Genomic DNA, 60,948 nt, shown 5'->3' on the forward strand with positions numbered 1-60,948 from the left:
AATTAAGATGGAAATCTGTTTTTTATTGGCAGTCAAATGCCAATAGAAGTAGCAACAGCTGTTGAACAGAAGATGGTTATTTCGTTTTCTCATATGTACTTTAAAAAAATTTACTTGGTTTTAAATCATTTTAGTGGGCCTCAGTACCAGAAGGGAGCTATAGACAGCATGCTGGGATATCACAGCAGTTCTTTTGAAGAAGCCTGTTGAGCACCGGTCTTGGACCTCAGTAGTAAAGCTTAACCGTCTGCAGGCTTATCCTCATCAAAATTAATCATTTTTTTAAAAAAGGTGCTGAAAAGTGAATCATGCTCATTTTTTTTTTAAGGGCTGATTCCAAGAAAAAGCGAGCATGTGTTAATTTGTTGTAGATGAGTATTGCTAAAGCTCTTTGAAAAGGATGATAAAAGGCCAACAAAGTAGGAGTTGAGCAGCAGAGCAGACATCCAGCTCTCCGGCTTTGCTAGCGCAAAGCTGAGGCTTTGAGGTGAGAAGGTTGATTTTTAGTTTCCGGCCACAGACCAGAAACATCAGTTAGGCAGCAAAGCCAAGGGTTATTTTAAAGACAGCTGCCTGGTCCACAGATGATAATTACCACGCATCCAGGTAGAGGTTTTACGGTGGTCCCCGGGTGGCAAGGAAGCATCCTTGGCTGCTGGGTTGCTAGACCTGGGATTCTGAGGGCTTCTTAGAGAATACAAGAAATCTCCCTCCTCTTAATGATTTTGCTGGTGTGTCCTGTGACGGGTTTGGAGCTTGCCAGTCTGATGCTAACTATTCCAATATGCTACACGAAATAAAGACGTGTATCTGCTCTCATTTAATTTCTGCATCTTGGTGAACCTCTTCAGCATCTCCTGGCATTACAGGCGAAACATCAATGTTCCCGGGGTCGCAGAGGGCAGCTGTTGTGCAGATGAAAGAACTCCTTGTAATAATGTGTTTCTTCAGCCACTCTGCTGGGGAAGCATAAATTTGGGAATTACTGCTCTGTCAAGGATAGCAATCACAAATGCACATTAACGGTGACGCAGAGCACTGCTAAGACGTCGCTGCAGAAGTGTCTCTCCTATTTCTTTGGGGGTACTAACGTGCAGGTAGTAGTTCTGTGTTGCATTAATGCCTCCAGTTGCTTGTCGTTTTAACAAGGTGGTGCTTAATAGACCAACATCAGATGTTAAAATAAAATGCCTATGATAGCAAGTAAGGAATGGGAATATTTCACTTTTTGATTATGGTAGCAGAGGAAAGGAACTTCATGCTTTTTTTTTTATTTCTTATTGTCAGTTGGATACGTATGACTTGTAAATTCAGGGGCTCTATTGCTGCCAAGCAGAATTAAAATAAATAATCCCATAAGTGCAATGGGGTAGACCTTAAAGTATGCTGGTTTTAAAATGATAATGAAAACAAAGGGGAATGTGTGTGTTTTATAACTTGTGTTGGAAACACCAGCTCAGTCCCCTTTCCGTGTTGGTAGAACATTTCCAAAGTGACATCTTCTTCAAATTCTTGGCCAGGGATGATATTGGAGACAACTATATTCAATAAGGAAACCAAACTGAGAATTCTGCAGTCCCCCTCCCAATACTAAGCCTCCCCTCTCATTCAGTAACATACATACATATGTACACCTGGGATGTGGTCCTTTGGTCTGAGACACCAAGGTTCTTGTGAGAGCTCACCCTGTCTCTCTGTTCCTCTTTTGCCTGGTTAGTCCCAGAGCCAGCAATCTGCCCTTGTGGCCAAGAAGGCCAATGGCATCCTGGGGTGCATCAAGAAGAGCGTGGCCAGCAGGTCAAGGGAGGTCATCCTCCCCCTCTGCTCTGCCCTGGTGAGGCCCCATCTGGAGTATTGTGTCCAGTTCTGGGCTCCCTAGTTCAATAAGGACAGGCAACTGCTGGAGAGGGTACAGCAGAGGGCTACAAAGATGATGAGGGGACTAGAACATCTCTCTTATGAGGAAAGGCTGAGGGACTTAGGTCTTTTTAGTCTGAAGAAGACTGAGGGGGGGGATCTGATCAATGCTTATAAATGTTTAAAGGGTGGGTGTCAGGAGGATGGGGCCAGTCTTTTTTCAGTGGTGCCCAGTGACAGGACAAGAGGTAATGGGCACAAACTGGAACATAGGAAGTTCCATCTAAACATGTGGAGAAACTTCTCTACTTTGAGGGTGGCAGAGCATTGGAACAGGCTGTCCAGAGAGGTGGTGGAGTCTCCTTCTCTGGAGACATTGAAAACCCGCCTGGACGCGTTCCTGTGGAACCTGCTCTGGGTGGACCTGCTCTGGCAGGAGGGTTGGACTAGCTGACTTCCAGAGGTCCCTTCCAACCCCATATCATTCTGTGATTCCCCCATGTGGTCTTAGGCATTTCTGTCCTGTATAATGAGAGGAACATATAGCCTGTCTCTCCAACATCCATATCTGAAGTGAGCAAAGCAAGACCTTGGATTTCCTCTTTTTAAAAGTGCGTGAGCGTGTCCTGAAATGAGCATTGCAATGTGTGCTTGTTTCTTTTCCTTTTCATCTGACTGATTATAAATGTCACTCTTTGTCGTAATATCCTCAGGGTGCCCTTTTTTGAGATGTAAGCAATCTGCTCTGGGTGGCAAAGGAGAGAGTTTTACAGCAGCGCTTGTCGCCATCGCTAAAAGTGCCACCCTTCGCCTAATAACCTTTTAAAAGTGCCCATTTATTATTTAGATCCTCCTGCTTTCGGTTCAGTGCCCTTTCTCCCCTCGTCTTCTCTGCTCCTTCTGTTTGACTTGTTGTCGGTGTGGAAATTACTGCTGGAGGAGAGAGGTGCGCTCAATTAGTGCTGCGTTAACAGGCGCGTTGGTTCCTCAGCCTTGCATGTGCACGTAACCAGGGTATGACGCTGCTGAGATGCTCTGCTGTGCCACATGCGCAATCTTTCTCTCTCAACCAGTACAAACAAAAGCCACTTGTTGATAAGTACGGTGACAGCATCGTTGTGTGAATGTCCAATTAATGTCGCTGATTCTTGGGTTTAGCTTCGGTAAGTGCAATGGGAGAATTCAGCTTTGAATATCATAGTTAAGATACAAGACTGTTCTGTATGAGCATTGTGTAATAGTCGTGCTCTGTCTAAATTTGTACGTTTTCCCCCTTCACCTGCCCTTTGTTTTAGGCCAGTATATGCAGATAGACATTCTTCGTATGTTTTAGGGACCTCATTTTGTCAGGCTTCCCTGAGATCTAACGTTTTGCTGCTTTTCCTTCACAGAATCCGATATTGATGCTGCTACCGCAATGATGCTGTTAAATACTTCCATTCAACAAGGGATGTTGGACTGTAAGCATAAGCCATTTTACTCTGCTTTCTTGTCTACCCAGTAGCTAAATCTTTTCTTTATAAAGTTTCAGGAAACGAGTATGGTCTAGTTTCCAAATAGTAAGAGCGGTCAAGAAACAATTCTGGTTTGATTATTCATTCTGAGCTAGCATTACAGAGTTTGGGAGAACCACATTCTTTTTCTTTTTTTTCCAGCTCATTTTGTTTTTCTTTTCTGCAAAGTTCTTCCCCTGCCCTCTGTGCTAGATGGTGAGAAGAGTTTCTTAGCTCCTTCCCTGTTTCTCCAGCTCTTAGTTGTCATTAGCTGAAGGCCGTTGTCCTCTGTGGATGACAGTAAATGTGCACAAGATATTGTGACTCTTAAATGCTCGTGTTCAGCTTACTTTGCAGCCAGACAGCCGTAGGGTGCTCGTTTTGCAGGTGATCTCATAGGAGTATTTGCTTACTGCCGATCTTTTTTTTAATAGGCGAGAAACCTCAGCCTCTGAAGACACCCAAGAAGAGGAGTTATGGCAGTGCATTCAACCCTCCCAGTTCCATAAATCTGCAGGAAAACGATTCTGCAGCCACCAATATCGATCCGAAGGAGGATCACAACTACAGTGCCAGCAGCATGGGCGCCCAGCGCTGTGCATCTAGGTCCAGCGTGTCTTCCTTGTCCTCCCTTGACGAGGTGTACGAATTTATCTCCAAGACCAGCCACGAGGGAAGCGACGGCAGCGAAGGGTTTCACAGCGAAGTGGATACAGACGTTGACTCTGAAGATGATCCTCTTGGAGACAGTGGCTATGCATCACAACCTTGTGTAGATACCTCTGAGGAAAGTCAGCCTAGCAACAAAGCACTCAAGGAGTTATGTCAAGAAATCGATGAGGAGCTGAAAGAAGCGGCGGGGTCTCTGCTCCACCTTGCTGGCATCCAAACGTGCTTGAGTTCCTTAATAAGTACTGCAAAGACCCACTGTCACAAGCAAAGGAAAAAATAGTATGTTTGTCAGTGTTGAATATATACATATATTTTTTTTAATTGTGGCAATACTCTTCTACTTTTACCCTTCACAAGGGAGATCAAAGCCATAAGAGGACTCATTGCTTTTTTATTTTTGGCGCTAACTATAATTTAGCCATTTATTTTTAAATCACTGCCTAAAAAGAAAAAAAATTATTTAATCTTCTCAAATTAGAAGAGATGCATGACTTGTGAAAACCTGAAAGCATACTTCTTAATGATCACTTTTTTTTCTTTTTAATAGTTGATTTTATTTTTTTTTCCCAGAGATGTGTTTGTTCAGATGCACATTGTGGATAATATTTACATCTCTGCTGGCTCCATCTGCAGAGGTGAATTTTGCCCTGTTTAAGGGCTCCGACTTCCATGTAAAGGATTAAAAAGGAGGAGAAAAAAGAAAGAAAGGGGGGGAAATAAAAAATGGGTGCTGGCCTCAGTTGCCTCCTCCCTCCTGTCCTTGCTTTGCTCTTCTAGGACAAGTCCTGGTGGAAATGCTGGTGAAGCAGCTCCAAGTGGCTGCAGTTTTCAGCCCATCTGACACAGAGGCTGAAAACCTGTAGCTCCAGGAGCTGCTTCAGCAAGATGCAGAGTACCCCTGAAGAGTGGGGGTAAGGGGGAGCTGAGGTGGGTACCACCCACGGTTTTCTTTTTTTTCCCTCTTCCTTCCCCCAAATCTTCTGTGTGCAGGTCAGATTCCTGAAGGAAAACAGGGCTGGGTTTTTTTTTCATCTTAAGACAAAATGTCTCTTTTTTTTTTGGGGGGGGTGGGGGTGGGGTGGGGTGTCCTTTTCATGCAGATGCACACGTGTGTACACACAGCTTGGATGTAGCCAACAGTGAAAGCTGCCACTCGCCAAATTTGATGTTGTCCTCATGTTACCACCACTGTTGACTATACAGTAGCTGCACAGTCCTGCAACATCTCCCCTTCTGCCACCCTGCACCGATTTGGGGGGAAAAAAGAACCCAACAGTTGATGGTGGTGACAACGTGAAGGGGGTGGAGGCTTTAGGTGGTGAACAGCTGCTGAAGAGGGCTGCCTTACCCCCTCATCTGAGAGAAAATAAAATAGCTTCCTTTTGGACTGGTGAACCCTGAAATGCTTTGGGTTTTTTTTCCCAATTCCCCCCAACAGGTGTTGTTTTCATCCCATGGGCTGTCTGTACCTTTTATTCCCAGATCACTGTGCCTTGTGCTGTGTGAGTCCCATCAGCCTCCTGCTGCGTACGGGGCATCTCCTGGGCAAGGCGAGGCTTTAGCCTTTGGACGTACACCGGAGCTCAGGAGGACCTCTCTGTTTAGGGAAGAAAATCCTTCACAACTCATTTTTGCAATAAAAGAATCTCTTCATAGTTCCCAGACATCTTTTGGCCAAAAATGTTTTAGTGGTATGGTGACTGTTTTCCTCTTTTTTTTTTTTTAATTTTTTTCTTTTAAAATACAGTGATTACTTAACATCTTCTTCTAGATAATGGCTTTTTTTTTTTTTTTTTAAAGTTTTCTGTTCAAAAATAGGTAAGCAGTTCTGTTGGAGTGGGTTTTAACAGTACTGTAAGCATGAGGATGCCTTAAGTATGTTGCGGAATCATATACAGCTATCAAAGGTCATCTTTCCTCTTTTAGAAAGGTAGCACGATGTGCCATAAACGTTCTCGCTAAGATGTTAAGCTATTGCTTCCAGCAGGTGTCGGGCAGGCTGCTTGAAAATTAGGAGCAGAGCCACCTTGGAAACCAATGTCCACTGTTTCGGTTCTTGAAAACAGTGCTGAATTGAGCCGAAAGTTAACCTTTCCCTAAACAGGGTATTTTTTCTGGCTGTCCGGAGGCCTTTCTTCGATCAGTGTGGGGTTTTTTTTTTGGAGTTGTTTTTCCTTATTTGTCAGTCTTTTCGTGAATACTGCCATAAACTGTCTACTTTAAATATGAACACAGCCATGCTGCTGAAGGTCTGTTGCTCTGAGGGCCTGTCCCAGTGCCTCTTGAAGACAACGGTGGTGCTCCCGCTGACTCAAATGGCTGTTGGATCAAGCCTGAAATATTTGAGGTTCTTTGTGTTTTGGAATTTAAAGCCAACGTTATTTTGTTTCTTTGTTTGTTTGTTTGTTTTCAAGCACAAACACTAGGGAAGAAAAAGTGTGGGTTGGTTTTGTTTTCTTTTTTTTTTTCTTCTTTTTCCATTTATTTCAGTGTTAAGCTTGATTTGTTTCATTTCTTGAAAGGGAAAGAAAAATACTCTGCTGCATTCCTGTTTTGTGTGAACACCCGTTAGCCTACACCCATAACAGGGCGACATGCCTGTAGATGTGTATGTCTTCTGGCTATCACAAGTGGTGCATTAGCCAATTAGGTCTGATGCCGGATGTGTTACTGATGGATACTAGGGGTAAAACTTTGCTTTTTAAAGGAAAATTAAGTACCGACGGAGTGGTTCTTAGCATCTTTGGGATGTGGAGACGCGAATGCTTGGTGGAACTGTGGTTTTTGCTCGTGGGTTGCTTTTGGTACCTTGGATGGAAAACTGCAAAGGGCAAGAGCTTGTGTCAGCGCAACGACGAGGACTGAGCCACACGGAAATATTGTTAGCAGCCTGGGATTTTGCCCGGTGCCGTGATTTCAGTTGTGCGCTGTTGAAGAGGGGGTGCTGCCTGGCTCCCGCTGAAGGTGGTTGCAGCTTCTCGGTAGCTTCCAGGGAAAACTGGATTTAAGGTCCGAGTATTCTGGAAACTGTGGTCACGGGCGGCTCCACCGTTTGGTTTGGTTTCGTTCTGAATTAGTTTTTTTGCCTCGGATAAAGTTTGAGAAGGTTAATACTTAGTAGGAGTGTGGCTGTGCCACTGTTAACCCTGAAGTTGGTGGTAATGACTTCATCATTTCCAAAGGGAAGGGGCTGGGATGCTAACAATGCATTTAATTACCATATGCAATGAGCAATAAAACCATACTAATTAGACGTTAACGGTGAAAGCTGCATCCAGCCTTACAGCTTTCAACCTGGGAGAACTGGAATTGTGTGGGGGGTGGAAAAGCAGGGCCACACTCTCCATGCTTTGCCATCTTCCCTCTCCCCTTGGCGAAGGAGAAGGTGGCCCGTCTGTGTCCCTGGCCCGTGCCACCACATTGTCCCACGCGGAGCACCCCTCTCGGCAGTGGGAGAAGAGCTGCCCTCCTTTCGCTTACGTACCTACCGTTGGGTTTGGGTTTGTTTGCCACCTCAGTTAGAGACCCTGGTGTATATAGTATAAATGGAGTATAATTAAAAAGTTATTTTGATTGTTGGGGTTTGGGTTGTTCGTTTTTTTGGTTGTTTTTTTTTTTTTTTAAGTGACATATGTAAAATGTTCATGCCAATGGTTGACTCGGATATATTTTGGCAAGAAAAGTATTAACGAACCACATTCAATTCTTTAAATACAGTGAAGAAGTGTATGAGATTCATGTACGTGGGAGAGGCTGCTCTGTTCAGGATAAATCTGATGTGAATTCTGTACGAACCTGTATTGGCCCTTCAGGTTTCAATACTAAATTACCGCTTTTGCAAAAGTCACATCAAATGTTTTCAAATCCGCCTGTAAAACGTTAAGTTGTATGGTTCACAACTCTTCATCAGCCTGAAAAGTAAGTACAAGCTTTGGTTAAAGCAAAGTACACTCATACACGTTAATAATGTTGTAGTCAAAATATTTATTGAAAAGAAAAGGTAGAATAATTTAAATGTTGCACCTGCCATTATATCTTAAAGCACATTCTTCACACCTAACTGCCAGTGCCATTATCGTCTGTTTTATAAATGTACATTTCTTCAAACTAAAAAGTGCATAATTAAAAGTATTGTTACTGCCATATAGTGATATAAAACATTTTATAATTGCCAATTCGTTGTAACTATTATTTATTTAAAAGTGAATTGTAAGATTGCTTTCTGATCAAATGAACCAGAGTTGTTTTTAAACCGTTCCCGTTAGCTCGTTTCTAATGTAGCATAAGCGACGTCCTTGGGTTTGTTTAGAATAATTTTGCCAGTAGGTGACCGATTCTAACCCTTATTCCTCCAGTTTAGTCCTTTCTCCATTTTAAAAACGATTTACAGAAGTTTAGTTTTTTGTATGCTAATCTCTGTTAATTAAAATGTTTATAAAGTTTATTTTTACCAAAGAGATGCAATTCATTATGACAAAATATTGCAGAATAAACTTTGTTTTATAACATTTGTGACTTTTCTGCCCACATTTTTCATTCAGATGATCAAAGGGGCTTTTCTAAAATAAACAGCATTGCAAACGGAAAGCGCTGTGTTCTCTCTTTATCTACCAGACCCTGGTGCTCAGATGGTGCTCCAGGTCCCTTGCCTTGCCATTTCCATCTCTTCCACAAGACTGAGCTGGTGTAATAAAGCTGAATGTGTAATTCGTTGTGCGTCTCAGCCTGCTTAAGACTGTTGCATGTGGAGTTCATCTGTACAGTAACAGAATTGATAGCAGGATTTGCTTACAGGATGAACCTTACGGATTTATTACAGGTTCATCCATAGCTGGCCCCTAATGTTTGAAAAGCATCTTCTTAAGGCCAAGATTTTGCCCTTTAACCTGGACCTCGAGGAATGTTTCGACATCTTGGAAATTGCTGAAACACTGCTGATGACCCATCTGTGATTATTTACAGTTCTGTATCCCTATCACTGCGGCCAAGGTGCTTGTGTGATACGCAAAGGTCAACAGCGGAATACAGGGCAGGTAATTTAAAAAACGTGTCCCTGGATAAAGCTGCATAGATCTTGTTTGGTGTTTTTTCCAGTGTTTGCTTTCTTTAGCTATGATTTACGCTGTCTGTTGCATCTTTAGACATCAGACCATATGGAGGGGCCCTATGGAAGCCCCCCTCTTGGCCAGCTGGAATGAAATACTAGCCCCCGTGCCCCTTCCCCAGGCCAGCTTTCCCCTCAAGCACACCTTTCCAGTGCCCGAGAGGCAGAAGTGCCAGAGGAGGGAAACAAGATGCGACATGACCCTTATCTCCCTTAAAAGCTGACATTGGTCCATCCCTTCTATTTTTATTTAACCTACCAGTATCGCTGTAGGATCTAACAGAAACACAACAGTTTCTTTTGCAATACGTGAAGCGATACGGTAGGTTTTAAATAAAACTTGCCATCGTCACCATATCAAATAATATTGAAATCGCAAATTACAGAATATATATGTGCTGTTAATACCTTTGATTTAGCGTTCATCTTAATATACTGATAAAAGAACAACTGCTCTAATTAGTTTGGACAAAATCACAGCCATGTATCATATGTTAATGATATCTTCCTAATTGTTATTCGCTATATTGTGCTAAGAGAGCCTTAAGTTCGTTGTTAAATTTCCCAAGAGTGTTTTCCTCTGTTATGACTTCACTGGAAATTACCTTCTGTGTGGAGCCACAACTCTCGAAATAAAGCATTAACTGAAGCAATTACCCACTTATACCAGCTTTATACTAGCTTTTAAAATACCAGCTGTATTTTAAGGACATTTGTTGAGGAAATACTTAATAGATTAGATTTATTTTGAAAAAGTGGCTGTCTAAATTTTACACAGAATATGGTTATATTTTCACAGATCCTGAACATCCAGATAGCTGTAAGTGTTCTTAGTAAATATACGATCTGGGGTGCCTCTGGATAATTATGTATGAGTGTTAGTCCAGCAGCGTTCCTGGGGACTTTCCCAGCACCTTTGGACATGGAAACTCTTTTCCCTGTTTTTACCTGCCAGAGTCACACTTGCACCTGGGACAGCAAAGCAATATCCCGTTTCCTCTAATTTTTAGTCTTCGGATCAGCTGGGTTTCTTGTTCTCCCTCTTCTTCCAGAAGGCTCTCCTGAAAAGCCACCTGCTCTTACAGCTATAAACTACTTAGAGCCAATGTAAGAGTATTAACTACCCTCTGCCGGTGTTAGTTTAAACAGCTCTTCGTTAAACATGACAGTGTTTGTTTTCCTATTGCCTCAGTACAAAAGCAATCATTTCCCTCCTTAGGCTCTTGACTTCTTAAACAAACCAAGATTAATTGGTTTCCGTTTGGAAGACACAATCTTCACTCCTCCCAACCGCTTGTCTGTACATCAGTTCCAGTTTGAATTCATCCTGCTGCCATGTGCGTGAAAGGAGCAACAGACACTCTTGTAGGGCGCTGGTGGTTTTTGTAACCTGGCATTAATCCCTTCCTTGACTTTGCAGCACTGCTCTTGCATCTTACCATGGCTTGTCATGGCCTTTACCATGGTCACGTACAGCCACTCGGTTCTGTTATCAACCAGTATGTCCATGTCTGTTCTCTTTCTGTCACTGCCCCTGGTGAGGGCCCCAGGTGAGGCCCCTGCTGGTAGTTTGTAGCCTAGAACCTGATTTAATGAGATCTGGCCTCATCCTGACTCTTCATGATCTCTCCTAGTGACCTTCCTGCTCACCAGGAATTCCTTTCGGGGGCAGCCTGTCCAAACAAAGGAAGAAGGATGAGATTTGTCAGCCATGATACATATTTCATTGCTGCATGTTGGTGTTCAGCTCATTTTGCAGTTATTTATAGGGCTAAGGGTTCTTTTTTTTTTTGTTTAAAACAGTGGGGACAGATCACAGAATGATATGGGGTTGGAAGGGACCTCTGGAGATCATCTAGTCCAGCCCCCTGCCAGAGCAGGGTCGCCCAGAGCAGGTTCCACAGGAATGTGTCCAGGTGGGTTTTGAATGTCTCCAGAGAAGGAGACTCCACCACCTCCCTGGGCAGCCTCCTCCAGGGCTCTGCCACCCTCAAAGTAAAGAAGTTCCTCCTCATCTTTAGATGGAACTTCTGTGTTTAAGTTTGTGCCCGTTACCTCTTGTCATGTCACCACTGAGAAAAGACTGGCCCCATCCTCCTGACACCCACCCTGTAAATACTGATAAGCATTGGTAAGATCAAAGGTGTCTGCCTCATGTCTTAATAGGAGATGCTACATTTGCCATTGTCACATGGCATTTGGAGTCATCGGAATGACTACCCTCAATCAAGCACTTCTCTGTGCTCTTTCAACGTTGAGAGAAGGACACCCAGTTTCCTAAAAGTAAGTATGTCTACCCAAGCATTGCTTTTATGCTGGTTGCCATAATCTCTATTTCCATGGTATCTTGACTTTCCAAGCCCTACCGGGCAGCACACTAGATCTGACTGAATACATAATTTCTGTATCCATTCCAAAGATGCTGGCAGCAGTTAAGCACTTGCTGTTTTCATGCCTAGAGATACAGGTTGGTCCCTATCAGACCCACCTCAGAAGCACCAATGTGCTTTGCAGAAAAATCTGTAGCTGCCTATATCAACCTTTACACAGCACCGCTTTTAAAAATAGATTTTGTGCCTCAAAGGCCTTTTTTGATTTAATTAACTTGGTATCTTGGTTTCTTAGTAAGATCCAGTAGGTTCCCAGTTGTTTTAAATGCTAAAATTAGCTCAGCAACCTAAATTTGCAGTCATTTTCAGTAAGAGTACGTTTTATTCTCTCTTGTAAGCTTTTGTATTTTCTGAACTGCTGGTGGAAGTTTCCATGCTCTTGATACACAGTCAGACCTCCACAAATTGCAGGCATTTTGCTTTTCTTTTGGCTTGGAGCAATTTGAAAAGCTTAAAAAAAAAAATCCACCTGTTGTGTTTGACTCTGCTGTGCTGGCTGAAAGGACCTGCCGTTGGGCGCGGACTCTGCAAGCCCTTCCCTTTCCCTTCCCTTTCGTTCAAAAGAAAAGATGTTTCCTTAAATCTCCGAGTGGCGACACGGTTCTGGGTTATTAACTGGAGTGCAATGGTGTTATACGCTACCTTAAAACAAAAAAAAAATGATGCCGCCTTGCTGCATGATGTCACCTTGACCCAATCATAACCCGCTTTCTGTGAGCATAATGTTAACTCCCCAGAGAAGCATCCACTGAGTGACAGCAGCATCCCATGCAGCCGTTGCTAAGCGACAAGCTTCGGCTTTCAGCAGGATCTAATTTTAAAGTATTTAACCCTAGATCTGTCAAGGCTCATTATTTCCAATGTGGTTGTTAATCCCTACTTGTTGGTGTCCAACTTCGCAAATACCCTGGTTCTGGTAGCATTGCTGGTTTATTTATCATCTATAGAGGCTCATAACAAGAAGCATAAGCCCCCCCCCCGGTAGATCTTGATACCAAATTTCATTTTAGTGCTGATCTAGACACAGAAAAATGGGATGCAATTAGAGGTGGAAGATAGTGCATTGTCATTCTGTGAATCTTCCTTTCTTTGCTGGTTCAGGGCTTGCACCTACTTTTAAACTGAAAGAGGGGACATTTAGATGAGATATCACGAAGAAATTCTTTCCTGTGAGGGTGGTGAGACACTGGAACAGGTTGCCCAGAGAAGCTGTGGCTGCCCCATCCCTGGAGGTGTTCAAGGCCAGGCTGGATGGGGCTTTGAGCAACCTGGTCTAGTGGGAGGTGTCCCTGCCCATGGCAGGGGGGGTTGGAACTCCATGATCTTTAAGGTCCCTTCCAACCCGAACCATTCTATGATTCCATGATTCCTCTCTAAGGAATGCTGTTTTTCAAATGAATGGATGCTTATGGATGAGTGGCTGGCAATAACAATTAAGCTTCAATTTTTACTAATATTATGTGTCCTCTTACTTCTCGCTGAATTTCATCTAGGTTAAGAAGCTTCTCTTCTTACCTAAAACCATTCCAAATAAACTGCTGTCATTTTGAAATTTAGGGTTTTTTTTTAATACTGGAAAACTTAAACTCTTTTAAATCATTACATAGAATATTTACAGAGGGCAAGGTTTTGTTTTTTTTTTTTTGTAAATACTTTCCTACATTTTATTTCTCTCTAATATGTAGAGGCCTGGAAGTCTACTCCCATAGTTTACAAAGAAACCCTGAAAATATTTCTAACCAACTGTGTCATTCCTTGATTAATTACTACATATGTCCCTGTAAGTGCGCTCAAGTTCACTGCTGGCTTCTTAAAGGTAGGTGATATTTCACTCAGATGAAATAATGCTGGTCAGTATCATAACCACACCAACAAAGAAAAAACATTGGAACGGCACAAAACCCCCATAAAATGTAATAAAATTAAAAAAAAAAAGTTTTGGCCATTCATATTTTTAAAAATATTAATATCATCCATCTCAGCCTCATAATCTCCCCTAAGACGCTTCCTCCTCTCATTGGTAGGATTCAAACCAGACATTGCTTTACTCCTCGTGTTGTTTCTCCTTCCCAGTTCATATCAATCCACAAAGACAAACTTGCCTCTGCCAAAGCACTTTTTCAAGTAGTTAGTTCGATTGTAACACTCCCCTCCTGCCTTTCCATCCTCCCGGGGCATCCCCTCCTTCCACTGTTTCAAGTTCATGTTTCCCATCGCCGGGCTGGTGATGTACAAATAACTGTTTATTGCTGTCTCCTTCCACATGGCGCATTGTGCCTTCTCCCAGTGCTCTGTCGGTGAGGAACCCTGCCCCATGTCTCCTCTGTCCCTCTTCGTTTTCCACAACACTCTTCACACACCGAAGACCTAGTTTTAACTCAGTCCAAAATCCAAATTATTGCTGGAGGTGCCACAATCCTTTTAAAAATAAAAATGCTCATGAACGGGAATAGTTCTCATTAAAATGTTTCCTAAACTACTGGTAAATCTGCCAGATCTCTCTCCTTTCTCTGCTCTTGTGTCCGTCTCTGGAGATTTGAGAACATTAAGACAAACCTATGCCGTCTTTGCTGCAGGTAACAGCTCCTGGGTTGTTGATGTTACTCGCATGGATCAGGCGGGACATCTTTCAAAGGCTTGCAGGTCTGCGTCCACAACTGGTGTATGTGAAGAGCATCCACTTCTCACTGCACAATCTTCATAAAGCTCCTTCTCAACTCAGTCTTTTATCTTTCTCTATGAAATCAGACAATTTGTCTCTTGGGATCTAATGTACATTGCTTTTATTTTTTTCTTTCTCCAGCAAACGTGCAGGCAGTGTGGACGTGTAGAATCGGAGTGCAGGCAGCCTTAGCTGGGGCAACATCTCTCAGCTACGGCCCAGCTGCAAATGTGAAGAGAAGAAAAGCAGAAAATGAGGCTGTAGAAGATGTGTAGACCTTCAACAAAACACGGCAGAGCTAGAGAAGACGTTTAATTCCACATTCAGAAAAAATAATGGAAGAAACAAACTTTTTTCAGCTGTTACTAAGTTCTGCTGTTTTATGGCACAAGTAGCAGTAAGGATTTGCTGTGAAGATACAGAAGTTTCACTGAATTTCACTGAATTTTTTTAGAGTTGGAAGGGACCATATAGATCACCTAGTCCAACTCCCCTGCTGAAGCAGGATTGCTTAGAGAATGGCAGAAGAAAGCAGAAGTTGCTGCTCTTCCACCAAGGGCTGCTATGTGTTGTACCCGAGGGGAACGTGACCTGCAAAGTCAACTCTGAGTTATCGCAGGCATCTGCCTGCTCAGTTTTTCCATCTTCTCGTTCTCAGCAATTTCTTTTTTACACAAAGGCACCACTCCCCCAGCCACGCACACACCCTATAGATGACTCAAGCTATTTATCCTATGGGCTGGGAAGGAACACAAGAGACAGAGACTTGCTTTCATCTCTTTTTAAATGCTAGGGAAGCACTGAAATTATGATAATGAAGGCTACAAATAATTAAACTGTTCTGTGAAGTGCGTATCTGTGCATGCATATACTTTTTGGGGGGGGTGTACTTGGCTTTTTTTATCAGAACAATCAGGTTCTGAAAGAGGTGAGAGAAACCATATAACAAATGGTTTGTTACAGAGTCACCATGAGAAATAACGAGCGCATATTGTGAGCACGTATCCTGCTGTTCATACTTGTCGTTGCTAAGATAACAGAAACAAAACACCAGTTTAGGGTGTTTGCAGCTCCCAAGGATGTGGTTTATGCATTGCTTGTCATAGTCTGATGACTGGAGATGGCTCCCTTCCAATCATTTTCAATTTTTTTCCGGATCTTAGAAACCCTTTTGTTGTGAATACTTGTAAGCGTGTGATGACAATGAAGTTTATTTTCCCAAAGCATAGAAAACATCCTGGACAATTCAAAATATATTTTGTTTATTTCTCTACCTGCACCTATTCACAGGATATGTGAGTACAAGTTCTGACTAATCGGACAGAGGGGAAGGCACTGTTTGAGCAGGGAAGGATAAACGAGCTTGAAAAATAGAACATATTAAAACAATCACTGTAATTCTTAAATAAATTATTTGTCTGGGGACAGCATCTAAAATTCAACACCCATTATAGTGTTTTTTTTCAACATAAGAGAAGGGCAGCCTCTGTGCCACTGTGTATCCTTTGCTCTCCATTCTCCCCCATGAAAGCCAACAAGACAAGCAAAAACACTGTGACCCTTGTATGGGATTTCTTTGCTTGGTGCAGCAATTTTTAGCTTGCATTAAGTCCTGCTGCCGTAATGTGTGTTTATATTCACACGGGTGGATTTGCAGGAGGGAGTATTTGGGGGGGGTCCTGTGGCAACCACCCCACCTCTGCTTGGCATTCCACTCACTTGACCTCTCTTGCTCTGAACTTCTGGTGACGGGATCAGTCCGTGGCAATCGCACATCGAGTCACCGACAAGGAAGCATTATGACATCACGCTGCAGCAACACGCATTGTGCGCCTCTCCGGTGCAGCGGCTGGACAACCTCGCTCCCTAGGGAGAGATGAGTATTAAGGAAACGCTTGCGAGGAAACAGCATGATAAAGGCTTTTTTTTTTTTTTTTCCACAGCTGAAAGTAGGGGAAGGAGCACTGCAGCTACAATGACAAATCCAAAGGGTGAATCTGAGAATTTCCTATGAGAAAGTTAAAAAAACCCCCAACAAACAAACAAACCCAAGCCACATAACTTTTGTTATCTGTATGTTTGGGGAACCTTGACTCAAGCTGTTCACCGAGTATCACCATGGAATGGTGATAAATTACAATATTAGATGTTCCTAACATCATAGGGAATCCAGGATACATGAAAAACCGGGTAAGAGACAGGACCACTTTAAAATACAAGAGGCTGGCCTGATGCTTAAAATACACTGAGGTAGAGTGTATTTTAATGTTCTGATGAGCCTAAAAATCCTGCAGCAGTCAGCTCTCAGCCTTAAAGCATTTAAGCAATAAAAGCACCCATCTTTTGATTCAGTCTGTCCGCTTGTCTTTTAAGGAACGGGCATTACCTCCTATGATAAATGCCCTATATAATGTACATTTGGATCTTGCCATTCCGGATTGCTGCAGGCAAACTAATTCTGTGTTCCTCCACCCCGAATGCTAGCTGCCCAGTCAAAAACACAGTTGTTGTCAGTGGGAAAGCACTTCATTCTGCTACAACTAGGCACTGTAACTCCCTCAGCTCCCTTTCCCAGCTTTCAGCTGTGAAACCTCTCTCCCAGCAGTCACAGTGCCAGATACAAGGAGAAAATTTTATCACAAAAGCATCTTCGAACACAGCACAAACCAGGAGTACTGTATTTTTCAAAGTATGTTCAAAGCATTTCAATCTAATGTTTCCAGAAAGACATATCCTAGAAAATGCAAATCTAAAAAGACAGGCTTAGAGTAAATTGTAAAGGTTTTTATTAATTTTGCAGTATAAAATTTACTGCACTGACATGAGGACATATCACGCAAGGTATGTTGCTGTTAACCCTTGTGTGCTGAGTGGCAATTGCAAACTCCATTTACTTCATTAAGAACTTGTGTAGGGAATACAAAATGGAGCGGAAGTAGTAGTCTATCATGGCTCTAATGTTAAAAAACTAGGGCTTCCTTATTTCTTATTCCAGAATTGCTATTTAAGCTCTCCTGGTCATGCAGAACAGCAGCAAGATCATTTGGATTAATAGTGACAATGTGTGTTTTGCCTTTTTCCCCTTTTAGACTTCCTAAAAATTTGCAGTCGCTGTTTTTGGCAATATGGACCAGCAACATGTCCCCCAATATTAAGACTTCCTGTGGAGATACAAACATTTACTAATCTGGCCACCATATTATATTTAGTGCTTGCCAATTCCACAGCTGTGGTAAGAAAAATAATAGCACACATCATCAAAGCCTCAAGACTAAGCAAAAGGATTAGCTTCCATTACAGGCACCTACTATCTACCCCGACTTAAGGGAAACAAAGAGAAAAGGAGTTAAGAAAACTATGATTTAGCATCTCTGGCACTACCCACTACTGAGGAAAGGCTATGAAGACACCATGCTGAAATCAAGTGGAAAAAAAATGATACCATGGAAACTGAACAAAAATAATTTGCTGTTACATCTCTATCCTAGACCAGGAAGCCCTTAACCTGCAAATCACCAGATGCTCAGCATATACTGGTGAAGTATCATCACATTTTTGCCTTATTATTCTTTTCCTTACACATCTGTTTCCAGCCATTTTCAGAAACAAAATCCTGCATTAGCTGGGTATCTGGCAGGACCAAGTACACCTATTATGGTGTCTTCAGATTCTGCTTCAAGAGTGCTGATGATACATACACATATAAATGTTTGGCAAATCTGAGGATAATGAAGAAGAAAACAGGAGATAATTAGCACAGTCTAAGCAATCTCTAGAGGATGGCTGAATGGTGGAAAAGCTGAAAGAAGGCTCTGAAACAAAGGGACCTACAGGCTGGAGGCACCAGAGACACCTCCCCCGGGAACCGCAGGGTGCAGATACTCAAAATGACCCCCAAGACTGTGGAATTCCGAGTTTCTGCCGCTTGAGAGCAAACTGATGGCACTACAGTAACACGATTTACCCATGTTCCCCTTCATTAGGATATAATGGCACTGAAGACTGAACGCAGCAGGAAGAGCCAAGCGCCAGCACTGACAAATCCCATCCCTGGTGCCCACCTGTTGTGAACCAGGAGAACATAACTGCTTTTTGTTAATTTCCTCACCTATGGGCCTGCGAAAAAATGTATTTCCTTCAGTTCCTGTGGGTATCACCTGTCTTGTGTTACACATACTGCCCTATGAAGGAGTAACACACGGTGCTCTGTGCTGTAGGCTCATTCCCTCAGAGGCACCTAGCAGGCCCCAGGCCCGACCCCCCTCCCCCGGCAGCACAGCCCCAGCTCAGGCCTGGCCCGAGGAGCAGGCCCTCAGCTAATCGCCCTCACACACCGCCCGCCCGGCCTGACCAGCCCCAGGGCTCCCCCTACCGACAGCCTTGCCTTGGGGCGGGGAGCCGTGGGACGGGCGCTGGTACTCCCCCGCCGCGGATCCGAGTCGCCATACGCCAACATGACGCGGCCCCTTCCCCCCTCCACTTCCCGGGCGGAGGTTTTTTGGGCGGGGTGGGGCCCCGTAGCCGGGTGGCCGCGCAGGGCCCGGCGGCTGTTGCTATGGCAACAGGGGTGGCTGTGAGCGCCTCCCTGCCGTCACGTGGTGCGTCACGTGGCCCGCCCCGGCCCGCCTTACCTCCCCCGCCGCCATCTTGGAAGTTGCGTCAAGATGGTGGCGCCGGCAATTTATAAGCTCCGCCCGCCCTCCCCTCGGCGCGTGTTGTGGCGTGGTGGTGTCATCACGCTGGCCGCCGCCTGAACCCGGAAGTGCGTCTTCCACTTGGTGGGCGTGCGCGCGCGGCTGGCGGCGGCGGCGGCATTAGCGCCGAGCCGGGGGTGGGGAGATGGCGGCGGCCGCGGAGCTGCAGGGGAAGTACCAGAAGCTGGCCCAGGAGTACTCCAAGGTATCAGGCGCCGGAGCCTGTCACCGCTGCTTGGCGAGCGGCGACCACCGCCCCCTCTGCCGAAGTCGCTCCCTGAGCGCGGGCTGCCGGCCGTTACCCGCCTAACGGCCGCCCCTCTCTGAGGAGAGGGGGCCTTCCCCGCTGCTTTCGCTGAGCCTGCCCTGCCCGGGGGTAGCCGGCTGCTCTGCCTCGGTGCAGCGGGGCCCTGAGCTCTCCCGCCCGGCTTGGGGCTGGTCAGGACTGAAACGCTGTTTTTTGTGGCAGTGTGAGGTGTTTGGGGCCCAAAGGTTGCCTCCTCTTGAGGGTGAGGTGAAGGTGAACTTAGGCAGGCGGAGGACATGTGAGTTTGCAGGTGTCAGGGGTTGGCTGGGCAAGCTGGTGTGAGGAGCAAGGTGGCCTTGCCAGCAAAGCATCCATTAGGTCAAATAATGGGTTCAGCCACGCCAGAGAAGTACAACCAGCAGTGCTTCCCCTTGTTTCTCCAATTCCCAGTCAGGCCTGAGGTTTATCTTCTTGGATGTGAACACTTGTTGTCTTGGTCTTGTATCTTACCCCTAGACTTTGAGTTTGCTTTGATTGGTTGATGTGGGAGATTCAGTGGTGTTGCAGGGTCTTGGAAGTGAGACCACTTGATACTTACCTTGTGTCTGTTCCCATTTTCCTGCATCTGCCCTAGGTGATTTTGCTTCCTGTTTGTGGTGCTGCTTAATGGAGTATTTGCAAAGACTTCTGCCCATAGCAGAGAATGCCTTTCCTTTCGAAGGTGCTTAAGATAGTTCTGTGAATGGTGGACTCTTGCTTAATACAGAACTCCTCATTCATGTTTCTTCACTAAAAGGAAGAGGACACCATTGGTCTTGAGTGGTATAGTTCTTCAATGGTCTTGGGAAAGAAAACCAGCACTCTGGTTTTGTGTAGCCCAGCGTTGGAATGTTTGGCATAAGGCACTTGACTGTATTTGACACCTTTCTCTAGATTAGAGAATGATGTGTCTTTAAATACTATTCTCCTTGGAGCTGCTACTAAAAAAACTGTACGGAATCTGAATTGTTCACATATATATATATTTTTTTTTTTTTTTAAGGCTTCCACAAGATCATTTTAAGAAAACTGAATTCACTTTGGGGTTTTGTAGGTCACAGAGTTCATATTTCTTGTTGCTTTCTATAGTGGCTCTGCTGTACCTTGGAGATTAAAAATGGCTCAGGATAAGGTAATTAAGGGACTTTGCTTGATTCCTGAATGAAACTTCGCAATGCGGATCTCTTGACTATAGCTTCTGAAAGTTCCAGCTACTGGATCCTCTTTCTTCTAGAAGCATGGTGTCCAAAAGCTTTCTTTGAACTTCATCTTGCAGCTTTCAGCCTGCGATGTTTCACTGGTTCTTTGTGGGAACTATTTTTTGGTTTTATCCTGCTTCTTGTGTGACAACTCCAGGGCATTGTGGGATCCCCTTTGCAGATAACTCTCCTCTTTGTGCAAATCATCACTTGTTCAATTGGCTGTTTATTGTGTGCAGGTGGAAACAGAGTAGCCCTGGGAAACTACTTGCCTGTTCACTTAATCACATTGTTGAAGCCAGGGAGAGGTGCAGACCATAGCTTGATAGACTCAAGGAGTGCCAAAGGATTGCCTTCCCTCTCAGCTCACAGGGCAGTTGAGAAGAAGGTGTGTTTTCAGAGTCTCTACTTACCCTCGAGTTGCAGCTTCTGGCTTTCTCACACAACCCTGATGGAAGTAGTAGTCAAAAGGCTCTTTCAACTTTTTACAGCCTCTGGTGGATCACACTTCAGCTTGGGTATCTCGATTCAGCACTGTTGAGCTAGTTTGTTCGGTGTTTCATCACTGCACCTGACATGTTCCTGCATTAGTAACTGTGGCAGAAAAAAGGCCTAGAAAACTATCGCACTGCTTTTTCTTGCTAGGGAAGCTGTGCTTGGAAGTCTTTCTGTGGTGCTCTTGCAAGTTTCTTCTCTTGCCTTTGTGGTGCCTGAGCAGCACAGTGGGAATACTGCAGGGCAAAAGCCTGTGCTTAGCAATGTCAACTGACTTTTGACCTTTCAAATATATTCGGTCATCAGACTGAAAAGATTAGCCATTGCTGGTTTACATTGAATCTTGCCTTTTGTTCATCTGCCAGGGGTATTCCCGAACACTATACAAACCCTTTTAATTTATATCTGCAACAGCTGGACTCAAACATGTCAAGTGAATACAAACTGCTACTGAAGAAACCAAGATTCAAGCAATTGTCAAGGAATGGGAAGATGGAACTGTTGGTATCCTCATTGCTGCAGGGTAGAGGTATTCTGTGAAGTGACTGGGAAATAGATTTCTTGAGTATCACTTTTCACTGCAGTGATTTTTAGCTTAGACTTGTGAACTATAGAAGTAAGTCTTAGAGGGCTTTTTCTTCTATGATTTTTAGGCGTTTTCCTGAAGCATTTGTCAAGCTGTTCTCTCTGGATCATCTGCTGCTACGAGTAAAAAGTATTTTTGCATTAGACTATAGTTAAGCTCTCCTTGAATTGATACAGATCTTGACTTTGTGAGCTCTGATTATGTTCCAGAACCAGTCATGAACAGTTTTAGGGAGAAGAGGTGGAAGACAGAATAGCACCAAATACAAGCAAGAACTTGATTAGTCAAGGAAGGAGTTGTACCTCTTCCATACTTGTTCACTGTTCTTCAAATTTTAACTATATTTAAGTAACTAATCTTCCAAGATATTTATTGAGTAACAACTATATTCTATTTGACCAAAGTGTTCAGATGGTAAAATAACTTCTGTTTTCTTGGCTATTCAGGCTATGAATTGGATATTCTTTCAAGTTGATACCACTGCTATCTACTTGAACAGAATACTTTTAAAAGCATGCACATCTGGGGCTCTCATAAGAGGATATGATGTTTTATGCGCTTTGTAATGAATGGCTTGTATTTTTCCTTTGTTTTGCATAGTTATTGTCTTGTCTTCTTTTTCAGCTTCGAGCTCAGAACCAAGTACTGAAAAAAGGGGTTGTAGATGAACAAGCAAACTCTGCTTCTCTGAAGGTAATCTTTAAAAACTGCTCATGTCAGATGTCTTAAGCTATGACAAAATAGGTAAATGGGAATACTTTTTACGTAAAGTGTTGTGATTAAAAGAAGGAACTTGATTTAGTAAAAGAATTTCTGTTCTGCGGCTAGTTTTCATTGTTCTCTGTAGGTGCTGACTTTGTAAAAGTGGGAGGTTGCTTCTTGATGATTAATTTATAGAATGAAGTACCTACTTGAGTGTGATTTGTGGGCAGCTCAAGGAAGTGAAATCTGTGTTTTAGTTTAAAAGCAATACTTACTGCCTCTTCAGTGTTCAAATAGTGAAGAAAGCAATTTTTTCATGTGTTCTTTTTTTTTAATGTGATACTTCTATTAAAAGCATGCGTGGAAGTTTGTTAAATTTAAACTTCTTGGTCATTCAGGAGCAAGTGAAGATGAAGGATCAGTCACTGAGGAAACTGCAACAAGAAATGGACAGCTTGACCTTTCGAAATCAGCAACTTGCCAAGCGGGTGGAGTTACTTCAAGATGAACTTGCATTAAGTGAAACTAGGGGCAAGAAGAACAAGGTGTGTGCAAAAAACATGCTTAGCAGGTGTCTGCTGATCAGTGTCTTATCCCGATTTCTAGCAGTAGTTGCTTTGTGTCAGGGGTTGAGCTGAATGTTTTTGTCAGAACTTCTTGTTAGTAAACTAACACTTGATGTTAGTGAATATACCCTCAAAATAGGTATTGATACATATAATACATGCTAAGTAGTTCTGTACTTTTCTTTCTAGTGCATCAGCTAACTGTTACTGAATTGCTGTCTCCCTTTCCAGATATTTATTAAGTGTTCAAACAGCTGGGAAAAATCTTGGACCCCTGTGATTAATCTACTGCTATGAAGAAAACTGATCACCCCTTATTTCCTATCCCCACCTCCTTGCTTTCTAATTTTAGTGTTAGTGTTTAACTCTTCAGCCTATGGTTGTAGCTTTTCTAGTCGGCTCTTATGTGAATCTTGTCAAATGCTTTGAAATCCAAACTTCCAGTTAGTATGCATTATATTATTTCAAAATGACAGAATAATTTCAGTACTGCGATCTTTCTTTGCCAAAATGCTTGCTGATTAAACCTGGTTATACCATGTTCTGTCTAAGATCAGTCATGTTTTCTGTAGGTAGCATCAGAATTCCAGGAGTGGTGTACCTGGACTTCAAATAATTCTCAAACATCCTTTGCTACCTTCCTCTTATGAGGAAACCCCTCTTAATTACTGTCATCTTTTCTTTTTGGTTAGCTCCCAAAATGCTGTAGCTATCAAGACTGACACTAAAGAAACTGTTCAACTGATTTAATAATATGATCATCTTCCTTACTTTTACCCTAAACTCACATGCATTTTTTTGCTATCCAGTTCCTTGGTAAACATAGTATAGATTTAATTAAGTTATTAATGCACCATAGTAGATTGTTCTTCAAAATGCAGTTTGACCCTTCTGTTCCTTTATTTCATGTTATGTAAATTATCACTTCCCTAAACATGTTTCCACATTTTGAAGGACTTTGGCCTGGCTTGAGCAGCTTTGCAAACCATTGCCACCCGTTTCCCATTCAGCTGTCAGAATGCACGCTCCTGTATTTTTTTTTAAGAAGTGTTTGTATTACCTTTTAAATATGTTCCCTTTAGTTTTACCTGTAGTGCCTCACTGACTATGTACATTGTATTGAACGTACCCCTACTAAGTTCCATGTCACCTTTACTTCAGAGACTTGCCATTGGAAGATCACGTAAATTGCATCTAAAACTATTTAGATTAAGATTCAGATGATCTGTGTCAGGCTGCAATCCTTTAGGCTCGCGCTGTGTGCAATATGTGTAGCTTTTGATATATTACTCAATGTAAGTAAGATATACACTCAAGTGCCTCTATTGGGAATTAGCGATGGGAAATGTTTTCGTATACTCTGGGGATACCCCAAAGCCCATCCCCAAGACTTGGAGATAACAAATGTATTTTCTTTCTAAAAGAGAAGTGCGGAATCCTCATCTCAGTTGAGTCAAGAGCAGAAAAGTGTCTTCAATGAAGATCTTCAGAAGAAGATAGAAGAGAATGAGCGACTACATATACTTGTGAGTGAAACTTTTTAGCCTTTCTTTTTAGTTCAGAAAACTGGTCACATGAACAAAGGTAGAGAAAGTAAAATGCCATCTGAGAACTAGTGGGTTTAAAAGCTTAGCTGTATGCAAACCAGTAGATTAGATCAGATAGCTTGTTTATAAAGATGTTCACTGGGCACATGAGAAAGTATTTTGACTTCAGATTCTTCAGACAGTATGTGGAATAACTCATATAATATGTGTTTTCTCATTTAGTTTTTTTAACTTTTGGTGACACTTAGCTACTCTAATAAAAAAGCCATGTAGTTGGTGCTGGGTGGAAACTTCTTTTTAGTTCACCGTTTCAGAATTGCCTTAAAGCTTAAAATACTTTCTGTAAGTTGACATAATTAAATCAGGAATTACTTTACAGAAATCTTGAGAAAAACCTTATGGCTCAAGTTTAATTTTCCAGGTGTCTGCTATTAATTGGCAACATATTTAAGGAATGGTTGGTACTACAAAACTTTAATACACAAAAAGTACTTTGTTCCTGAATCTTTTCTCTGTGAATATTGTAATAAAACTTCTATTTATCTGAGAACTAGTGCTTGTTATTAACTTGGACCAGCTAATTAAGTTGGTGTAACTCATAGGATAAGATTCCATAGTAAAATGAAGCTTTCATAGGAGCTCCGTTTTTCTTCTTTTAGTTCTTTGAAGCAGATGAGCAGCACAAACGTCTAGAAGCGGAGCTGAGAACTAGACTTGAGGTTTTGGAAACCGATGCTGCCCAGCATCAAGCTGTGGTGGACGGTTTAACAAGGAAATACACGGATACCATAGAAAAACTGCAGAATGATAAAGCCAAATTGGAAGTAAGGAGTTTCTCTTAATTGCAAGCTTGAAAAGTTTTGAAATGAAATGTCTTGCTGTGTCAGTATTTACATTGTGAGATTATCTTCTTGCATAAAGATCAAGTCTCAGACACTAGAAAGAGAAGCTAAGGACTGTAGGCTTCGAACTGAAGAATGGTAAGTGTTTTTATTTAATATAATGAAAACTTAATATAATGAAAAGATTATTTAAAGAAATAACTGCTATAAAAGATTAATTGGGTTATTTTTAGAGAATAATACCTTTAAACATAATTTTTAAAAAAACCCTAAACTTTGATAAAACTGAAAATACTGGGCAACAGCATATTAATATCAAGACTGTGCAGGTCAGACCCCTTTTTCTTTCTGCTTGCTATGTAACTAGACAAAGAAATTCCACAGATTGAACTTTCAGTAAGAGCAGTTTTGTCGCCAAGCTATTTTAAGTAGCTGTGAAGTTGATGCAAGCTTGAAGAATTTATTTGTAATGGAATGCTATAAAAAGTAAGGAAACCACTGAACTTGCATGAAACAAAGATACATGATTTTTTTTTTTTTTTTTACAAACTCCTTCTAAAAACTAAGGTTTGGGTAAGGTATGTTGAGACAACTGACTGAAAAGAGTTTCAAAAATTCCCCCCACCCCAAAAGCTTTTTGAACAATCGCTTTTGCTTCAGGTATAACACGTTTAGCTAGAATATTGGAGAGTTTTTGTTGAAGGATTGTATTGTTAGTTTTGCATTGTTAGTTTTGCAATACCTTTATTGTCTTGAAGACAAGCTGTAGAAAGTGGGGAGAAGTTGAGGACTGTCGGACAAATCCAATTAGGGTGCACTTCTCTGAAGTTCATTATTAAGGTGCATTTTTTTAAAGATATATGTGCACTGTTGATCTTTAATGGATAAAACGCATAGTGAATGATCAGATGAAGAGTTCCTTTTTTCAAATGGTAACCTTGAAGTTTGTATTTTAACTGTTTTGATAGATGCAGAGATATTTGAATTCCAATAACTGTGCTCTAATGCAGGTCAGGGTTTCGCTAAGAATGACTTGCAAAAGACAATGAAAGCTGCGTTTTGCTGCTATTTGCTTTTTTTGTGGTGTTTGAAAGTCAGTCTTAGTCTGCTGCTGTTCAGTTCAGAGCATGTCTGTCATGTGCTATGATGACTGGGTAATTAATGTCATTGTAAGAAATTGTCCCTACCATTTGAGAAGGGAGGCTTTTTAAAAATAATAAAGCCTCGCACTTTTTAAAATTTATTTTAAACACTGAAATCAGTATCTAATAAACACACAACAGAAGATGTGCTTGAGAGCGCTGCTCTTCTGTTTTCCCTACCCTTTCAGGGACAGGGATCCATTTGCCTCTGACACCCACACTTTATTTGGTAAAGCCAGGGATATGAGGCTTGACAGCCCATGTGCCTTAAAAATTAAAGGGCAGAATGTAGAACAAGACATGTCAAACTACTTGTTTGCCATTCCTTTATAGTACAAAAAGGAAGCATCCATACATTTGCAGTTTGTCTTTGAGCTTATTTTCTATCATGCCCAGTGCTACTGCAGTTCATGCTGTACAGTTTCTATGCAATTTCGGAGCTGCTCTTAAAAAAAAAAAAAATTTGTTAATGTGCATGAGCTACTTGTTGGCCACTTTCTTCATATCTTGCTTGTCTATTTTTGATTCTTTTTCCTTGCTAGTTCTGATAAATTTCCATGTATCAACTGTTCTTGTAAAAAAGGAAAAAAAAAAAAACTGTTCACTTTGACACCTTCCCCCCACCCTCCACTATACGTGCAGGAGTTCTAGATGTCAAACAGGAAGCAAAACAATGAAGAATTTGGGGGCCTAAGTTGGGTAAGGTGTGGAATTTAGTCTGAATCAATACAGTAACCTCTGTTGACATATGTATATAATGCTGGAATATGTTACAGTTCATCTCAAGAATCTATACTAATGATATTAGTAAACTTAATAACTTAGGTTTGCATCTAAATGCACAATCGAATGCAAGTGAAGCAGATCCAGAGGAAAAAACACTTGACATCAGAAACATAATTGCCAAGTCTTGTGGGAATGGGCCATATCATGGTAGTGTTTTAAATATGGGTCTTTGAAAAGCTTGTGAGGTATTTCTAATAGTGATGTATCTTAGTTAACTGAATTATCAACAACTCACTACTTGCATATTGGAATACCACATTGCATATGGAGTAACTAATTTAAAGGCCCTTTTGTGTTGCCATTCAAAGTCCAGTAGAAAATAATGCCTTCGTATAACTTAGACAATAATTGCATAACTGGAAAATAACATAAAGATTAGCTCTGAAGTAAATAGATCTTCTCAAGAGTGGAATTTAGGATTTACAACAATTTATTGTATCTTTCACTGCATTTGTCAGGGATTAAAATGCAATGTCATCTATTCAGTATAACATAAAGGAGGAAAAATGGTTCCTACTGTCTTGTTTCTGTCTTTGGGAAAGAGACAGGTACCTGCACACTCAAGGGATGCTTATGGTGAGCTATGGTGTTGGTGACACAGATTAAATTTTAAAGGTTTACAGTGTGTATGTGATTTTTTGTTTATCTTTTTGTTATTTAGCCAGCAACAGTTAAAGAATCTTCAATCAGCTTTGGGCAGTAGACTGGAAGAATCTCTATGCATAATCAATGAAAAAGTACCTTTTAATGACACAAGTACGTATTGTCTGGGTTTCTTGTTTAATTTTGGGTATCCATCTTGAGGAAGTTCTTACAACTAATACATATTAAGGAGTAATGTTGGACGTCTGAACAGACACTTGGAGGTAATTGTAGTAAGTAGTCATAATGCTTTTTTATAATCTTGTTTAATGATCTCAAGATACCAAGTTTTTATACTTGTATGTATATATAATGAAAACTTTTGAAGGCTTTTGAGTAATCTGCCACTTGTCTTGCTCAGTGTTGACAAAATATTGTAAAAGATGAAAGAATGGTGTCAATTTACTGGTTTCTCCACAGATTATTTTTTTTTTAGTTACTCATCTTGAAGAGTATTATTTTTGGCAGGATCTGTTCAAGAGTTACAGTAAGTTACAATGAGGCGTATGTAGTGGCTGCAGAGAAGTTGACTTAATGAAGCATTGCATCAATAGTCCATGCTTAGTATTAGTGGGAAGCCCCTCAGCATGTCTTGTGTCTGATCAGAGCATTCCCAGACTAGTTCTTATCTGTGGTTTCTCTCAGACTTGTTCATCTTTTCAGGGGAAAAAAAACCCTTTGAATTTGGGGACTTTTACCTGTAGCAACCTTCTTTTTTCTGCTTCCTTTCCAACTGCTACTAGATAAATTTAAGTGCAGAGGATACCATGAAGGGAGAAGAGCTCAGCCTTTGTAATGTTTTGGTACAAGGATCAGTTAGTATGTGCTAAATCAGTCCTGTGTACTGGGTGCTTTTGAAAATAGTTTTAACATGAGGTTGTACTTGGGCAGGCTGTGGTCTGTACTCTTCTGGCAGTGAGACTAGGAGGGCCTGGAGTAGTGAAAAAGCTGAAAGTAGTGGAGAAGGAACAGAAAGGAAAACGGGCTGTGGAATTTCTGGTAGGCTTTACTGGTAGCTTTTGCATTTTTTTTAATTCAGTTTAAAACTTGATAACATTTTGAATAGCCTTCAGTTCTCTAAAAGCTGATCTGGCAGAGTGCTGTGGGGATGAGCCTTCTAAGTTCTCCACTGGGTTGACAATCCAGTGAGGCGTGGCTTAGAAACATCAGATCATCTTATCTTTAGGAAATGTTGACTCTCATACAGCATGATATAGAATCATAGAATGTGTTGGGTTGGAAGGGACCTTTTAAAGGTCATCTAGTCCAACCCTCCTGCAGTAAGCAGAGACATCTTTAAGTACATCAGAGTGCTTAGGTGTTGGTGCCTTGAGCTGGTGCCTTTTCACTTATTCTCTCTTGCAAAGATCACTTTGCCTGGTATCTGCTGCCTATTTCTGCTTCTCTGGCTTCTTTAGCTGATTCTTTTTTTTTTTTACAGGTGGTAATCATAGAATGGTTTGGGTTGGAAGATCATGGAGTTCCAACCCCCCTGCCAGGGGCAGGGACACCTCCCACTAGACCAGGTTGCTCAAAGCCCCTTCCAGCCTGGCCTTGACCAGTAGCTAATGATAGCCTTGACCTGGCTATTGTTGTAGTGAGAACTTTGTTAAGAATAATTTATCTGCTCACTTGGCTGCCATGGGATAATGTTTTAGCTCGTGTAGAAAACACTGCAAATAGTGGACAGATCTTTAGTGACAGAATGAGAGAAAGTCAGGAAATGTCTGCTATGGATTCCAACTGTCTTGCTATAGGCTCTGTAGTTGGTTTTAAGTATAACTAGCAGCTGGCTTCAGTTTCAATAGCAATCAAATGACTTGTTGACTGCTGCGCATGATTTCAAGAGTAGAAAGATAAAGTTTTCTGAACCATTTCCTTATGAGTAGGATTTGGTGATTTTTGACAGTGGTTTTCGTAGTGAATATGAGTACCTCTTCCCATGTGTTATTTGCCAAACATGAATGATACAAAATGAGTAAGAAGCTGTAAACTTCCTTTGTGTGCAAATTTAAAACTAAAATGGTTATTACTGCTTTCTAATTGAGGATGAGTATGATCCCTTTTAAATTTGTAAGATTTTGCAAGCTGTTCTATAGGTACAAATATCCCTCTACCTCTTTAAAAATTGTGCCTGCCTGTAATTGAATAATCATTCTAGTTGCTCTGTAACTGGAACAGAATGCTGAAATATGTGGAGAGTACATCTTATTCTACATTATCAACAAATCCAGTACATACAGGAGCTGTTTTTAAAAAAGCAAACCATTAAAACAATACATTCATCTTATTTGACAGTTCCTGGAATGCAATTGAAATTTGAAGATCATCTTGAATTCTTTAAGGCGCTTTTTTTTTTTAAAGATTTTTCACTCTTGTTAGTGATGAATACTGTTATTCTGGGCAAGAGGATTCTGCTCTTACCTATCAAATTCAGGGTGTTCAGATTGTAAATCAAATTTAACCATCTGAGGCAAGTATGGAAGTGCTTTCTCTCCACCTCACCACAGTTCTAAAGTGAGGATGTTTAGGCCTCCTTTATTAAAGCCAATTGTCTGTATCTTTTTAGTTTACATTACTTACATCAACTACAATATTACTGCAATGAAATCTTATTTTTTAAAAAAATTAATTACTATTTACCAGTGTCTCTTAAAAAAAAAAAACCAAAACAAAACCATGCTTTAAGTGCATATAACTCAACTTTTTGTCCTGTAGGATCTAATCGATACAATGCTCTGAATGTACCACTACACAACAGAAGATATCAGGTGAGCACTTTTTGTGGCTTCATATGGAAAGATGCAATTTTCTCCACAGATAGTGAATAAACCCAGTCATTTCAGTGACCCTAGGTGGCAGAAGATAGCCTGTGTTATCATGATATTCCCAGGAAATTTCTGGCCACGGAGCCTCTGTGCTTTTCAAAGGTAGTCTATACTGGTCTTGTGGCAAGGAGTCAAGTTGTCTGCTCACCTCACTTCACTAGAGCTAATCATTTGACTTCTGGCTGATGATCACTGTAGGTGTTAACTTAGATGTAACTTTCTAAAAAGAATGTCAGAAAGGTTTAATATTTGTTTCCTGTTACAGTTGTAAGAAATATTCTTTTACTATGCCAACCTGCAGTAAGCTAGAACTTTTCAAAGTTGATTGAAATGACATTAGTGTAGAGTTCTTAAGCTTTTTTGTTGGAAAAAAGGTAGTTTTGATATCTTAAATTCCTTTGTCCTCAAACTGAGCTTCTTCAGTCACATCAATTGACCCCCAAAGAATGTTTGCATTTGTAAACTATACATGGGTGTGTATGCTAGAGCATCATATTAGTTAATGTTACTTGTCATAATTCTTTTAAGGAATGTATTCTTGTGAACTCTGCGTGGTTCACTTAGATTTTTATGGACTACTTCTTGCCAAAACACCTTACTTGCGCCAAGCCACCCTTATTTATTTAAATATTATTAAAAAAAAAAAAAGAAAAAGTTTGTTCACTACTGTGAATTCATCAATTTCCTTAGGAATGTGGTTTACTCAGTATTCAAAAATGAGCATTAATTTTTCTGTGAATAGCTTAATATATTAAGACTTTTTACGGTAGTAAATCAGATACCCTGATGCTAGCTGTATTTTCTGGTTTTACTGCCACTGAGGATGGGCTTCCAAGCACTCAGTGTTTTTCTCTTTGCTTGTACGGTATGTCTTGAACCTTGCAAGTTTAGCGCATTCAGATGCCACTGTAGAAAGATTTCAAATAGCTGTTTTCTCCTTTCTTCAGAAGTGCCTATAAAGAGCCCTTGTTCCTAATATGTCTGCTGTGAGAACAGGTGACCTGCTGTCCAGTTTTGTGACTTAAATCAACCTGTTGCTCAGTACTAAGAAAAATCTGAATAACTGCATGGAGAGTTTCTCCCTTTTCTCTTTTCTGCCAGTGCTATGTCAGCCAGCCTCATGCTTCAAGGTCTGCAGACCTGAAAATGTTCCAGGGCAGGTTATTACTGGCTTTGCCAGTGGAGGCAAAATACTAGTGTATGAGCACAGGCTGTAGTGTAAAGGACAGCAAAACAGTAATATTGTCTGTTTTCCATCCTTGCATAGCTAATTAACATACTCAATTTGAGTATGACGACTGCATTAATTACTCACCACTGTCCATGATCCATAATCAAGATCCATTTGATTTAATACTTTATTGAAGCATTAAAAACACATCTCTGAAGGATAAGTCATTCTTGGCTGAAATGTTACTTCAACCTTATTCTCTCCTCCATAAATTCCAACAGTGTGGTTTTCTCTGTTGCTTTTGCTTTTTCAGAATGTTCCATTTTGGATTAATTTCTTGGATAGGTCCCTACTTCACTGAAGCCACAGAACAGCCTTATTCATAAGCAGCAGCTCAGTTCTGTCCAGATGGGAGACTAAAAATTGAGTGTTACTGGTTAGAGAAGCAGACACCTTTTTATTCTGGGAGAAAAACATCATTTTTTTTTTTACTAATTAAAGCTAGGTTTTCTTACAACCGGGTGTTACAAACTTCTCACTATCATCACACTGAAAGAATGGAGCTGTTGTCAGGAATTAGTCTATTGGTGTTTAGAAATCTTAATTTCAAAGGTTTCTGTAATTGTACTAACCTCTAAGTGTTCTTGTGGCCTGTAGTTTGAGAAATGCAGCCAAAAGCAAAGCATCCCCTGTTGTATGAAATAAAAACTTACTTTGTCACCGTAGAAAAACATGGCCTTCTGTGTTACAATGCAGTTTATTCATAAGCTGTAAAAATTAAGTTAAAGGTGATGCTGCTATGTATTTTAGGCTGAACTAGTAACAAGAGAGAAATCATTGATAGTAATTTTTTGTATCCAGCCATAGAATTTTTTTTTATATTTAAATAGGTACATGTCAAATACAGTCATTTTATAATTTTCTTTACAGCTGAAGTTGCGAGACCTTGCTGGCCAGGCGCTGGCTTTTGTTCAAGAACTTGTAACAGCTCTTTTGAACTTCCATACATACACCGAGCAGAAGGTGCAGATCTTCCCCATTGATTCTGCAACAGACACTATATCACCGCTAAATCAGAAGGTAAAGCTTACAGATTTCAGCTAAGAGTATGTTCAATTATGTACATTTTGAGTGAATAATCTTAGTCGTGCAAACTTCTGCCACCTTTACTGGAATACTGTGAGTGTGTTCCTGAGATGCAGCTCTCCTGTGTGAGAAGTCTTTTCTACTGGATGAAAGTGGGCAAAGGTGTAGCTGCAGAGAATCCTCTTGCCCTGTGCCTCTTCTACAAAAGCAATATAATAGTAAAATTAAGGCTTTGCTTTATAAGTGCTAAATTAAAATGCATTTGTCAAAAAGTTTAGCTGATTTAATACTGTACTGCTGAATAGATGCTTGTCTTAATCTCCCATGGCCCAGCAGATTAAACTTTGAGACAGAAGTCTTGCGTTTCAAGCATTTAACTGTAATGTGAAATAAACTGGATGTAAGGTAGGCTTATGAACGAGAGAATTGGGACTCTCTTCCATTGTCAAAAACTAACTTCATAATCTGATTTTAGGCTATTTGTGTAAAGACCTTTCCTGTAAGTTGTGTGAAGCTTCAAGTCTGTAAAGCACGTTAAAATTATTATAAGAAACCTGACCTGTCTCTTTCTGTACAACTCCATGGGAAGGCTCTTCTGAGAGTATCATTCAGAGCTGTTAAACTGCATCTTTTGGCTTTCTATGCCCTGAAGCATGGAAAAGGACTTGTGTGAGGATGCATATCTTTATGCTTTGGAATAAAATTGCTTTAACATCTGAGTTATTGACTTCATAGTGCAAGTGGACCTATATGCATTTAAGTTGCTGGGTGACAGTATTTTCTTAGAGTATAATTTCAATTTAGTAGTTTGTAGGGCTCAGACTTAAGCTACTGAGGTAGACATGATTTGCATTCATCAAAGGGCTGCAATGCATGTAGTGGCAATGTTAACTATCACACAACTTTTCTCTTCTTGGGAAGACCTCCTTAATCTCTTTGCAGGCAACAAATATGCTTGTGAAGGTGTTTATCCACTAGAGACATCTCACACTATTTCTTCTTGATTGTTTCAACTATTTGAATCAAGAACGTGCTTCTACAGAGGTTCAGATAGATCTTAGTTTGAAAACATTTTCTTGCTCCTGCCACCAAAGGTGCTCCAAATCGCATATCCTTCTTGTGAAAACTACACAGCTTTGTCATCTTCCAAATTCTTTGGGGCAAGAACTGTCTCCTTGTTTTTTGTGGCCCGGTGTGGTGACAGACAATACTGCAGTTTACGCTAAGGGAATAAAATTGGGTTTCTCAGTCATCACTTTTCATACATTTTTTTTCTTAATGTCCTAGTTAACACTTCTTTGCTTTTCAGCAGAGAAGTGCTTTCACACAGCTGAAATCTGCAAATTAATCAGAACTGTAATTTGATTCTCCTTTTCTGATAATTGATTCAGTAGTTCAGGCTTTGTTTGTTTTCATAATTATGTCTCTTGTAGTCTCCCCCATTGTGTATTCATGACCTAATTGCCTCAGTGCATGCTACCTCGCAGGGCTTTTGCAGTGACTTTCTGACTTTCCAGCGGTGAAGCATCTTTTATCACTCCCTGAAGGTGCTATTACTCTTGGGTTTTTTTGATCAATTTATCTATTTGCTTGGCAAGTGTTCTCAGTGTGGTGTTGGCTCCTCCACTGAGCGGTTCAAAAACCTCCCCTTAATGTGGTAGAGAAAATGAGACAAGTGTCAGGTAGTGGCTTAGCATATTTGCACTGATTTATCTTTCCCTAACTCCAGGTCTTGTCTGGCGCTTTCAAGCTATTTTCCCCACCAAACATTCAAAATAGATGTGGACAATTCCCACCCAGGTTCAAGTATTCCTTTTCTCTTTAAGTATTGGATTGCTGGGTTCTGCTGGGTCTTCAGCATTGTGCCAGATAACTCCAGTCCTCTCTCTTGCAACACAAGTCAGGAGCATTCTGCATGTGTTATTTCTTCCTGCTTAGATTTAGGAATTTTTCCCTAATTCCATCCAGATTTGTGCATGCATGAATGAGAGCTTGGCATCTCTCTTTTCTTTTTAACACTGTGTTACTGCACTATAATGATACAAGAAATAATTAAAATTTCTCGTACCCTATTTGGCTGGGATCTTTAGCTGCTACTCTGGTATGAATAATCAAAGGTGAAGGTATCTTTCTGTGGCATAAAATAAAAACCAAAATCACTTTTTGAATACCTACATCAATCTGTGGAAAAAGCTTTTTGTAGTATTGTGGTATCAAAGTTGAAAGCTGATGGTATTGTTACGATTTGATTGTGTGTAAGAGTAAACAGCTTTATTCTCAGGTATACTTTTCTGAAGGTGAAATTTGCTAAAAATTGCTTAAATAAATTCTATTCTAAGTCGGGCAGTTCTGTGAGGACAAAGTTTCATAATCGCCCAAACCTGTCATAGTTCTTGAAAGTAAGAATTCTCCCTTTGATTAGTTACTGCTCCATCCTTTGCATTGGTGTAAGCGTGCTTTCACCTGTGTTGAAATCTGGACTGGCTACAGATAAAGATTAAAATGGATCTCTTGCTGTCAGTTTTAACTGGGTTTAGTTCTTCAATACTTGGCACAGCATGGCCTGTGCTGATGCACAGGCTGAGAGGCAAACAGCAGCTGGGAGGAAGGTAGGGTAGTTTATTCTGGTGGCTTAACGGTGCATGGATCTAGCCTGAATTTGATGGAGTTGAGAAGGAATGCAAGGATGTTTAAACTTGAAAAGCAGGGGTTTGGTGTGCTGTGCATGGCAGTTAAAATGAGATGGGGTGTTGTGGCAGAGCCCGAGATGGGGTTTTGCCCAGGCTTCTATTGTAGCCTTCACTATTTCTCACTTTTCCTCAAGATGTGTGTTTGTGTGTCCTGCAGAAGAGGTTGCTGCACATCACTTGACTATTATATCTTATTATTAACGTCTTGGGGATCATTTAAGATGATGGATGCTTTGCTAAAGTGGACTGTTCAGTTGTTAACTTGAAACAGTTTGCAAGAGCCTTTAGCAAGCACCATTTTAAAATCTCTCTGTGCTCAGTTCTCACAGTATCTTCATGAAAATGCTTCGTACGTTCGCCCTCTAGAGGAAGGAATGCTTCATTTGTTCGAGAGTATTACAGAAGATACTGTGACCGTACTGGTAAGATTTCTTATTTTGAGTACTGAAAAAAACTTTTACAGAGCAGATATACTTATGTGTTGTTTTTCCTTCCAGGAAACAGCTGTGAAACTGAAGGCCTTTTCAGAAAATCTAGCTTCCTACTTATGCTTTTTAAGAAAGATTCTTCCTTATCAGTTAAAAAGGTACTTTTGATTTGATAGATCAATTAAAGAGGCACTAAGCGTCCAGCTTGCAGCGTTGTCAGCATCTACAACTCAAATATTAAGTCAATCCTTAAAGCATTCTGGCTTAAAAGGATGGAATTTTTTTTTGCCTGCTGGTTTTTGAGTCTTTAGGTTATGCATGTTTTTTTCAGCCGGCCGTTAGAGCTAAAAAGATATATTTCTAGGGCCTCTTTTCTCCCCTCACAGATGAGACTTTAATGAAAGCTGCACAGATTTTTGTTTTTTAATGTTATTCAATAGGATTGATGCTATTCAGGTATACTAAAACTGTTAACTTCTTGAGCCTGTCTGAAGATTACTTAATGTAGTAAATACAGCAATGTAGTAGAACTTGGCCAGATCCACATCCCTTCTGCAGTGAAAGTCTTTGTTCCTGAGTGGGTTGAAGGAAGGTGATATATTAATGCAAAGGATCGCTTAAATGTAGGTTTTAGATTAAGGAGGAAGAAAAAGCTTGGTTTATGCCTTCTTTATACCTGTTCTCCTGCTCCTTAGGAAGTAAGAGGTAAATTATATATCAGAGAGGAAAAAGTCTTTAAACTTATGCAATCAGTTACTTGCTGTGAGTATAAACTGTTACTGCCTTGTGTCTGAAGCTCTTAAGAGGGGGGATAGTATGTGCACACAGTACTTTTCATGTATTGTTAAGTTACTTTGATATATCAACCTTTCTAAAATAAATTCCTGGTCTGTTGTTGCTTTGGGCTGCAGATGTAGAGAACACTAGCTATCTACTCCAAAACTCATGAACTTTTTTTTTAAGATAATGGCTCACTTTTTTAAAAAAAAATATAATTCATATATTCCTAGTTTGGAAGAAGAGTGTGAGTCTTCTCTTTGCACAGCTGCTTTAAGAGCTAGAAATATGGAGCTACACAGAGACATGAAAAGGTTGACTGCAGTCTTTGAGAAGCTACACACCTACATTAGTCTTCTTGCATTACCAAGTAAGTGCCAATTTTGGCTCCGTTGGTTACAGTGTGACTGGAAGGTATAGTTTTCCTTTTGGACCAGTTCAAAAAGAAACAAGCCAAAATCCTAAAATAAACCACCCCAAACCCCACCACACCAAAAAACCACACACACACAAAAATATCCCACTCTTATGGTAGGGGAAAACAAGGTTAATGCTACTCTTTAGGTACAGTCTAAACTATGGGGCAAGTGAGTTGTGCAGTATGACATTGTTAACAAACTACATTTTATTATTATCATTTCCAGTTCCACCTGTTCTGTTAAACTCTCATGGTAATGACTAAGTAAAATCAAGTAAAACCTTTGTGTGTGTGTGGAAACTATATCCAAATGCATACTGTAAATAATAAGAGGAAACAGTTATTGTATAGCATCAGGTTATTTCAGTCTTCACTTTTTAGAAGGACCCAGATGGTCCTTCCCACAACCGTGAGCGTGTAAATCTTTCTGCATGCATAATTGCTCTTTGAGACCTAAAGAGTTGATATTTGTAAAATCTGAATGAAATTTAGGAAACTTGGAAGACTTTTATCTGCCTACTCTGGCAAATTTGTGGGGGGTGTGTGTATATATATAATATTAAAGGAAGGGGAAATTTAAAGTAAATAAATCTTTTTCTGATTCGTTAGTTCTAAACATCATACCCCATGCAAATGTTTCTAGTGGGTTGAAATCAGATGATGAAGAATCATCTTTTTTTCTATCACGGTTGAATCTTTTTTTTTTTCCTTTCTGCTTGGTACTTCTAGGTACAAAGCCAGAAGGACTTCTTAGAACAAATTACAACTTTGTGTTTACAAACATTGCTACAAGTCTTCATGGATTTCATGACATTTTAAAAGGTGAGAGTACAGGAATAGCGGTATGTTTCAGCTCTGCTTTTTTCTGTTTAACATAGCACACACGTACTTTCTGTAACAATGTTAGATGTGCAATATGTGATAAATCTGCTTTGTTTTGCCTTTAGAAACTAAGATGAGGAAACCTGTGAACTACTTTAGACATCCATGCATCTTTTTCATGCCTCCATTCTTTTAGCTTTTGTTTTTCTAAGTTGCTAGAATATTTAATTGTGGCACTCTAGATCTTCCTCAGCAGTGTTACTGTAGTTGTAGAACTTCATTGCTCTAGTAGAACTAGCATGCAGAATGGAATGCCATTAAATATTCATATTTTCCTCCACTTCTGTACTGTTGACCTAGTACCTGCCTTCAAAGTGGAATTTTTCCTTACAGTTTTTAGGTTGATTATCTATTTTTAACAGGAGTATGTAACCAAAGCTTATAAAGAAGTCTGTTTTCCTTTTGAAATTGAACTTCCTCCTTGAAAATGGCCTGCCTTCCTTTTCTCAGAAGGACATGGATATGTTATGTTCTCAAATACTTTTCCCTTCTAAGTCATGTGAGCTTAAGACTCAGATATTGAACGGGACTAAAAATTCTACCTTTAGTGTCCTCATGTAAACATATGGAAATTGAAAGTATAGTTGTGGAATGAATTGCTATGGATCAGCTATATTGCTATGACTTTTGGGATACAGAGTACGCTTAAATACACACCTTTGTTCTGCCTTGTGTAACAGGCATAACGTCTATTCCTTATGATCACAAAGTTCTCTAAGGTAGTGTATCAGACAACTCAGTATCCAGAATAAACTTCTACACATCTCGCTTAAAGAGGGGAAAAGTGTTTGAAGCTGGAGGTCATAAGCTGACTTTGAAAATGGTTGCTTAAATAGACAAAAACTGTAGTTTGACAGAAATGTCTTTTCTTTTTCTAGACCTTTCCAAGCACTACAGTCAGAAAGCTACTTTAGAACAAGATGTTCCAACTGCCACACAGAAACTCATAACTACAAATGACTGTATTTTATCCTCTGTTGTGGCTTTAACAAATGGAGTGGGCAAGGTAATGAATATTCTTGTTTCAATATAATGCCCTAACTCGTGCAGGTTTTTTTCTTTCAAAAAAACCTTGATTGAATGATTTGGAAAACATAGGTGTGCCTCTGATACTAATAATCTATAGTATCGAGTTTGTTCTAAGGTATTTTCAGGCAACAAGATAAAAACAACTGAATGGATGATAAAAGTAGATACTGTGAAGAGGACACTTTGCATTACTAAGGTCTAACTTTTTTGTGGAAGAGCCTGTACCTTGTTTGAATTTCTTGTTGTAAAGTCCAGTTTCGCTAAATAATTGTCTTTCTCTTGAAAGAGTAATAGCTCCTCTGAATCTTTCTGGTCAGCTTAATTTGAAAAGTGGCTTTTCTTGATTTGTCTAGATTGCCTCGTTCTTTAGCAACAACTTGGATCACTTCACTACTTCATTGAGCTATGGCCCTAAAGCAGGGACAGAGTTCATCAGCCCCCTTTCAGCTGAGTGTATGCTGCAATACAAGAAAAAGGCGGTTGCTTACATGAAGTCTTTGAAGAAGGTTTGTTCTGCTAATGTGCTTGCCCAGAGAAAGCACAAAGGTGATAGTTGGTTATGTCAAAGAGAATACAAACTACAGATTTTTAGGACTTGGAATAGATTTTCCTCTGAATGAGAATCTTTGGCTGAGGAAATGGAACCCTTAGAGCAATAATGCTATTGAAAAATTTACAGAGCGTAGTTGCCCTCACAACTAAGGGTATGTGCCAATTCTGCTGTTACCCATTTCCACTAATTATTTCTGTGCCAAGACTCCAAGGAGAAGAGGGTAGCTGCTTATATAAATTTCCTCTCGTATTCACCAGGAATATGGAGTGAATGACATCATGTTCTTATACTTGAATTTGCTGTTATACAGTAGAGAGCAACAGGGGAAAGAAAAAGCAGCTGAAAAGGAGGAGAAAATGTGCTCACCCAAAGGATGGAACACTGCCAGATCTCCCTGTTGTCTCTGTTAAAATTAATGATGAAGTGATGGTGTACTTAAGTTATCATTAAATCACTTAGTGCAATATTTATAGAGTGGACCTTAAGATGCATTCGATCATTAGGCAACACCTGGAGTTTTCTGAGCACTTTTGAATCAGGTGTGCATATTGGGGCGGTATTTTTTGCGAGCTTAAATCATTTTTTCTACTGGCTGGTAAACACTTGAAAGATGTTTTTCTTCCCTTTACTAAAGTAAGGAGCGCAGTAAGAAAACAATTGTAGAGTAGGTATCCTGTTCTACTGCGAATCATGTTTTGAGGTTTCTTTTATCCTTCTGTAGCCTTGTGCAGATTCAGTGCCTTATGAAGAGGCTTTGGCTAATCGCAGAGTTCTTCTGAGTTCCACAGAAAGTAGAGAAGGACTTGCACAACAGGTATTCTGGTGTAACTTTCACTAACACATGTGGTAGTGTATCTTATAAATGTAAAATAGCATAAAATAGTCTCCACATACTGGCGTTTTGGTTGTACATATATATGCACATACTGCAGCTTAAAATTAGACTTCAGGTACCATATTTGTAGAATTTGAAAGTAAAACTTACCCTTTTCAGGCAGGGGTATCCAAGACTTGTTCTTCTTTACCTGCAGAATGTATGTGGAGTTGTAAGAGACAGAATGATGCTACAGATGTCGCCATTTATAAATGCAAGAAGTCAGGCAATCTTTCATAATTCAAATGCAAAATAAAGACAAGCATAAGCATTAGTACTAAAGTACTAATTTATAATGTTATGTATAGTCTTGAGTGCTTTTTTTGGACTATGGAGGATATATTAGCACTGGTTAAGAACAATTTTTCTTTTAAGTTGAAGTCTATGAATAGATTAGTTTATCATTCTTGCAGTGTGCATATATATATATATTTTATTTTTTTCTGGAAGGTGAGGCAGAGGGAGGTTAAATGGTATTTAAAATGCCTATACAATTTGCCCATCTCCTCATATGAATGAGACCGACTAAGTGATTAGTACTGAAAATTCTTTATTAGCTTGAGTGTTCAGACTGTACTTGAGTCATCATCATTGAACTTTCACAGAAGAAAGACTTTAGTGGTTTTTCTTGTAGGGGCCTATATTGACAATGTGCTAGTAAGGATGAGATGAATTTCAACAGAAACGCGTGAAGTGATACGATGTGTGCTATTCCATAGTTTTCTTATCTGAACAAGTGGGTTCTTCTGTCTCTATGAGGTGGGGCAACCGGGAGGGGAGAGATTGATTGATTGTATTTCCAAGGACCAAACCACAACACTAGCATAGAACAAGACAATGCTAGTGCCAGGCATGTATCTTTAATGTTTTCATCAAATTTTTCCCTGCTTTGATTTTCACCCAATATGGTGTTGCCAGTTCTATGAGCTGTAACTTCGTGATGCATTTTTTTCATTCCATTTAAATAACATGGTCATTTTTGACACGTGACCACAGTTAAGCGTACAACTGGAATCAATAGTGTTTATCTGTTGCTTTATTCATTAGCACATTTACACAATGGTTAAAAATGATACTGTCTTCAAACATTCTGTGTGTGACTTTTTTCCCCCCTTGCGTTCAATAACCTGGACTGTAAACTTTCCCTCCTAAAGGTCCAGCAGAGTTTGGAGAAAATTGCAAAACTTGAACAAGAAAAAGAGCACTGGATGTTGGAGGCCCAGCTGGCTAAGATAAAGCTAGAGAAAGAAAACCAAAAATTGAAGAACTCTCTTAGTGGACATTTAACGGAAACTATACAAGAGCATTCTGTTTTGCCAAATGTGGCTGAACAAAAGAAGGAAACCACAGAAAAGAGTCTGAGGGAACCTATTAAAAGTACTAGTCTGGTAAGTGACCTTTCTCCTTCAATAGAGAAAAATCCACTTTCTTCAGTAGTGGTACTGTTTGATCTGTGGAATGCTAATAATTAAAGCTTTTTGACTGTGAAATGCATTCACATTTGGGCTTCTTGTATTTGCAAAGCTGCTTGCTAATACTTTCTGCATAGTTTGGAACTTGTTAGCTTTTGAGACCGGTATCTTTAGTATCACGGAGATGTTTTTGTAGTTCTGTACTGGTATAACTTGGGGGGAAAATAGTAGATGCTCAACTCTGAGATTTTTCTGACTTTGTAGTCAGGAAGCCTTGCAAGTAGTGTATATCTCGGGTCGGCTCTGAGTTTCCAGTACTCTTTTCATCTGTAGGTATGTTAAAGCAAATGGAAGTAGGTAATTATTATGTTTAAATGGGTTGAAAGCCTCACTACGAGTTTGTGCAGTATAACTTAATTTTAACTTGAAGCTGTTCAAGTGTTCAGTGCTGTCTGGAACACTAATTTTTATGTAACTTTCATAGGCACACACAACTTGGGCTTAACAATTGCATTTGGATAAGGCACGTGTTCTGTACATGCGCTTTTGTGTTGGGTAAATGTCTTTACTGTTAATTGCTAGTATTTAAAAGAGGTTGTCCTTTTCTCTGAATTACCATTTCTGAAATGGTGTTAATGGAGATATCTGTAAGAAAGAAACAATCTAGTTAGCTCAGCCCTCGATACAATTCTTCCTTTTTTTTTTTTCTCATAGCTTTTCTGCTCAAGGATAAAAATGACCTGTGGATTACTTTGAAATCCACAATTTTGAAGTAAAGTGGTATCTTAAGTATTTGGTCCTGTATTTGATCTGTTAAGAGTTTGAGGAGAACGGCTTTTTCTAGCCACGATGCTTAATGTAACTCACAGGTCAACATATTGTATAAATATTTCCCATAAACCTAAATCTCTAATCCTGTTGAGGTCAGAAAAAAAACCTCTTGACTCCATGAAACTAGTTATTTGCACACACCTCTTTGCTAGAGAGTCTGGTCAGTGCTTCACACTGAACTGTCAAACTGGAAAGAAAATAATTCAAAAGATACTCAAGAAATCCAGGACGAGTTTTCCTTGCTCTTCAACATGAAAAGTAATATTTCAATGTATTAAGGTACCTCTGAACTAGTTTCACGTAATCAAGCACTTGCATCATCACACAAGCCGGCTGCATCTTGTTGCTTCTACTGCTTTTTCCCTGTGTGCATCGTAAGGCAAAGGATGTATTTGGAGAGTTGGTGTCAGCTTTAATTTGGTTCAATGCACTAATGTACATTATTACTGGTGTCTGTTACAGGTGGAAGTACTTAAATCTGGATTTAGTTTTAACTGTTGCAAGATTATTATTTCTTTTAATTTAATGTCCTTCTGTGACTGAAGCCAAAATGACTTGCAACTGTAGTATCTATTTTTGCAGTTCTCACTTAAGCATGTTTTCTTCCTTGTTCTAGATTGGAATGTTGACTGTAACTACTGATAATGAAAAGGTAATCTTTTAAACATTATCAAAGTATGTCTGGTAAATACTTCAATTCTGATTCTGTTAAACTTACTCCAAAGGTCTAATTACCAAGAATACTGTCATATAATGGCATGAGTTGCCAGTGTAGTCTGTACACTATATTTTTCAAGCTTCTGAAATCCATGTATTTCTTAACTTTCTTTTTCTTTTTAGTGAACTGTTATCTTTTATTCATGTAAGCAGTTTGGAGCAGCATGAGCTGTGGTCCAGGTCTGTCCTCTGTAATCTGGGGAAAGCACTGGTCTGTTTGTACTTCAGAAACTCTGACTGCATTCCAAGCCTCAATTCTTCACTCTTGGGGGGAGGCTGAAGCTGCAAAAAAAGTCACTGGCTGTAGTGCCTGGTGTTTAATACTTAACTGTAGGCTATCCCAAACCAGAGCTCATACCAAAGAAACTTTGAACCAGCTGTCAGACTAAATGTTAACTCTTTTTTGTTCAGCCCTGCTATATGTAATGCTTGCCCCAGCAGGAACGTAGCAGAGCAAGGTTCAGTGCTTTCCCCTTTCTGTCGCTGCAGGGAGCTGATGTTTTTTAGCTTGCTCGCCCTTTTCTTAAAATATGATTAAAAAGGGGGTGGGGGCCAGATAATAACTGATTCAAGATCTTAAAAGCTACTGCATAGTGCTAAATTGAAAGTAATGACAAGTGATGGAAAGCTGCATCTAGTGGGTTACTCAGTAACTTACTGTAAACTGGTGAGTTGTGGGGTTGGTTGTTTTGGTTTTTTTTAAGTGCAAATGGCTAAAGAAACATCTGGAACATGCAACATTAGAAATAGTTTTGACTGTTGTGAGCTTCTTAAATTTGGTTATGTGAAAGAATTCTTCTTTGCTGGGAAAAGCCAGTAAGTTTTTATGTAGGTGAAAGCAGTCCACTTCTGCAGCAGATTTTCATCTTCATCAGAGACTTGATATGTTAAAATCAAGCTAACTTCTTCTATCTTCAGTCAGCTCTTGGTCCTTTAAGGAGTCTGACACTAGAAGTCACCATCAGTGACAAACTGCGAAGTGATCTCCTGTAATTTGTTTATTGTATTTGGGGAGTTTAATGGTGTTGGGTAGGGCAGCCAGGCCTCAGGAGGGAAGGAGATAAGTCAGTATATAGGAGAATATAATATAAACATAAATGTCTGCTTAAATTTTTGCTTTGCCAGGCTCCAGATGTTGAGTCTCGTGAAGACCTGATAAAAAACCACTATATGGCAAGGATAGCAGAACTTACATCTCATCTGCAGCTTGCTGACAGCAAATCAGTACACTTCCATGCCGAGGTGAGCATGCAGGCTGTGTCTGTACTGAAAACAGTAAATCCCTTTGTGAATTTCCCACAGGCCAGTGTTTTGACAGTGAGTTTAATTATACAGAACACAATGTTCATAAAAAATCTGTTCCTGGGGTATGTTTTTTGGCTGTGGTCTAGTGTGCATAAAAATGGATACTGTAGAAAGGTACTTTTCTAAAAAATAAATCCTTTGGTAGCCTTGTCTCAGGTGCATTAAGTAGTACAATGTGTATCATATATAGGTTTGTTCATATAAGCTGAAGCATCTGGTAGTTACCAAGCTAGTTTTTGACTTCATCTTGAAGTGATTCTGATGTCATTCAAAAATAAATTTTGAGTCTATCATGAAGTGATGGAAACAGCTCTCCTGTGAGAAATTGGTTCTTAGTTATACCTAACTTCAAGAACTAAGAAAACGATTCATTGTATCTGACTTCCTGTTTTCATTTCAAATCAAGAGGTAATTTTTCTTGAAAGTGGTGACCATTTTGATTTGTGTAATTAACTGATGTGGAGTATACCAAAGCTCCAGGTTGACAGTGCAAATCCTCTTAAATATTTTTTTAATAGTAAAATGACATAGTATGGAGGAACAGTCTTTGATATTTGAGCAATGTATGAAGTGAGTTGACTGTGTTGCTTTTCCCTTATGAAATATTACCTAGTAATTATGTGAAAATTACGGTACTTAGAGGATTGGCAGTATGGTAATTCTGTAGAATTAAAGAAAAACTTAACTGTAGTGAAATAGTTAATGTTTCATTTAATGTGTACGTGCTCTGACTTAAGTTTCTTGAAATCAAAGGATTACACAAAGATGGACACATCCAAAATAGTCAGTTAAAGATGGTGCAAGGCAATACTCTGGAACTAACTTTCCTCCCTTCTACCCTCCCTCTCCTGTTCTGACTGACAGTGTCGAGCACTTGCCAAAAGACTGTCTCTGGCAGAGAAGTCCAAGGAATCACTCACGGAAGAGCTGAAACTTGCTAGTCAAAACATCACTAGGTTACAGGCAAGTAAAATGTCATATAATGTAATTGATGCATTTTGTTGTTGTGTGTAAATGGAGGTTGGAGGAGAAAAATTATGACCGTTGAGCATGTACTAGGAAAGTGCTGGAAGTGCAGTTTCCTAGATAATGCACCACATTCTTAATCCTTTCTAGTGCCTGGGACTGAAAGTCTTAGAAATGCTAGGGTGTGGTTTTTTTGGAGATGGATAGCTTAATATTAAGCAAAAATAACTTTAGGGTAATCCTTAAGAAGCCATTGTGAACAATAGATAATGAACTCTTTATACCAGATATCTGTGAATGTCCTGTCCCTTTGTCCTTCCCCTCCACACAGTTCAGAAAGGAGCCAATAGTAAAAGTATATATAAATATTCAGTGCTTAAATGTCTTCATGTTTTCTTCATATTTAGTTCATATCTTTATTGCTCACCTGTCTGAGAGAGTGATTACCTAAAATGCTCCATACAGACAGTGAATATAACGATACCCACTTAAAAGAATTGTTCTTGAACACAAGGTGCTCTTTTGATTTGTTCCTTTAATAAATTCCACAACCCATATCCAACTCCGCATGAGATATTCACCTCCAATTACATATCAAACTCCCGAAGGAAAGATAGCAGGTGCACCATTTTTATGTTTATAGCCTGCATAATATTGCATCATAGAATTGTTTAGATTAGAAGGGCCCTCTGAAGGTAATCTGGTCCTCTCCTTTGGTCAGAGCAGAGAGAGTTCAGATCAAGCTGTTGAATTGGGGGTTTCCTGTACAGCCTTGTTGACCTTCTGCCACCATTGCTCAGCTTCCTAAACATTGGACTGTTTTTTTGCTCTGTCTTTGATCATTCAGCTTTCCTGGGCCCCTTTAACTTCCAGGGTAGTTCTACCTGGGATCTTGCCAAGCAGACCTTGAAAAAAGCCAAAATCTATTCTTAAATCTCGGGTTGCTGTAATTTTACTATTCATCTTGCTTTGCTCAGAATCTTAAATTCTATTTACTCAAGGTTGCTGCAGCCAAAGCTACCATTGGCTTTTGCATCCCTGACCAGCTTTTTTGTATTCATGAGTAACAGTTTCAGCAGAGAGCCTCTCTTAGGCTTACTGACCACTAGTATCAAGAGAAGTTCTTTACCACACTCAAGGGAACTCTTGAATTGCTTGTGTCCCACCTTGTTGTGCTTCCAGGAGATGTCATGGTGGTTAAAATCCCTCATGAGGATTAGGGTCTGGAATTGTGAGACTCCTATCTACTTGTAGCAAATGCCCCCCATACCACCTTTGCTGTTATCCTCTGATCCCTACCTATGAGATCTTAATTGGCTTCAAACCACTCCTTCACATCAAGTGTGACTTCTCCCCTTCCTAAAGTGTCTGTATCCCTTTGTTGCTGCATTCCACACTGTCCCACCGTGTCTGTCAAATGCCAGAGGGATCATAGATTGTGGATTCCTTCAGCTTTGTGTGCCATAAAAAATTAGGGGAAAAATTAGGAAACAAAGCAAAAATAAGGGGAACAGACCATGCATGAGACTCCAGGTAAAAGAAAAATAGCTATTGAGGTTCTTGCAGCAAGTGATTTATTTTTTTTTCAATGGTTTAGCTTAATTGCACACATTCAACAAAACGGTGTAGCTTACTGAGTGGAGATAGAAGTTGGCTGCTTTGCCAGTTGTCACTAATATTGAGCAAAGGCTTCTGGTTGGTTATTTTTTTTCCACTTAGGATGAATTGATGACAACAAAGAGAAGTTATGAGGATCAGTTAAGTATGATGAGCGACCATCTCTGCAGCATGAATGAAACATTAACTAAACAAAGGGAAGAAATTGATACGCTAAAGATGACCAGTAAGGTAAGTTGTCAGGTATTGACATTAGGCACTGGCTGTGATTTGGAGGTCTGTGGGTTGCATTTGGCATTCCTGCAGTGTTACCCTTTAACAAACCAATTCACAAAGCCGTAGTTCTTATTCTTGGCCAGTTGCAAAGAAAAATCCAAACCTGGTCCTGAACATTTCAGTGAAGAAAAATGCTTGCAAAACATATATGTGGGAAAGAAGAAACACTTCGTCACTGCCTTAAAGTAGGCTTTCAAAGTGTACCCTCTAATGGATGATCAGCACCTTATTTTTGTTTATCTCTGATAAAAATAAACTATTTGCAAATCTATCTAGTGATACAGGGTGTTTCTGATCAACTTACTGGTAGGAGTGTCCTTCCTGCGCTTGTCTCTTGGTTGCTGTGTACTCTGTTCTTGGCGGCTATTCTTTTTTCTTTGTTTTATTTCTGTATTCTAGCTTTTTGATTGCTCACATGTAGGAATGAAAACTTTGCCACTTAAATTCTTCTGTGAACTTAAAATGCATATTTAAATTTTTTTGCAAGCAGGGAGTCTATCCATTTACCAGAAACAAGTTTTTGACTTACCGTAATGTTGATGATGAAAAATAGAGAAGGCTGCTGTTGGATCTGTCTGTGCTTAAACCATGGTATATCTTATTCTGATGGTTTGAGGGAGAAATGGATCTTGTGAAGGCTTTTACCCTTCACTAGTCTGGCTGGGAAACTAATTATTCTCCTTAATTGTGGAATGCATGGAAGCAGACTTCACTGAAGGGTTAAAAATAAAAATCCATGTTTTGATTAAAGATCCTGTGACAGCAACTTCTATTTTTTTAGAGTAGGTTCTTCCCCCTCATGTACAGAACTGTTTTTCTTCAGATGTCTGAGTCCTTTGACTTGCCATTACAGTCTTTAAAACTACTTTTCGGTATGTAAGCTCTTGTGTTTTTTAAAGGGAAACACTTGGCTGCATACTGACCATAACACTTCATGTTTTTATAAATGTTTTCTGGAATTTTTTACTTGTCATACCTCGATAAGACTTGAAGTGTTACTCTGTAAGGGGGTAATTCAGAATCTCACAATGGTAGACATGGATTTTGAAATGTTACCAAACATAATGATTCAGTTGAAATCAGAATGATACATTTAAAGCCATTATGACTTGGAGAGAGTTGTTGGTTAGATGAAGAACAAATGTTATCTTAAGGAAGTAGGAAGAAAGGGAATTGCCAGCAAGTAACTATTGCACAAAAGTTTATTTTAAGCTACATGTTTGCTTTGTGGAATTGTTGCAAGTCAAATGTGAGTTGATAAGCTGTAGGACAAATTCTTGTGTAAACTAGAAAATTTCTGTATAGATCAAGCTCTAGTTAAATTTGGTTTTGGAACAAAATGATAAGGTGGGGAATTTAGTTTGATGCAATTGTCCTGTAAAGTTTATGTCTGAAATATCACTTAAGGGTGAATTATGATTTGACTTGCCTTCACTGCCCTTATGACATTAGCGGTGTTAATACAATTGAGTGTCTTGGGATGTAAATCAAACGTCTCTTTTTCCACCAAGTTTCAATTGAGGTGAGGTACTCTGTTGTGCTTACTGGAAATATCTGGTACTTCCCACTGTTACGCCTGTAAAGATAAAGGGATTTTTCAGAGCAAGCAGTTACAAGCTTCCATTATTGAAAGCCTATTGAGTGTTTATTTTTGACTGTTCTTTGTTTGCTGTAGGCATAAATTACCAGACATTGGGTTCTATATGTTGTCTGTATAGATTTTTTTTTTTTGCTTATCTGAACTATATGTTCTGTTAACTTGTTTCTTGTTACAGGGAAATTCTAAAAAGAACAAAAATCGATAGCTTGCACCTCATCAGCTGTCTTCGGAAGCTGCTGCTGCACAGGATGCAGTTGGTGGATGTTGCTTGTCCAATTCCTGTTTGTTACAGGAAGCAGAGGTGGTATTTGGTCTAGTAAAAACTGATTTGTTGTTGTAAATGGCTTTAAAATATTTAGAACTCGTGACAGATAAAACAGAACTTAATGTTGGCTCTAAACCAGGAAATACACACTGTGGATAATTTATATAGTAATTACCTTCAGTTTTTACTGTGCACTTTTTAAAACTAGGTTTTAATTTCATGTAATAACTTCATATTTTGTATATTTTCAAATATGATTAGGCATTAACAAGTTTGGATCAGTGCAGTAGTTGTCTATTTTTGAGTTATATGTTAAATTGTCAACGTGTACATTCCTTTACTTGTTAATAACAGTTTAAAAATTAATTTTGAGACTCTTTTGGCCATGCAAGATGTGCAGTTACTGTGAATGTCTTACTCCTGTTCTCAGCCCTTTCGAATTAATTGGAATTGTAGCTTTAAATGATTTCTATAAATTCACACAGGTAAACAGATCACTTTTGTTTTAGATTGCAGTTGTGGAGACTTTTGCTGCTTGTATTTGGCACTTTGGATTTTGAAGAGCACAAGTAGCTGAATTGGGATACTTCTATGAAATTGCTTTAAGCCCTTACTTAAGCATTTTGTTTACACGTATATGTATATATATATTGGTTGAAACAGCTGTTTAAAGCTAGAGGAAATTGTGATTGTAATTTGCCCCAAAAGAATAAAGCAATATATGTGTGTAGATTAGATCAGCTTGCTGTGCTCTCTTACAGTAAAGAAGAACATGAAACACGTAGAAGATTTAAACACTGAATTTGCAAAAGGTCTTAATGGAATTAAATTGTGATGGATTTACTGGGGGGATGCACGTGGCTTTTCCTGTGTTTTGGGAAGTTTGTGAACTTTAGGCCTCTCCTAAGATACTTCTTTTTTTTTTTTAAGTGAAGTCTAACAATATGAGCGTTCACAGCATTGATTTTTTCTTTGTTGGTTCTTTTAATCAGATGCTGTGCTTCTCCACACTTTACACTGATCTTCTGTTCCACAATTTACATTATGGCACTTATTTGTCATATAAGGGTTTACTTTGATAAGAGCTGTGTTGATATGTATTATTAATATGTAATAATAAAATCAGCTACGCGAAACCAGCTTGACTTTTTGCTTGACTTTTTTTCTTGATTCTGGTTATACCCAGGTTGCGCAGTGTAAACCGAGTCCAGGCTGGCATTTCTCATCTTGTCTGCTGAAAGGCATACAAGCATCGTATCTATACTGATCGCAGCTGGGGAACTGTCCTGGTACAGTTTTTCTTTTTAAAGGCAAAATGGATGTGGTCACGAAACTGGGAAGGAGATGGGGAGACCCTGTGTGGTTTCTTATTAGCGTCGTGTTGAATTAAAAACTACATGGTGGTTGAGAAGCATTTACTTTCTCTATAACCATTTTATTGCAGCAGATACAGCTTTAACTGTTTCAATTAGGGTTGGAAGCTAATTGCTTTCTGCCAGTTCTTTTGAAGCTGCCTTTTCTGACAACATTCATCTTGCAGTGAAGGTACTAATTTATCTTATTTTAATTCTCTGGATCAAATTGCTGAACTTCTTACTGATGCTGTTTCTCATAGGTGGCTGCATTCAGAAAAAGGTTTTGCCTTTACGCCATTTTTTGGAAAGGCCTAAGTAAAAATACGCTTTGAAGACTGAGCATTTAAAAATGTGCATTAAAAAAAGTTAAATCACAGAATGATGTGGGATTGGAAGGGACCTCTGGAGATCATCTAGTCCAACCCTGCTGCCAGAGCAGGGTCTCCCAGAGCAGGTTGCACAGGAACATGTCCAGGTGGGTTTTGAATGTCTCCAGAGACGGAGACTCCACCACCTCCCTGGGCAGCCTCTTCCAGGGCTCTGCCACCCTCAAACTATCTATTATCTAAAATTTTATTTTACAAGAGTATACCCCCGACATCAAAACTGGAATTAATATACAATGTATAGGCATTTAGGTACAATTCCAATGTATGTTAGTTTATCAGCACTTTTTCCTTGCAGTATCTATTTGGAAATGTATTTGGGCATCCCTCTCGCCAATCAGCAGTAAATATGCTCAGGAAGAGATAATTTTGATCACTCGAGCTGCCTTCAAGGAAATGTTTTTCAAGGAAATGTTGCCAAGTAAGTTTCAGACAATTATAAACTATCAATACACAAAAATAGAATCTTGGGGAGAAAAAAATTAATAAGGCATTTTGGATACTGTTGTAGTAATACTGTGAAGAGACATGGTATATTACATTTAACTTAGTGGCATTAGAAACTGGAACAAGTGGAAAGGCCTAACGAGCTTGTGCTTTTCCCCTAACCAGGTGGTTCTCAAACTATCTTAAATACCTAAATTGTTAGTGAATAATACTATGCTATTAAAAAGCTGAAAGTTGTCTTCAATGTTGCAGTGAAGAATTCATCTTTGAGACAGGATTTTCCAGAAGTTTCAATTTGAATGACTTTATATGAAATGGTCTATGCAGATTATGATGGAATGCACAAAATTTGGGCAAAGAAATTGTACTAATACTGGAGTTAATGTTCAAAAATTTACGATGTGAATAATCAACTTCTAGTTGATTGATTAGGAAACTAATGACAAACTTGTGAATTAGGAAAATCTTTAGAACAATATAGTATAAAATCATGGTTAAAGAAAAATCCTAATGCTAATTAATCTTTTAATGGACAGTTCATTGTAACTGAAGTTTTTAAAGCATTTTTAGAGTGCTTAATGCATTTCTACATGACGCTGGGCACCTCATGAATAATCTCTCATACTCATGAATAAGCAACCAATTCAGGTAACAGCACTATTTCCTATTAATGGTTTTAACTAGATCTTCAAAAATTCTTTCTGAACTTTGGTTTAAACCTATACTAATGCTTTCAAAGATTTCAAAAGGTTTAGCTATCCTAGGTTTCTGAACATACATCCCCAGTAACTACTCTGTGTGTTCAAAATAAATACTTGCTATAACTGAGAGTGAATTTAACTTCAAGATTGCCCTCTTAAGAACTGCTTCATGAGTTTTGAAAGTACCCAAGAAGCACTAAATATACTGGCTATTTTAAATGCCCTTAAGGTTTTGTAGGTCAGAGGTTTCCCTGCTTGGAAGATTAACTTCTAAACCAAGATTCTTAGGCTGACATCATCATAAGCTGCACAAGGGTGTTACCTCATTGCAGTTTAAATAATGATGTGATTATTTTAAATTGTTACATATATAACTATACATCTGTGATTTAAATACCAAGCACCTTAAGTGCTGATTTAAAAATGGTGGTGTTTGCTGTGTCTTCTTGCTAATTCCTTCAGATTTAAGTCTTAACCAGCTCAACATCTTCACAGTGGATGTGATCTAGTAGTGCTCCGAGCAGCATCGGTATCGGGCTGAAACACTTGGGCTTCCCATCTTTGTTGAAATGCACTGGCTATTTATACAGGGTATTTTCCCTTTTTACCAAGCCAGCTTCATTTCTCATTTGTCCTTGTAACTTGTTCTTTCTGCTCTCCCTTCCCTCGCTGACAGATGAGTTGAATTTTTGGCGGGGAAAGGTCTGTGGCCCAGCGTGATTCCTTGGTGCTGACTTTGGGCACAGCAGGAGCCCGTCACTGTTCAACAGTGCTCACTGCAGCTCCAAAGAACAGATCTGCTCAGGCATCGAAGGCATCAGTTGCAGACAGGAAAGGAAATAAACTTTTTTTTATCCACATATCACCTATCATGAGACTGGGGAAGTTATTTACTGGCTTGGTTGAGCAGTGGGAAAGCTTTTTTTTTTTTTAATATATATAAATCCAACAATATATTCAACTTTGGAGAACCATCTGGCCCTTTAAAGTGGGCAAACCTGTTGTTCTTTAATGTAGTATGTATGTACGGTAATTTGAGAGCACTATCTTAGCAACAGTGGGGTCACAATAAAAATAAAGCTTAGTGCAGTAAAAAATTGTAATTGCTACCAGAGGTCTGATTACTTCCTCCCACAAAGGCTGGATGCCGCTCCATTAAGAATGCTTGTTCTGTCTTATTCTGCTTTTTCTGCTTCTGTTACTACTTGCAGTATTACTCAGCAGCGAATTAAAACCATGTTTGTTTAGGAGAGGCCATGTTTGCCCTAATTCGTAACTATTTCTTTTAATCACGGAGTTAAAAACTCGCTTTAACTATACTTGTGCCTGCAGAACTGCTGGGCTTGGTTACAGACAGGGACAGAGGGGAGCTTTCGGGGACCCTAATGAACATGGCCTGATTGGGGCTATGGAATCCACGGCATGGAAACTTGCCTGGGGGCAGTTCTCATTGTCTGCCTCTGCTCTGTGTGTGTAGGCAGCTTTAGACATGTCAATGCTAATTCACAATCACTCGGCTTTTTACAGAAATATTTGCATTGCTGCAGTACCGAGGTTACATACTTGAGCCACAAAATAAGAAGCTTATGTTGGCCTTAATTTGCATGGTGAGCCACCATGCTAACAGCCCTGTAAGAATTTTAGTTTTGAACTTTTAATATGTGAAATTGTAGAGATAATGGCAGAAATCATACTTTATTTGTACTGGTTTAACTCATAATTCACCTTGTATGTCCAAAACTTTATGAACTGATGAGGTCTTTCCCCAAGCAGTAACCTCTTAAATCCGGGCCTGCTGTCAAAATGGTCTCCCATAAATAACACAGCTTGGTCCTGAGACAAGTTAAACCCACAAAACTCAAGATTCTAGGTAACTTCCAGTTACTTTAAGCATTATGGGTTCTTTCATAAGTTGACCTGGAAGCTCATCTGTGGTGGAATGTAGCTTCTTGCAAACTTTCTCTGTATAAAGTTCATTGCTTCTGAAATGAGTACGAGAAGATCTTAAATCTCCACACACACCCCTTTCTACTAAAAAAAGGAGTCTTCAGCCTTGTCTGCCCTCCTACTAGAGCTTGGAGTTTCCTTCCTCTTGGACTTAAAAAGCTTCAGTTTGGGCTCAAATAGTAAATGCAGGAAACTTATTAAAGAAAAAAAAATACTTTAATGATGTTATTAGCTTGAAAAAGTCTTAGCTGAGACCTTCAATATGGTTTCATTAACTGCAGCCTTTGGTGTAAGGAACAGCTGTAATACTGGAATTGGTGCTGCACCCCTTAATTGCCTTCTACTTAATTGGCTTTCAAATTGGATATAGCATGTGCAATGTTGGACACAGCAAATATTCTCATTGGGGGAGGGATCAATTTTTCAAAAGTCTCTTTTGACCTCTGGAAAATGGGGTTTATTTTCAGTCCAGACAAGTAGACAAGGACAAGTTTCTCTTAGATTATTCATCTAGCCCAGGACAACAAGAGTGTTTGAAGCCAACAAGCACTCAACCTCTCACAAAAAAAACATGAGTGTGCTGAATTTCTAGAACCGATTTATATGTAGTGAATATACAGTACTTAAACAGTGAATATACTAAATTGTTGAGGTTTTTTTAATAGCAGGAGTACTAAGTGAAAAATGAATTTATTATATGAGAGGGAGAGAAGAATTTGACTCCCGAGTTTTGCGTTGTGGTTTGAATTCTTATTTTAGATGGATTTCTGCAGAAATTTGTTGCTAAAATAAAAGGCGAAGTAATAGAGCACAGAGTTAAAATTAAGTTTAGAAACGAGTGCTCTTCTGTCTCCAATTATTTGGTTCAAGTGACATATGAATTGACAAGTTTCACTTCAGACAAAATAGTCACAAACAATAAACATATACTGCAAATAAATAGTCAGCAACTTAATGGAGCCTGCCTCCACTCCGTTTCCAGAACAGCCTGTCTCCTTTGGCAGGACTTTCTGACGACATGAGAACTCGTAGAACAATCTCACCAGCTTCTCCCCCCGTGGAAAATCAGCCTGGACTCCCTGCTGGCATGTGGCAGTGTCCTCTGCTCTCACCAGAGGCTGCAAACCTGCTTCCTCCAAGCCTGTTCTCCAAGAGGTCCCCATTGCTGTAAAATAGTGGTAGTTCACCTCTGAATCTCCTGCTTTTGCAGTAGCTTGCCCTTCCTCATCCCTCTTTGACTGCAACTCATCTTCTCTTACTCTTGAGTAACAGATTTTCCTGGATGGTCCTCTACCCATAAACCCCAAAGGGTTGATTAATCTTCATTAAAACACAGGTGCTTTGTCTGTTTGTTTTTCCTTTGAGGTGTCCTTTCCTGGGGCATGAACATTTGGACACCAGGAAATCCTTGGGGATTTTTTTGACAGTGTTTGCCTTTGTGGAGACAGGAAGGTTGACGCAGCAGAGAAGGAAATGGCTGTTCTTACACAAATTAGAAAATCATCCTGGCTTAAAAACTTTTAAGAAACTACCAAGTTTACATATCTAAGGTAAATGGCTGTGGGCCCCTAGCCAGATGTTCCAGCCAGCACAGTGCTACCAGAGAGACATCTAGGAAGGGGGCACAACTGAAGACAGTGATCCTGGAGTCCTTGTCCTCGTTAGAGGCATGAGGCTCCTCCAGAGGAAACTCTTTCGGAGGAAGAGTCAGCTTAGGAAGGAACAAATTGAAGCTTTTGAATTGACAACTCCAGGAAGAGTTGGCTTTTTGAGCTCAAAGACGTTGTCTATCCCTGCTCTTCCCCATCTTAATTTGTGGTCCTCTTGGCTGGTTGAAGGATGAGTTCTGCCCTTCCATGACTTCAGGACAGGCCTATCAATACCTTAGGGACAGCTATGACCAACTGCATGCGCAATGTTGCCTTAACCGTATTTATGAGTAAGAAACTTTCACAGAATGATACGGGGTTGGAAGGGATCTCTGGAGATCATCTAGTCCAATGTCGTGCCAGAGCAGGTTGTACAGGAATTTGTCCTGTATGGATACTCCACCACCTCTCTGGGCAGCCTTCCAGGGCTCTGCCACCCTCACAGTAAAGAAGTTTCTCCTCATGTTTAGATGGAACTTCCTATGTTCAAGTTTGAGCCCGTTACCTCTTGTCCTGTCGCTGGCCACCACTGAAAAAAGGCTAGCCCCATCCTCCTGACATCCATCCTTAAATTATTTATAGGCATTGATAAGATCCTCCTCAGTCTTCTCCAGGATAAAAAGACCCAAGTTCCTCAGCCTTTCCTCCTAAAAGAGATGTTCTAGCTCCCTAGTTGTCTTCGTAGCCCTCTGCTGTACCCTCTCCAGCAGTCCCCTGTCCTTCTTGAACCGGGGAGCCCAGAACTGGACCCAGTGGTCCAGATGGGGCCTCACCAGGGCAGAGCAGAGGGGGAGGATGACCTCCCTCGACCTGCTGGCCAGCTCTTCTTGATGCACCCCAGGATGCCATTGGCCTTCTTGGCCACCAGGGCACATTGCTGGCTCATGGTCATCCTGTTGTCCACCAGGACTCCCGGATCTTTCTCCACGGAGCTGCTCTACAGCAGGTCAGCCCCCAACCTGTACCGGTGCGTGGGGTCCTCTGCCACCTTTTCTTTCTTCTTCCCCTCTTTCCGCACGGAAATTAAATTAAATCAAATTAAATTTCCCGCGGGGGGGCGGGGCGGGGGGCTAAGCCCCTCCTCGCCACCGCCCCCCGCCCCGTCCCCGCCCGGCCGGTGGCTGCTGCCGCCTCTCCCGTCGGCGGGCGGTCCCCCATGGCGGCGACGAGGCGGTGACCGGCGGGTAAGGAGAGGGCTCCGGGCGGAGGTCGGTGGGTTCTGGTCCCCCCTCCCCGGGGGGAAGCTGCTGCCCCGGGGGACAGGAGCGGTGGAGCAGGTCCCCGGGGCGCGGAGCTGGAGGGGCTGGCGGGGGTGGGCTCCGTCCAAAGTGGAATTTTCCCGGTGGTTGGGGCGCAGACAGAAGTCCTGGCGTGAAACGGGCGGGTGGATGGGGCTGCTTTGTTTTGGCTTAAGAACAGGATTAAAACAAACAAACTAACCAAAAAGATAGTATTTTTTTTTCCTCTTTTTTTATCTTTTTCCCCCCCTTTTTCTCCCCCCCCTTTTTTTCTCTCTTCTTTTTCTCTTTTCTTCTTTTTCTCTTTTCTTCTTTTTCTCTTTTCTTCTTTTTCTCTTCTTTTTCTCTCCTCTTTTTATTTTCTTTTGGTTTCCTTCTCTCTCTCTTTTTTTTTCTTTTTCTTTTTCTTTTTTTTTTTTTTTTTTAACTTTAAAGTACAAGTGGTGAAAAGGGGATGGCTTTGCGTGGGGTACCCGGAGCTTTGGAACTGCTGGCGGAAATCGGTGGGGTTTTGGGTGACGGGCATCCCGCGGGATCAAGTTCTCATGACTTTTGCCTTGTTGGGGAGGAGACTGGGGCGAGTGAGAAGGGGGTTTTTTGTGTGTGGTTTTTTTTTTTAATTATTTATTTAATCCTTGAAGAGAAACGAATTCCTGGGGCCTTTCTCATATTTTCTAGTGGTTCAGCTGGTGATGTTAAACCGTGCGTGTAGGTTCGCAGTGTTTGCAGTCACTGCTGCAGAAATCCCTGCCGAACATACAGCAGGGCACAGGGGCTTTGGGAAAACAACCGGAGCGGATGTTTTTTCAAGCATATTGTAGGTGAGAAAGAATATCGAAAGTTTTCACTTCCTGGTTTTAAATAAGTACTCAGTTGAAGGAGTGATTTTTAGTGTGTTGGTTTTTTTTTTTTAAGATGTAGGTGTTCTGATACTTCTGGCAAACAAGAGCGCTTCTGAAATGAGCTAGTCAAAATGCTGACTAAGGGATTTTATGGGAGCCTAGTGAAAGTTAAGTTACAAAAGTCTATGCTTACCTTCCCCAATAGGGATGTTTTTTCTCTGAGACGGAGCACCCTAAACCACCACTCTCCCCACTCCTCTCCCAGCTGATTTCTCGGCAAACAGGACTTTTGTTGGGAGAGGCTAATGACTGTCTGGGGAGGAGGGAACACAAGTTTGGGAGCCTGAGGCTCTTAAATATGAACTATTCACTTTGCTCAGATCTGGAGGCTGAGACTCTTCTATGCCTGTAAGAGAAGAAGAAAAAGAGGTAGCTGGAGACAAAACATTGAATTTCCTGGTCTAGAGCACTGAGGGCACACCTGCAGCAAGAAAATTATGAGAAAAGATTAGCTGCTTTCTTGACTATATGTAAGAGCAGAAGAGTTTGTACAACAGGGAGCATGGCTGGAAATTATATTTAACTGATGTCAGAGTTGTAAATCCCTGGGAACTCCTGCCCAAAGGCAGGTATGAGGTCCTTGTTTTGTGCTCAGATTTGATTATTCTCCTTCTCCCTATCTCCTTTTGCAAATATAATGAATGTTATTTTCCATCACTTTAAAAACTATTTGGATTTATAAGCTTGTTGATACGTCTGCTCAAATCCGGATCTCAAAATAGCAAATTAATGTAAACTTTTAAGTTAATCTGTGTGTGAATGTTAACTCCAATGTGAAATGCACTTGGTTACATGAACAGAGATGCAGTCATGGACAGTTTTACTTCGTGTTTTGGTAAACAAGATTCCTCTAGTCCACCACTCCTTTTCTTACGTTTTTGGTTAGTGTAAATACGAGCTGAGGTCTTTTGCTTCAGAAAGCGAGGCTGCCCACACGTCTCTCTTAAAAAGCTTTTGGAGAGGAACCCAAACGAGGCTTTTTTGGGTGACTGCGTTATGAATTATACTTTCTGACGTGACTGTCATCAGTTGCGATTAAAAATACCTCTATACAAATAGGCAAAGAAGGAATCACTTGTGACCCTCCTTCTCGTTAGTGCTGGTATTCTTAATAAGGCTGTGGGGCAGGGAGAAGGGGAATGTGGCGCAGTTGAGTAGAGGGCTGGTCTGTCAGAAAACATTACTAATAGCTGTCGGGCAGTACTTGACGTGTTGAGAAGTCCTCTGCGAATCTTATGTGGTGGGTGAGTCTCCAGGACTTGTTTGTTGGGCACTAAAGCAGGAGGTGGTTTTAAATGCAGATACAAAACCCCTGTATCTGACTCAGAACCAAAACTAAAATTTAAAAAAAAAAAAAAAAAAGAAAAAGAGAAGTGTATTATATTGTTTAGTGAATATGCTAAATATAGTATTTCTGTTAGCTTCCCTACTTTTTATTATTCTCTGCTGAGATTAATGGCAAGAGTTTTTGAAGTGTACTTTTGCACCATGTGTTCTTCATGGCATTTCATCAACCGCTTCCCTTGGACACTGCAAACAGCAGCAGAGGACCAGGCTTGAATCTGTTTCTGACCGTGACCAGTTTAATATTTTGATATGTGATCTGTGTGCCAAAGCATTCAGGCCTTTTTTTTTTTTTTCCTTCTTTTTTTTTTTTTTCTTCCAGAGGGATGCTTAATCATAAAAAAAACCCAGGCTGTTGATTTTACAGAAGGGGGACAGCCACCCGTAACAGCATTTCTGCTGCTTGGTGGCATATTATAAATCTCTGCCTCTGCTGAAGGGGGAGGGGAGAAGGAGGGGTTTGGGATGTTAAACTCCTTGCCAGAACCCTCTGCAGTGCTGCCGTGACCAGAGTGCTTTTGTGGGATGTTTGTGCCTTCCTAATAATAACACGTTTCCTAAACACAGTTAAAAATTGCTTCAGTAGATGCAGTAACATTCCACTAACTTAGTGACCTGCAGAAGGACTCTAAATAAAAATAGATTTATTTTCCTGTCTCTTCCAGGCCAGAGGACTATGCTGAGGGTTTGTTGGCATTTTTTTTTTTTTTTTAATTAAAAAAAACCCCAAACCTTCTGTAAAGTAAAATGTCAGCTAGTGTCAGTAAACAGTTTATGTGAGGCTCTTCTGCAACCATCCCTTGGCTCTCGGGAGCCTGCATGTGGAGGGTAAGTCATGCAGTCACTATGGTGATGCTGAGGAGGAGTGTGGTTCGTGGAGGATAAAGCAGGACTGGCTGAGGAAGCTGAGCGGGAGTTAGGGATCACAGGCTTGCAACCAGCACTTTCTAACATTAAAAAAAAAAAAAAAACAAAACACAATAAAACAAAAACCTTTTCTAATCCACAGCTACGTGTAACTGTTTTGTTTCAAGAAGATGCAATCGCGTCTCGCATCACACCTTGCGCACAAGTGGTGTGTCGTGGAAGGCACTGTGGTAGCCAGGAAGGAAGAGAATAAAAACACCAAGGAGTTAATATTGATTTGATCAGGCTTTTCCTTATTTCTTCTAGGAAAAGGGAGTTTTCTTCTGTTAAAGATGTTCGGTACAAGATAGAGGACCATTTTGTGGTTCTTGGGGTTTAACCCTGTTCTCATTCCAGTTATCAAAGACAGCAGAAGCATTTTTACTAGCAGATTGTGTTTGAGGTTTTTTCTGACCATCCTCTGCTTGTCAGCAAATGGCGCATGAGTGTGGGTACACCCCATCCTGTCTTCTCAGTCACCAGCCTGGAGTCTAAAGATGCACAGAAGCATGTGCTACCAGACACTTGTTACTTGGACCTGGCATGGTCTGTCACCTCCTGAGATAGGAAATCCACCCTGTGAACTGGATGATGCTGGACATCCGAGATGGGACTCTTTTCTGAGTCTCTTCTGGAGGAACCGACTGAGGAGTTAGAACTGATGGACCTGAGAAGGATGCTTA

At 40.3% G+C, this 60,948-nt stretch overlaps 2 protein-coding genes across 2 annotated transcripts in view; both read left to right on the top strand.

Moving 5' to 3' along the window:
- The window catches only part of FOXN2 (forkhead box N2), a 15,664-nt gene extending 11,200 nt beyond the window's left edge, over positions 1-4,464 (top strand). The window contains exons 4-5 of the mRNA XM_074168981.1: positions 3,249-3,317; positions 3,785-4,464. Coding sequence (XP_074025082.1) covers positions 3,249-3,317; positions 3,785-4,302 — 587 coding nt within the window. The 3' untranslated portion in view covers positions 4,303-4,464. The remainder of the gene's footprint in view (positions 1-3,248; positions 3,318-3,784) is intronic.
- A 14,553-nt stretch (positions 4,465-19,017) lies between these two features.
- Positions 19,018-50,528, top strand: PPP1R21 (protein phosphatase 1 regulatory subunit 21). The gene is made up of 22 exons (XM_074168330.1): positions 19,018-19,077; positions 22,063-22,131; positions 22,539-22,685; positions 24,131-24,232; positions 24,913-25,077; positions 25,175-25,233; positions 27,685-27,779; positions 30,384-30,436; positions 32,595-32,744; positions 35,761-35,862; positions 35,938-36,026; positions 36,879-37,015; positions 37,793-37,885; positions 38,824-38,951; positions 39,328-39,480; positions 40,249-40,341; positions 41,556-41,789; positions 43,261-43,296; positions 44,487-44,603; positions 45,531-45,629; positions 47,352-47,480; positions 49,301-50,528. The coding sequence occupies exons 1-22, from the start codon at positions 19,018-19,020 to the stop codon at positions 49,328-49,330; spliced, it is 2,340 nt and encodes a 779-aa protein (XP_074024431.1). The 3' UTR covers positions 49,331-50,528.
- The last annotated feature ends 10,420 nt before the right edge of the window (positions 50,529-60,948 follow it).

This window comes from Numenius arquata, chromosome 2 (genome assembly GCF_964106895.1).
Source record: "Numenius arquata chromosome 2, bNumArq3.hap1.1, whole genome shotgun sequence".
In the NCBI taxonomy this organism is placed as follows: Eukaryota; Metazoa; Chordata; class Aves; order Charadriiformes; family Scolopacidae; genus Numenius; species Numenius arquata.

Bases quoted from the DNA above. Each gene is read 5' to 3' on its own strand.
- PPP1R21 (XM_074168330.1), top strand. From the start codon at position 19,018: ATGGCGGCGGCCGCGGAGCTGCAGGGGAAGTACCAGAAGCTGGCCCAG. The intron at 22,686-24,130 runs GTGTGTGCAAAA...TCTTTCTAAAAG, and splicing joins CTAGGGGCAAGAAGAACAAG to AGAAGTGCGGAATCCTCATC. The intron at 37,016-37,792 runs GTAAGTGCCAAT...TGGTACTTCTAG, and splicing joins TAGTCTTCTTGCATTACCAA to GTACAAAGCCAGAAGGACTT.